Source organism: Tetrao urogallus, assembly GCF_951394365.1.
Source record: "Tetrao urogallus genome assembly, chromosome: 2".
Lineage (NCBI taxonomy): Eukaryota > Metazoa > Chordata > Aves > Galliformes > Phasianidae > Tetrao > Tetrao urogallus.
This window is the reverse complement of record NC_136814.1, coordinates 18579773-18647261: the sequence shown is the minus strand read 5'-3', so window position 1 is coordinate 18647261 and position 67489 is coordinate 18579773. Positions and strand designations below refer to the sequence as shown.

The 67489-nt window shown below is 37.4% G+C and overlaps 1 protein-coding gene across 1 annotated transcript; it reads left to right on the top strand.

Annotated features, from left to right (window-relative positions):
- Positions 1–11043: 11043 nt before the first annotated feature.
- Positions 11044–37399, top strand: LYPLAL1 (lysophospholipase like 1; the record flags this gene model as incomplete). The annotated part of the gene is made up of 5 exons (XM_079550034.1): positions 11044–11119; positions 15139–15238; positions 25085–25254; positions 36420–36535; positions 37160–37399. The coding sequence occupies 5 exons, from the start codon at positions 11044–11046 to the stop codon at positions 37397–37399; spliced, it is 702 nt and encodes a 233-aa protein (XP_079406160.1).
- Positions 37400–67489: the final 30090 nt, after the last annotated feature.

Genomic DNA, 67489 nt, shown 5'->3' with positions numbered 1-67489 from the left:
TTCTTGACAGATTGTGCCTCACGGCAAGAAGTAAGGTGCTTTCCTGCTATGTTGCTTGGACAACTGCTGGTTACTGCCAACTATAGACAGGCTTTTGTGATGTCACAGCCCCATGTCCCACATCCAGACCAGCACTGTGAATGCTGTCACTCCTCATTGCCCTTTCACTATCTTAGGAACCTGTCACCAAGAAGCTGCATCTCATTACTGGATAGTGCTGAGCCATGGTCACAGGCAATGATTAGTTCAATTAATTTGGCATGCAGAAATATATTGAAATTGCATTATTCCAGTGAAAATACCCAGATGCCCTTAGGAAATAAATATAATGACATTAGTACTGAGAAAAAGGAGAAAAGAAGATTCAGTAAGAATTTCAAAAGGAGGAAACAGTTTGAAACCACAGCTTTTATATATCAGAACCAGCTTGGTAAATCAGACCCTTTTGTAGTTTTATCAAATGCTGACACATGGGTGATGTGCGCAGTGCAGGTCTCCTGTCCTGCTAAAATATTACCACAGGACTTCATTTGTTGAAGCAAGAGAATCTGATTCAAAAATTAAAAGTTTTGATAGATGCTTTCTATGCCACCACAAAACAAAAATGTACCAAAAGAACTTATACTTGTATGCCCCCTAAATAAGATGAAAATTTAAGGCATATACAGTTTGGCTCACTCCCTCATTTCCTGGCTTTTTTGTAAGGCATTGAAACTTTTGGGCATAACTCAGTTTTCCTGCTTCTTCCTTAATAAAATATAGTAATACTGGAAGATGCAGTAGATTCACAAACCCTATCCTCATCTACCAAAAGAATGAAAGGTTTTTGTAGAACTCAGTGTCTAATCCCATGATTCTACACTATTGTCGAAAAGACTCTACTATTAAACCACCATTCAAAAGACTCAGTGTGGCCTTTTGGTGGAGTTTTGGATCCTACATAAAAGTGAAATTCAGAATTACAAATGATAATTTGTTGCAAAAAAAAATCAGCAATACAAGTTTTCTTGAGGAGCCCTGAATAGTAGGACATAGGCCTTATAGAATAGCAGTAACCAGAACAGACAGACATAAAAAAAGAATTTCACCCCTACATCCATTCTATAGGCTCTTATTTGATGTTTTAATTAAAACGAGTAAAATTCTGCGTTCGTAAGCATTGGCAGCAGGTACAGAACAATATCATGCATTTTGAGATTCCAGCTGTATATCTGTTAGAAATCCATTTGAGTACAACACAATCTTACCTCTGTACTCTGTACTTTACTGAGATAATAAAATCTGTGTGAGGGGAGTTAGTGCTTCCAGCATCTTTCTGCAGAAACCTCTCATGGTCCATTCTATTTGCAAGAATGTGAGATTCCTTTTAAAACTATGATTTCTATATTCAGTCAGTAGAACTAAGCTCATATATGATCTTAGGGAACAAAAGAAAAGGAATGTGATACTGTAACAGGGGTACTTATTTTCGATTTTTGCATTGCTATGAAGTCCTATCTTCTCAAGTTCACTGCTGGTAACATCAACTGAAGTCAGATAAAACAGGACAAGTCATTCTTTTACTGCAACTTTGGCCCGGCTTACAAGATCATTTCAACATATGCAATTCCTTCCTAACCCTTCTGAGATAATTGTTCAGTTCAATTGTGTGATTAAAAAAAAAACATCTTACAGTTCAAGGACCACTTTTAAAGTAATTGGACTAATTATCTTTGATAAAAATATAAGGGCTCAAAACCTGCAGCATCTCTTTAAGTAAAACATGAGAACAATTTTCACTGTAAGAAAATAAACAAAGGCATTATTTGTACATATAAAATACAACAGAAAATCAAGTTGCTCAAGTCTTGCCTACACAGTTGTACCTGCATGTATAGCTCACCCACACTTTCATCATGTTATGGACTTACTTCAGTACCTTTTCATTCTGTGTATCTGAAAGCCACAGTGTCACTCTTTTTAACCATTTTATCATCATTTTTGCAGTTGGACCAGATTATCTTTAAGGTCTTTTCCAATCTGAACAATTCTATGATTCTATGATTAGTAACAAGAGATTAACTCAGATGCTTATATATCTAAACTGCTGTTTGAGCATTTCAAAATTGATATTTGCTTGTTCAAGATCTTATTGCAACAATTTCAGATGAGGATCTTCAGTATAAAATACTGATTTCATTCATTATAATACCAGACCATGACAGAAATCTCCGACTTAAATCTATGCTGAACTTTGGTTTACCTTGAACAGAATTTAAATAGCAATGTCTTCTGTTTCCAGAGTATCGCCAATTAATAAATGCATTCATTTGAAAAAACTTCACCTCAAGTTCTTCTAGGTCCACCATTTAAATAAAGGCCTATTTTCTCTTCCTGACATAATTTGCAGCAAAGACAGATAGATTGTGTGCAGAGTTTATTACGAGATCGATCAAGATAATTGAGGTATAATTTTCTCAGTGATTTCTGTCATCATTTTTAAAGGCAGGGATGATTATGTTTCTCTTTCACCCATCTGGGAAAACACACAGTGTTCTCATGTAATTTGAACGTTTCAGCAAGGATGTGAGACCATCTTTTTGGATGTAACTAATAGCTCTGCCATTAGGCCATCCTCTCCCGAGACTTCATTTTTCTTATTAATAATCATCAACACTATCTCTTGTTCAGAAAAAAAAAAACAGCCACACCTAAGACTTTTCCTCACTGGCATAACAGCCAATTTCACATTTAAAGTGTGGCTTATGGTTATTACAATTCACATGCTTCCTATTAAAATCTCCACAGAGAACCCCATTTTTTTTCTCTCCAATTTTTTTAAGAATTAAGTTTAATTTAAGCTACTCTTTTAAGTTACTCTTTTGTGGTTTTTTTTTTTTTTTTTTTTTTTTTTAGGGCTATTTCAAAACTAAACTCCAAGTTCCTAATTTTGCTCCAGTAACCACATGAAATGTTTAATTACACCAATTTTTCCATGCCATAATTTAAGTGAGTTATTCTTAATTACATCTAACCTTTCAGTAGAACAAGATCTTGACTGTCTGCTTTGTTATTTTCCTCTTGTTTGTTGTTGTTGTTTGTTTTGTTTGGTTTGGTTTGGTTTTCTCTGTGTACTACTCTGTTTTGGTAACTGTGATATCCTTTATCACAAAAAGCATTTCTTTTCTGAAATAAAATTTCTTTGGTCCAATATTAGATAAACTTCTGGATCTGTGATGGTAATGCTCAGTTTTACTGTGATCACCTATTTTTCAATCCACTGTAACCATCAGTACTCTACTGAATTACTTTCACCTCTTAACACCTGAAAAGGGGTAAGGCTTCAAGTTAAAGTTTTTGCCTCTGCTTATTATTAAGATAAAACCAAGATATCAAATAGATTAACAACACATCCATGACTGTATATTATGTATAAGACATGTGATCTCCAAAGATGTTTGTGACATAAACATATTTAAGCTTCAAGGTCCATCTCTAAGCATCTATGTCCACATTAAACATTCTTTGCATTGTAAAAATATACAATTAATTTCTGATGTATCTTCTGCACCAAATCCAGTCATTTAAAAAGCATTATAAAATGCAGCTACTTGCTCTGCATTTAACTTAGAGTAATAATAATAATAAACTTATTCCATTACAGCTTAGTATTTGGCAAGATTTTTTCTGTGCTACTAACAACGCATTGGACCTAACATAATTCCTGAAAATTATTACAAAACTTAAAAACAAAATAAATTGTAAACTTTGTAAATTTATATCATAATGGTTAGTTAAGCAGGACTTTCTTCAGAACTGCCAAAATCTATTTTTAAATGAACTATATATTATTCATTATCTGTATGGAAAGTTCAAAGCTCTTTAGAATTTTACCCAAGAGTTTGCATGATCTGACTGGCAGCGAAATAAATATGATGGGTGGTCTGTTTAAGGTACCTATCCGAATCTAATCACATTACATTTCAATAGCATCAACATTTGAAAACTCTATAGCTGTTGTATCAACAAAAGTGCATGGGAATATCTCCAAAGCAGATGGCAACTAGCACATCACAAAAACATGCAGATTCCCAAGCCAATTTGTAGAGCAAAACAGCATTTACCACAGAGCAAAGGAAAGAATAATTAGCATATTCAAAAGTTCAGAACACCCAACATCACATGGTTTATGCTAGGAACCATGAAAAGTATTTACCATCACGTAATACTGTCTTTCATTTGGAAAGGACTCAATTCAAGCAGGGTTCAGTCAACTAAGTAATTCCTTTTGACTGCAAAGAAATACGAATTTGTTTGAAAATAGTGGCTAAATTTTGCATAATGGGAAGTATAGGAACTCAGGCAAGGATCTTCTTAATCCAAACAGCTAAGTAGTTTGGAGTCAACTCCTTCAAAGGGATACAGTTCTAATGACTGAATTAGAGTCCTGAGAGACACCATTTCCATGATCTGCTAATAACGGTGTTACAGTTGGAAAGACTAGTGGGGTGGAATGGTGGGTGATACAAGAGTGCAATGGCAAAAGGGACAAACAGGGAAAAAATGCTCACCCGTCTGTGAAGATCTAGGCTTCCAGGGAAAAACTCCACAGCCTCTACGTTCTGTAGAGAAGAATCAGTGTTCCTCTTGACCACAGAAAAAGCCTAGTATCACTGACTCAGAAACAGATATCTACACTGTTAAATTCCAACTAAATAAACTAGTAAAGAACTACCACATTTTTATTATCCTTACCTGACAGAAAAAAACAGTACATCCAGAATTTATTAGCAGAGATTACACAACATAGTACTGAGATATAATTACTTGAAGAAAAATAAATAGGCTATAATTTAATAGATGTACGTATGATGCTCACTATCCACATTGCCTTCACATTCAGTCACAAATTTCCATGTATGAAAAATGTATTGATGAATCATAACACTTATACCATATCTGGTCTATGAAGAAAAAAATACACCTCCGTGCTTTATCTTCAGTCATTACAAATGTTAACTTAGAAGCTCAAAGGATGATATTACACCTCTCAACTTATCTCAGTGTTAATATTATGTGTTTGCACGTACATACACGTTGGGCAATCTTTTGAAAGAATGTGGTGAACTGACATTAAGATAATTTAAAATAAAAATACACTCCATCTAGAGAAATGGGGTATCCATCAATACCCTGCCTGAAATTGGAACTATGTATCTTTAGGATTCCTTCAGATTTCCAATGTTCCAGGTATCTTGGATCAGATAGCACCAAATTGTACTGGAAATTTGAACAAGATATTTGCTTTCCCAAACGAAACACCATCAATTTAGGCCAATATAAACCTGGCAGAATTATGCCTCTATAAGCTTCTCACCATGATGTAGTGCTGTAAGCTGAAAAACAGAGATAATAAGTGTTGAAAAATGCAAAATGCTGCTTTATGGCATCACATAAATTGGCACAAAAAAACCTGCTTGCACCTACATCCCTACAGTTTTGACAAATACATATCAAAATTTGGAAGCTGTAAGAACAAAGTCCCACTGACACAAAAGCAGGAGGAAAGAAACAAATAGGTCCATTAGCGAATTCTATATTATAAGTGTCCTGAGTTAATAAAGATTTGTATATTTTACTTGCTGAGGTTCAGAAAGAGTAAATTAACCAAAAAAAAACAATGAAAATGTGAACACAGGTAATTTCCACAGACACGGAAAGGTGGTTTCTACCATTTCCATATTCTAATGCCATGACAACATTGTGAGCCCAAAAGACTCTCTTGATTGGTCCAATTTAGCTGTGGGTCAACCAGAGGATTATTCCAGATTGACAGTAATATAACCAAAACCAGATTTTAGCATTAAGAAAGCTAATTTAGATTTTGTCATGACTGTATAAAGACTTGCCAATATATTTATATGAGCAGAGCCTTCTTTCAGACTTCCAGTTTATACTGGCAAATGTACTCCACATTGACATGAGATACTTTGGTTGGACAGATTGCATTTCTGTAGAGAAAATGAGAGGGGCTGCTAGTACAGCTATGTTATTTGAGAGTGCAATATGTTTAACACTCCCAGTTCCCATACCCTTGAACACAGAATGGGGCAGCATAGATCTGGGCACACTCATTTATGAAATCCCATGCAATAACCAGAATTCGCAATCCTAAGTCAGAACTCAAAAAAAAAAAAAAAAAAAAAAAAAAAAAAAAAAAAAAAAAAAAAAATACGGGAGTTCAAAAACAAGAGTCTTGGGGACTTTTTCATGTGTGTCTGGAGTTTAGATTCATGTATTCAAAGCTTTTTCCTCTACTCAAGATAGTTTTTGTTCTTTTAAAGAAATAAGAACCTGTGGTTCACACTTATTAACGTATACGTAAGAAATAGTTTTCAAAAGAAATACCAAAGCACACAATGAAATCACAAGGAGTAACAAAGGATCTTTCATTCTGAGATCAGAAATTTTTCTGAAGATTGGGATAATATTGTGCTCCCAGGACCTCCGTTATTCCACACTGAAACTCCAATGGATCCAAAGCATCTCAAATTACTCCAAAAAGCCCTCAACTCACATCTTGCTGCCAAGGTTAGTTCAGTACCCAGGGCAAGCATTTCTGGAGTACTGTATGGTGCATAACACAGCTCTGCCAGCAGCAGTCAAGTCAATATAAAACCAGCCATACCAGTTAGTAGCTCTAATCAGTAACATATTAAAGAAAAGGCAGATACCACCAGTCTCTGCATTAATAGAAAGCAGCTTTGCTGTTTGCTGAGAATACTGTTAATGTGTTTTTGGTAAGCTCCAAGCATGTCTGTGAGACTCCTGGGGGAATTCTGCTTGAGGAACATCCCTCCAGGCTCCAGCAGGCTATAAGCTGAACAAGATGGATGAAGGCACTTGCCTGAGAGATGGCTCAGATGCAGCAGTTGTGTGGACATCCAAGTGACTCAGAAGCAGCAAACCCACTGCAAAGAACGAGCAGAAGAAACACACTGGCCCCAGTAACATAGCCAAGACTGGATTTGTTTTGGCAGAGTGTTGGCGAGCTGCAGGCTCCAATCTCTAAAAAAGAGAACTGCCTCCTGTTGTCCCTGGGACTGTGCCCTCGTTTGTTTTTAACTAATTGGATGGCATGCAGTAAATATCTGGCTTCTGCTAGAAAAATTATCTCACAAGACCCCAAATGCTAATTATCCATTGGGCCAAAAAGAACAAGATTTGTTTATTTATCACTTGTTTACCTTGCTGTGGTAACTAGCAACATTGGATCAAGATCCCATTGTGCCAGAGAGTGTTCAGTTGCTGAACACAACTTGCTTTTTTCTTTGTGGATTGATTTCCTCCCCTATCTGCATGGTAAATAGCATCTTTATTCACAAGAAAAGAGATATAGTTTAGACAAAGAATTTTTTTCCTATTAAGGAATGGGAGAACAAGGTACCAAAATATATTTCTCATTGGACAGAAAATAAAAACAAAACCTCTTAAAATCCATATATTTTGAATGTTGAAAAATTTTCAAAGAATCAAACTTTTTATTAAAAAAATCAGTATAAATACATACTTCTTTTGTTGTTGTTGTTTGGCTTGATGAGGGCATGAAGGTTAGCAGAGAACTCTTAGAAGAAATTGTTAATATCACCTATGGAAAGGTGGAGACCTCAAGAGGAGACCTAAAAATAAAACATGCCACATAACTTTAGTGTAAAAATATTGCGCAGATCCAAATATTTGATGTATTTTATTTTCTGCTTCTTTGTAGCCATCTACTTCTACCTCAATCCAAAACAGCTATTAAAAAAACCTGCAGTAATTGGACAATACCTAAAAACTGTTTTTCCATGTGGGATTCAAGGGCATTAATTCTGCATTATAAGCAGTGTTTCTGGATATGTACACATGCTGTACATAAAAATAACTGCAACATACTGCTTTCAGCTAAAGTTAATCTTGAAGTGCAAAACCATTTTAAATGAGAAAAATATCAAAACAGTTGCAAGTAAATTAAACTCTTGTGGTTTCTTCTGAATACAGTCAGTATGAGAGAACAGTCTGAACAGAGAGCACTGTGAGCAACAGCCTTTCATAAGGAAGAAAACAGTTCACACTTAACAGCTACTTTCTTTAGAAAACTTAAAAGTGTCTCACTCATATTTCAATTTTTATGTAGTATTTAAATCAAAAATTTAATCCATTTATTTCTCTGAGGCCAGGAAAATTTTAAAGAGAGAAGCAATTGCAACAGAATATGCTTTTAAGGGTGTGAGAAGACAGCTTACTGAGATTGTGAAATATAATAAATTCCTTTTGGTGATGTTCTGTGTCAGCAGTGAAAGACTTGTAAAAAAAAATATGAGCATCAGAAGTTTAGCAGATGCCAGTTTAAAAAAATTGGCAAGCTATTTTCATATTGCCTGTAATTTTCTAAAGCTATTAACATATTGTTAATTCATTCACAATAGTACTTCCAGTTTTAGCAGCAGCTATGAGTGTCATGGGTTATGTCTGACTGCTTTGTATGCTTCACGTGATTAGCCCAGAGAAAGAGCTATAGCACTTTCCTAAACCATACTCCAAGCATATTCCCACCTTCTCCTCCTCTCCAGGGTGGAGGGAGGAACTGATGACAGAGATGACAGTCTGGCAACAGGATACTCTCAGAATTAAAAATAATCTCCTGACAATATCTGAGCATTTGATTCAACTCTATCATAGTTAGATAGTTAGAAAGTGCTGTGGTTTTCTTTTCTTTTCTTTTCTTTTCTTTTCTTTTCTTTTCTTTTCTTTTCTTTTCTTTTCTTTTCTTTTCTTTTCTTTTCTTTTCTTTTCTTTTCTTTTCTTTTCTTTTCTTTTCTTTTCTTTTCTTTTCTTTTCTTTTCTTTTCAAGTATCACTGAAGTATTTTCAAATATCCTTGAACTTTAATATCATTAATAAGATTTAAAAATCCCACAGAATTGATTTGTCTCTGGGATAATCCATAATTCAGCTCTTTCCCATTCATGCCTTTGCACAGCTCTCATTTTCTCTGTCTACACAGTTGGATACTTTGTCTTCAGTTTTTTAAAAACACTGACCTTGTCCCTCCATATAGAGAAAGACAAAGGACCCTCTGCTTGTTTTCTCATAGAAAAGAAAGAATAAACTTTACAACTTGATGTTGTCTCTTAAAAAGAAAAAACAACAAACATAATTCCTAAATTCTAGAAACCTATTTTCACACGGTCTGATACTTTATCCTTTGTGTTTTTCCTGGCATCAAGCCTTGTTTACTGGCATTAAGAAACATTGTACCACCAAGCTTCCAACTTATCAGTGCTGAGAATGACAAGCCATAGCTTTAAAATGACATGACGATGGCCTGCTGTCAAAAATGTGCAAAATAATTTGTCCAAAGCCACCCGTCACTGTTGTACATGTTCAGTCATCCTTCGTGTAACTATAATGCTCATGAAAAATGACACATATTAAATTATACAAATAAGTCTGATTAAGATATTAGATATGTCCTATAATCATGATAAAACATTTTTGCTAAACCCTTTTAGCCTTGATGTCTGAGATAGCACAATCACTTTGGTATACTGAAAGTCAAATCTCTTCGCTACCAGGCAGTGGCAATAGTGACTGACATGGAGAAATGGTTTTGCTGAGATTTTGTGTTCTGGAGTTGGACAAATGGGATCGTAGAAAATGTTGGATCTTTCATCCCTTCGCACCACGTAATGTTCTTATTTTCCACAAATATCAGATTTTATTTTTTTTCTCTATTTACTTCACAAACCAGCTGCAGAATTCTTCTAGGTACATTTAAAAGACAGCTGCACACATTTTGAAGGGGTATCATAACGTGTTTTTTGTCACTTCAGGTTTAATCAGCTTTCATAACATAGATATATAGGAAAATAGTAGTCAGGACAGTAACTTGAACAGAAATACAAGCACAGCACGCTCTTCATATTACACACACACCAATGCTTCATCTACTTAACCCACAGGCCATTCTTAAGGTAATAACATGCTACCTCAAGAGGCTAAGGTTTCATTACATTTTTAAGGACTAACAGGTGTGCCCTTAAAGCTTGCCAAAATACTTCATGATGAACTGCAAAGCTAATCTGTAAACTTGCTGCTCACCCCCTGGATCACACTGCACCTGGCTAGTGAAATAGCAATAATGGAACTTATGCTTGGTCACCCTTATTCCAGTACTGCAGACCTCAAAGCACTGAGGCAGATGGTTAATCTACACATTGCTAGAAATAAACCTTATGGCTTCAATGAAAGTGTGTGTTAAGATGTTTCTAAAAAGTTAATATAAAAGTGAAAAGTCCTACTCTTTAATGCTATATAGCAACTCAATACATTCTACCCAGGGTCACTATGCTCAGAAAGTAATTAAGGTCAGACAATTTCTTTTGGGTATGTTTCACACTGGCCCTTCCAGGCCCCTCACTTTCTGAAAGTGCAAAAGAGCCATCAAAGAGTCCCATGCCACCTGCTTGCCTTCTGCTCATTTGCCAGTGGGCCTTTACTCTTTAAAAAATGCACCTGGTGAGGCTGAAGCTTAATCACCTTTCCAAACTTCTATGGCTACATAAAAGGGACAGCCCCCAGTCCTCTTGCTTTTTGATCCCTCATTTGTCCACCATATGGCATTTCTAAATATAGGGTCTGGTCTGTGCAGATATACTATTTTCTATAAATAGACTGCAGCACTGGAGTATGGAATTAAAAGTGAGGACTTCAGAGTCAGCTCTAATCAGAACAGCGTGGTGAGAGTTTTACTTGCTCTACTGAAAAACAAACAAACAAAAAAAAAAAATGCAAGGAAGGTTTACACCACCTATGGAAACCTCATTTTAAAACTGACAGCGCTATTTGAGAAGATGAAGAAATACACGCAGGGGGACGCGAACAGCAAAAAACAACACCCTAGCAGTGCCGCAGTTCCTCTCTTTGCGCTGGATAGACGAGCGCAGCCCTGCTCGCCCGAGGCCGGCCCTGCGCCGGCGCGATGGGTGCGCTGTGGGCTGGGCGAGGGCGGGCAGTGACGGGCATGGCGGCGCTGCGGAGGAGCGTGGTGTCCCCCGCTGGCCGACACACCGCCTCCCTCATCTTCCTGCACGGCTCAGGTGCTCAGGCTGCTCAGGGCCGGGGCGCGGGGCAGGGTTTCGCTGCCCGTTGGGAAGGGCGGGGAGAGCCGCCCTCTGCAGCGGGGCTCTGCTGGGAGCGTGGCGGCCGTCTCCGGCGGGGCAGTTGCCAGGCACGGCGGGGCTAAGAGGGAGGAAATCCGGCTTCGGGTGCCTCATGCCTCGCGGCTTTAGCTTCTCCTTCCCGTTCCTGGAGCCAGCGTGGGGCTTACCCCGGGTGGGGGTGGGCTTCGTGTATGAGCTTTCCAAATTTCCCATTTGTCTGGGTCACTTGCGGTGTGCGGTTCTGTCCTATACCTGCTCGGCTCACTTTGCCCGTGAGCTGTGCTCCCGGTAGTTTGATACTCTGTTATTTCTGAGAGTAGCTACCTGTGAAGGATGATTTTTGTAATTAAAATGTTTCTTGGAGTTTCTAGAATCAGACTGGCAGAGTACCGGTACCTTTCTCTGGAGGAAAGGACCTGATGGTACTGGTGGATGGCAGGCTGGGCATGAGCCAGCAATGTTCCCTTTGCAGCCCAGAGAGCCAACCTGGTGGGACCTCACCTGGTGTACTCGGTCCAGGTGTGCAGTTCTCAGTATAGGAGAGACATGGACCTGTTGGAGCACGTCCAAGGAAAAGCCACAAAAATGATCCCAGGTGTGGGATACCTCCCCTACAAGGACAGGCTGAGAAGGCTGGGTCTGTTCAGCCTGGAGAAGAGAAGGCTCCAGGAGACCTGAGAGCAGCCTTTCACTATCTAAAGGGGCCCTGTAAGAAAGAAAGGGATAGACTCTTTAGTAGGGTCTGTTATAACAGGATGAGAGGAAATGGATTTTGGAAACTAAAAGAGATTGGATATAAGGAACAAGTTTTTAACAGTCAGGACGGTAAGAGAATAAAACAGTGCAGAGGTGGATGCCTTGTCCCTGAAGATGTCCAGTGTCAGACTGGATGGGGCTGATCGAGCTGTAAGTGTCCCTGTTAATTATGGGGGTTTGGACTAGATGGCCTTTAAGGGTCCCTTCCAACACAAATGATTCTATGATTCTTTTAGCAGTGTGTTAATAGGCTGTGTAAGGCACCTGCTGGGAAGATTCCAGCCTGTGCAAGTGGGCATTCTGGCCATTACAGAAGGCCTTCAGCAAGTGGTCCAAGGGCAAGAGGAGAGAGTTCATTCCGAAGGTTAATATAAGTAACAGCCACAAAGTCCATGTGAACTTTTTTTTTTTTTTTAAAAAAAAAAAAAAAAAAAAAAAAAAAAAGATCATAGGTCTTTATTACATCAAGGACTTGCACACTGTTCTGCTGAGTAATTTTCACATGATGACATGCTTAACTCCTTCAGTTTTACTGTAGGCTTTGTTTTTTTTAGGTGATATAGATGCTTGTTTGTGGTGTTGTTGTTTTTTTTTTTTTTTTTTTAATAGTTTAATTGCATTTTTCTAAAATCCTGGAAGTTTAAAAACACAAAAATGAAAGAGAGTTGGTAAGGTGTGTTCAGCCCTCTTGTTAATGCTAATGTTTTAATGCTCAAGAAAATAATTTCCTCTCATGTTGGAGGAGGAAGGGAAGATTATGGTTAGAAGTTGGTTCCACATGTGGTCAAAGCACTCCACAATTTTTCATTTTTAATATGATTTCAGTCATAATGTTTGCAAGGGGTAAGTATGAGGGTGCTTTTATTTGGTTTTGTTTAGCAATTCCGCAGGATAGAATTTAAAACAGAAGTAGCCACAGTGCCATTGCTGTGGGCTGATGTGTAAAACTGAATTGGTACCTTCTATGCAGTGCTTGTGATGGGAAGTGGCAGTCGAATGGCACGAATCCATTTTGTTAATAATACTTGCTGCAGCCAAAATATGGCTAGTGGAGAATGTAAATACAAAATGGTATGGGAGAAAAAAAAAAAAAGCTAGAAAATTTCAGGTATTATACATCCAATTTCAAATGGGGGATCTGTTTGGTAGCTCAGCAAAGAAAGCAAATGGTTGTAAATCAAACTTTAAATTATTGTACATTTGATCAACTTAAGTTTACAACTTTATATAACAAATGCTAAAAGAAAATCTGAAAATGAAAAATATATTTTAAAGGAAAACAATTTGTTTTACTTCAAGAGGGGAAGAAAGACAGTATTGCTGCCATCAGTTTATTTCACTTTTGGAAACAGAGTTGGCTGTCTCCTAGTTGACTGTTTGCCTCTTTGGTCAGAAGGATAAACAGTGCTGAAATCTAAGAATATCTTTAAAGAGAAACATTTTGGAATGCTGTTGTGTTTTATTTGGTGTCACTGTGGTTTTCTCTACCTCTCCTCCTTTCTGTTCTTAGCAAATCAAAATTTTTCACCCCTGCATAGAAGTACTTGCAAGTTGCATAGCATTTGGACCAGGGGAGCTCTTAGTGTACAGTAAGCCATTGTCAATATTAATGAGTTTTGCATCTACCTTACATTGGCAAACCAGCTTCAAGAACTGTAGATGCTTCTACTCATGTTGGCAAAAACCTTACAACTCATGTAAGCAAAGTGCTAAGGAACTGAAGTGTTCTGAAGCATCGAGTTGAAGATGTAACTTTGACTTTTAAAATAGCACAATAATGTGTTGGTTCTGGGACCCTGTTGTTTATTCGCCACTTGGGATATTTAGCTCAGGACTTCATGGTTTTGCTATGTGCTCAACAGAAAAACAAAAAGCTGGATTTGGATCATTCTTGTTTTCTATTGTTAATTTTAAAATGCACTGGCTTTAAATACAGTGAAGTCTCTAAATTTTCTGTGAATGGTAAAGCAAGATAAAAACCTTGTCTATTGGGGAATTATAAGTAGTGTACCAGTAAGTTGTTATATTCATGTGTCAGTGTTCTGAAGAACTCATGTAAAAGGACAGAAAGTGTGGATTGGGACAGTTTATCTTGTGGCTTGGTCACTATATGGAATAAAGCAAGTTTTAAAGTCAACCTAACCAGTCTGAAATACAGCAATAGAGAAGGCTCTTAATTCAGATTAGTGATCTGAGATGAGAATATGAAGGAATCTTTGACTTCAGCCAAGAATGAAATAGTATGGCATGAGTGGCAGAAGTGAGATTCCAGGTTGCTGAATCCTGGCTGAATTTTTAGGTTGGAAATTACTACAGATTGTTACCGTCTCCTAGAAACCATATTCTTTGAGCTGGGTTACTCAGTCTTTACTAGAGATCTCTGTGTGCATGCAATTTGAGGCAGGTGACAGGTTATATTTGAAGCTACTGGTACAGCAAAGATGAGGACTAGAAAGAGTATTTGCTTGAAAGGAACACGTGCTGCATTTGAATTCATTCTGTATATCTGTTCGTAGCCCTTCTATTTGTAGGGACTTTGGCTATAAGCTACGTTTGGATAGTTAATAGTAAACCATACAATAGAGCTCAGCCAGTGTTCAAATAGACCATTAATGGATTAATGGTTTTGAGGACCCTGACAGATATTTGAATTAAAACTCGAACACATTTACAGAAAGTTGGGGGTGTTTGACTGACAGTTTCCTTAAAGCCTATGTATAACATTAGCATAATAAAATGTGAAGATTCTCATTATTGCTTGACTATGTTTCGAAATGGGTTAGTGTAAAATGCTGTTCCCTTTAAAAGAGAAAGTCACACTTTACTACAGCAAGTTTTCTAACTCACTTTTGAAATATCCACTGGTATTCTTTTATTTTTTTTTTGCTATCAGCAAGTAAGTTTCAAATAAGATGTCAGGCCCTGTGCCTGATTAGGAGGTATTCAGCTGCTGGATGTAGTAAAGTATTTATTGAACTTATGCTGTGGAGCTTCCTGAGGAGAATGTGTCTAGGAGTATTTGAGTTCATCTTCAGTTTAAAGGTGATTGATATTATTAAAGGTTATTTTCTGTAGGAGTTTGGAGAATTGACTTTGTGGTTAAGAAATTAGCTCAATCTAATATAAATACATTTGACGTTGTGCATTTAGAAGGAAAACGATACATAGTAATTTGTACTGTACTCTTCTGTGTGTTACAGGTGATACTGGCCAAGGAGTAAGAACATGGATAAAACAAATTTTGAATCAAGACATGGTTTTCCAGCATATAAAAGTGATTTACCCAACAGCTCCTGCCAGGTATTGCTTAGTATATTTAACAGTACAAGTAAATTATTCTGATCCACTACTGCGAATTATGTGCAGATTGCTGTAATGTGTCCTTAATGTTTATGCCTTCTGGCAAAATCAGAGCTGAACAGTGCATTGCTGCACTGCATCTGCAGTGCTGAAGGATTAAGATCTCATGTACATCACAATTTCCAATTCACATTCAGGTATTGTCCTTTAGTCTTTCAACCTCCTTGACATCAGTAGAAGATACTCCACTGTGTGCTGTAATTGAATCATAGAGCTGTATTCTGTGTCTCTGTTCTACCTGTATTAATTTAAACACTAAAATACTTTGGTGTATCTAATGCTGGGCTTCAGTTCTTGGTAGATGGTCTTTGCGACCAATAGGATGTAAAAAATCTGCAACTCCTGGAGGAAGAACTGGGTATTTAAAGTTTATACTTTTCCTTAATTTTGCCTCTGACACAACTGTCAAAAAGAACTGTGTTCAATGTTCACTGTAGGTAAGATCTTGTTATTAAGTGATACTTGTGTATTCAGTGGTATGCAACAAAGAGATAAAAATGTTTACCCCTGTGATTTTGAAAGTTGAGATCAAAATGAAGGGCAGAAGTTGGTCACCTATGCCTGTATGAAACTATTTAAAGATATGGTCTTATTTCAAAGGTGCTTCATTTTTCATAACTTTTTAAAAACATTTTCTTAAAAGGTAATGTCTTCTCTAAAGGTAATGGGCCTAAAGGCTCTTTACCTTTACCTCTGTGCCAGTGTGTGGCTGAATGCTGAGGGAAAGAAATTGTGATATTGTGATATGAACTTTCAAGGTAGAAAGTTCTGAAAGTCAGGAAAAAAAAAAGTATTCTTGGAGCAGATTAACAAGTACAATAACAGATCTTATCTGGCATCACTAATACGTAAAAAACCTTTCCTTGACCTTGATCCACTTAAGCAGGAAAAGCAATTGAGAGATTGTGGTGTGAATATGCTCACCGTTACAGAAAAATCAAGCCCATGAAAGCCTTTAACGCAGTGTCTTTTGGGTTAGTAGGCACTGAAGATGAGTGCCTGTAAATAATGTGATCATTACTTCATTAATGACAGACTAAAGTGATGGAATTTTCAGTGTCAGATCAAACATAGTGATGCGCTCTGTTTCTTCCCTGTCAAGAGCAAGTACTAGAGAAATGTTGAAGCTTTTCTACCGTATGAAATGTCAAGTGTTGGATGTAGCCAGAGCACTTCAGACCATATCTGTGAGGCTGGTGCTTATCTTTTCCATCCCATTGCCCTTCTGGGATACATTTTTCATTTACTTTGGGGGCTTTTTGGATAACTACAGATATAAGCCATGTATAAATTAATAATCAAGATCAAGGCTCAATGAATGACAATAATGTGGGCTTTCATTGTTTTTATTCTAAGACTTTGGATTTCTTTACTTTTATGAAGAGACTGGGAGGAAGATGTCGAAGATTTTTAAAGCAAAGAGTGTTTTTAGTCATTTCTAGAGTAGCTACAGACCATGCATGATTCAGTTAAGTGTTTCTTATCAAAATTATGAGAAATTTTGTATTGAAAGAATTAAAAATACCCGCACTACTTCTCTTTGCCAATGTGAATTATGCTTCGGAATATTAATGTAAACCCTTCCATTGCTGATAAACACCATTAGATGATTCTGTGAAATAAAACAGAGATCATTAAGTACAATAATGTTTACCACTCTTTGCAACTATGAGAAGTGAAGGTAAGTGTTAATGGTTGAAACAGAAATAACAGAAGCCTTTGCGGACCCCTTCAGTGTTATTTTGGTATTCAAGCTCAAGCACATTATGCTTTTGAATATATTTACAATGATTCCTCTCCTTGGAATCATAGAATCATCAGGGTTGGAAAAGACCTCCCAGATCATCCAGTCCAACTCTCCACCTACCACCAATATTTGCCCACTAAACCATGTCCCTTAGTTTACAGCATCTAAACATTATCCTGCTATCCACAGAAAATGAAAACAAGGTCTAGATCATCCAAATTTAAGTAGCAAATGAGAAATCTGCATTAGGCACTTGAATGTGCTATGATTTTGTGTATGTACATACGTATGTATGCATGTGTATATACTTATGTTTATGTGTGTGCATCTTCTGGTAACTGCCAAATGTTTCAAGCACCAGCATGGGAATTCAGTGTCCTTGATAATGATACCTGCAGGTGGGCAGTTGCATATGTGCAAGTATGTAATGTGGTTCTGATCCAGCTTCTGAGTATCTGGAAACAGATGCTGATGAAAAGCTGCAGTGATGAGTGAAAGAATATCTCTAGATGGTACAATGTTGTCCACTGCATTGTCAGTTTTAGAAAGCAGAGCAGAAAGGTGTGTGAGCAGGTTTTTACATTAGTGATGAAATCAAAGAAAAGCTTCAAGGTAGGCAAGACCATACCAGGATTTCTTGGCTAACAGACTCTTCTGGCAAGATCGCTAATGTGAATGTAGTTCATAGTCTATAATAAACTCCTATCTTTGCCAGCATGGCTTACCACGTACACATTGAACATTCTTAAAGCAGTTATGCCAGTAAAAGGAAAGATAATAGAACTGCAATGCTAGAGGCTTTCACAGGGTAAACTGCATTTTACAGAATGCCTCTTCAAAATTTTGACTGGTATAATTCTGTTGATAGGTAACTCTTTAGATTTGGCTCTTCAACTCTCACATAGAGTTCTGAACAGCAGCAGAGCTCAAAATTCTCAGTAAGGCATTAAATCTTATGTTCTTTGGAGAGCTTAGATAGGTTTTGTTTTCTAAACGTTATTTAGAATTTATCCTGAGCACTGATGCACATATGGTTCCTTTATTACTATAGCATCAGACGTGTTTTGATTCAAGAGTCAGGACACTTAAAAATTATTTTGGAAAACCAGCCCAACATGTAACCTAGAAGAATTCTAAAATGTGTTTTTTGTTTGATTAGCTTCGAGTCCAGCAAGCACTAGTTAGAATTCTTTCTTTGTGTGGGTAAAAGCAACAGAACATTTCTGAACTATGTTTTATAAAAATTGTTTTGTACCTCTGAAGGTCTCTGTAAAATACTTTAGCCTTTTTAAAGGCTTACTTTTCTTTAATCATTTTGTAATGTTCAGGGTCTGCCTAGAGGATGATCCTCCATGTGTCCCCCAAACAGATAAAGTGTGTGCAGCATTTTTGCACTTTCCCTATTACTTTGGAGTGTTTTGAAGTTTCTCCAATTGACCTGTTTCCTGACTGGAAGTAACAGAAATTACTTAGAAGATACGTAGGTGTTCTAACAGCAAATTACAGTTACAAACAATCTCTATGGTTAAGAGTGTACTTAAATTAAAAAATGGCTAAATACAGGGATTTGAAATCTCAGTGAGAGCAGTGGTAGCTGGAAGTGCATAATGTTTGGAAGTGCCTGAATGTGGTACATGAAGATTTTGTTCAAGTGACTTGCTTTACGAACTTACACTTCCAGTTTTTTCTTCTTAAGGAGTTCTTGCTTTCTGTCACGTAGGCAACTGGGATATTAAAAAATCCATAGATGTGTTTAATTTGTTTTTCTTTCAGCTTTAGCTTTCTTTCAAGACAGTGCTAGCGTACATAGATATAATTTGCTGAAGACAAGAGAATTGTATTTCTTCTCCCATGTAATGCTGATGTATGACTTCTAATTAAAATGTGGGATCTCAAACTGTAGCCCTTGTAGCTGATGCAATCCCTAAAGCCACGTCTACAGTAATAGATTTAAGGGAAAGTCTTTCCTTTTTTCCTTTTTTTATTTGGGTCAGGATGACTACAGCTTTAAATACTGTTTCATCTGCTATGGCTGTGACTTAAAAATTAGGTTTCTATTGAGTTTCTAAATCAGAACTGAATGCTACCCAATTTAAACTTTTTTTTTTATAATAGAAAGTGATAGTTTAAATTGGCATTGCAGAAGCTAACGTGGTGAAGTTAAAACCATTTAGGCTCCGCTTGTTTTAATAAGTATACCTTACCTTCTATAATTCCCTTAAAAAATCTAGGTCAAAGATTCTTTGCATTGTCTAGCATTCCATTCTGACAGTCTTCTTTTGCAAGTTAGAAAGTAAACTATAAATACCGCTCAGACTATTTTGTGGATCTTTTTTGACATTCACTCAACATACCTTTCTGAGGCCAACAATTCTTTGCAGAGTTTGTCTATTTTTTCACTATTCTAATTTTTGTTGTCGCTAAGTTTGTGGCTGCTGTGAGCTGCTCAGCGTTATGCGCACTGGTCGCCATCCTTTCACCTAGGCTTGCATCTCTGCTCACGGGTGGAAATGAGTTTCATCTCCTCGTAGTCCCCATTTGGCTATATTGCAAAACCACCAGACAGTTTGGCACCGTTCAGCACCATTGGCAGTCTCTGCTAGCGAGAGGCCTAGGATTGGAAAAGCAGCAGGGGTACTGCAGGTCAGACTTGAGATGGATTGGCAGAGCTGTGTAAGGGAGCGTGCATGGTGCCTATCATACTATGCTTGGCTCAAGCAAGTGTTATTAATCCCTCGCTTTTGTGAGACCTAACCTCATTCATAAATGTAACACAACGTTTTTTTAGAATCAGAATTTTAAGGGACAAGTGAAAGGTTTTGGTTGGTATTGTGGGGTAGTTCATTCTAAGCAGAAATTGACCTATTCTGCGTGATAATGATGAAAGCACATTGTGAGAAGCTTTGTGTCTTCCTTTTATTTCTCACTTTCTGCTAAGTGAGGAAAACATGGATATGCATATATGTAATGTTTTCCCATGGGGTGGGAATGGTCATTTACAGTCTACTCATCCACAGTGTTATTGCTGTTTTTGTAATTATTATTATTATTTTTTTTTTCTTACAAATCCCCACAAATGGCATCCTTTCACCTCTCCCCCCAAAGCAAAAAGGCAAAACAATTAATAAATAAATAATCTGCCTGACCTGCTGAGTTTGAGTTTTATGTCGGTTGCATTTGAAGCTTCCTCTGTTTTGAACAGGAAACATTTGTTACGAGTAAGGAAAATCATCAAAACATTGTTTCTTCAGGTAACTGTTATGTATTTGCTCAGTTGTTACAATTTCAGGCAGCAGAGATTTAGAACAACTGTTTTGAAAGCATTTGCGTTTACACTGATGTGGTTGAGTGAGGAGGCACAGGATGTTCTGTTGAACAGATGGAATTACTCCTTGTGGAGATTACTCTTTTTGTGTACTTGTTGAAGCTGTTTGAATTTCTGGCACATTTTATGCTATTACCATACTGTAAAGCTTCATTGTTAAGCTGTGTTGAACCTCAGATTTAGCATAAGACGTAACTTGGATCAGATCTCTGAATAATGCTTCTGGTTTGAGTGTGTGGATTCTCTGCCCTCTACCTCCTGTTTTTTTTTTTTTTCTTTTTTTTTTTTTTTTTCTCCAAATTCACTTTCAGCTTCAGGTTGACAGTGAGAATAAAAAGCAGACTTAATAACCAGGTGTTCTGTTGTTTATTAATGTCACCAGTGAGATTATGCAAACAGAATTTGGGATTAGGGAGTAAGATTGAATGTTTTGTTTTGTTTTTCAATGAAAGCAGCTTTAGCAGAGTCGAGACTTGCTTCTACATCTTGGATAATCTGGCACTGTGCTCTGTAGATTTCCTTGAAAGGATGGACTTCCAAAAGGCAACTTTACAGTGTCTTATGTGACTGAGTGCTTCCTAGCTGGACAGGAGGTAAACTTGGGAAGGAAGCAAAAATATGGATTTCAAAATTTTCTGAGTATCTTTCTTTGAATCTTATAGCTTAACTTTGCTGTAGATTCTCAATTCTGTCTCATACCTCCAGAACTTCTGTCTGGAACTTAAGGCTTTTTTTTTTTTTTTTTTTTTTTTTTTCTCTCCAATACATCACCAGTGGCCTGTATTTCATGTGACTATTAGCAGAGGAATCTGAGTGCTGAATGTGAAGACAGTGATAAAACTGTGACTCAAAAGGAGGAGTTAATGAAATATGTTTATTGTTTATCAGTGTGCTTGTCTGCTACTCTGCACTTCTTATTGGAAGTAGCTAGTTGTCTTGTTTTATCCTTTTATGTCTTGTAACTTAACATTTGATGGACAGTGATTTACAGGTTAACAAACAAAACACGTGTTCTATTATTTGAATTGATATGCTAGTATCATTTTGGAGACAACTTTGCATGATTTTTAGATCTGAATTTGAACTTTGTGTGCCAGTGTTTGCTTCCTCTCTGCTCCTGTGTTGACTTAAGATCACTTCGAGCTATTAGCACAAATCTTTATGGGATTAAGGTATAGAATGTGTAATCCATGCTTCAGAAAGCTGGAAAAAGATGGAGGCATTGCTGTCTACTTTCATTCTACTTTCCTTGTTAGTATGTAACCCACATTAGCAGATGCACATCTATCTTCAGTTTGTGAAAACATGATTGATTGGAGTTATTTTGGAATTTTGCAACAGCAAAGATTGCCTCTATATTAGAGTACATGCTTAAAAGATTAAGAGGATGGCAGTTAGAGGTACTAAAGCACAAATTGTTCATTTGAGACATTCAGACGGTAGGTGTGTAGAATATTCCTGAACTGTGGTTTCATATACTATCTTCAAGAAGCATGTGCATGAGTTAAGCATCAGTACGTACCCTTAAAAAAGACAACCTGTCAAGTACTAAGAAAAAATATCTAGAATGATGTGAGGAAGCACTTTAAAGATTCTTTTCCTGAGAGTTCTTGCAGTTTCTTAAATGCTATTAGCCATGTCTCTCTACCATCCAATCTCTTTGCTACAGAGTTGGTTTGACTTGTAGGAAGCTGTTTCAAATGGATATATGTTTGAAAGTTGGATATATCTGGAAGGATGTTTCTTGGTTCCTGTTTTCTGATTTGGTTTTGAATCTGCTTTTTTTTTTTTTTATGCTCCAGAGGCTTAACAAGCAAAGCAAAAACACACCCTTTAAAAAAAAAAAACCAGAACAAACAAGCTTTGTATTGTGGGCTGGGCTGTGTATTTTTATTCAGAATCTCCAAAGCTTGTGTTTTAGGGACATGGAGTTGTTTTTACTACCATTCAAAAATAATAAGAGAAGTGAGGTACAGAAAAATGTGTTAGGAATAATACTGTACAAGTTTGGTTTGAGCTTAGGAAAGCAAAAAATGCGAACTTAGACCATTCAATTTGACATTGTCCTTAACTGACCATACTGAGCTTAATAGATGAAGATTTCACTCCAGTCTCTCTTTCTTTGCTTTTGTGTATTTTGGTCCAATCTCTTGTGTCCATGTAACATAGGAATTTTCTTTTGTGGTTTAATTGTATGAAAAAATTTTATGCTGTATTCTTGGAGCTGTTCAGATGGTTCCGTGCCAAGCATATTTGTTTACCGTGGTAATGTCTGAGTTGTAGTGTGCCAGCTAATAAAGAGATTTATATAAAGAACAAGGTGAATGACTAAAACAGATGTGCCAGTTGGGTGAACCATTAAAAGAACCTTACTTCCCAACTTTATGTAAAAGTTATTCTCAATGTATTTCTGAGAAATCAAGAGTGGTTGCATGGATGCTTTTGAGACAGCTGAAAGAATCTCATCTGTTTGCCTGGGGGTTCTTTACCTTGGGATTAAGGCTCATTAGTCTTTCATCCGAAAGTGTGAAGAACTTGCAAAGTCATGAGTTTTGACTTCTGATCAAGTATTATAATTGCATCATGGGTTTAGTACTGACTCTAAATTTAGTCTTTCAGTTAAGCAGAAATGTGTTTTAATTTTTTTGTAATACATTTTTTCTGTGAAATGCAACACATCTTCATTACATGGAAGTCCTTGATTGACCTCCTGTACTAATGCTATAACCTTACACATTTTTTCTCACGTATGCATGTTACTCTGGTTTTACTAGAAAATAAAATATTCTATCTCTGACTGCTAAGCATGTTTACCAGGACTGGTGTAAAAGTGAGAAGTTAAAGCATTGAATTAAATTCTGTTTAGGAGCTTAGTCTATACAGCACTTTGTCCAGTAGACTTCCGGAGAATCCATTGATTTCACTGATATTGGTGTTTCTGACTGGAGTGGATAATCTTATAAACTGATAAGCAAATTAACAATTTTGTAATCTTGTTTCTTGGCATCAAAGAATTCATGTGGGAAGGGTCCTGGATACAGCCCTAATGCTAGGGAATTAAAAGAACATTTTTTCATTAATCTTCAGCTTGTTGGGTATATGAAATATTTCTACTATATTTCCTTAAATTTAGTGGTTACACATTTTTAAAGGCCAAGTAAGGGCTAATTTAAACATATACATATATTAGTTCTGGTTGTTAAGTACATGGTTAGTTTTGAATTAAGCAAATGAAGGACAGCCTAAACACACTCAACTGAAGTTGACCATCTTGAGTATTGGTGGATTGTTTTGTTCTCCACAGACAGAAGCTGTGCTCAAGTAGGTGAAACAGAGCAGTCTGTGTGTGCCTGCCTGCTCTTTATTGTATTTCTTTATATTTGGCTTATCAGCTTTTAAGTCATGGATCTTACGTACTTCATGTTCATAGCACCTGGTGGAAGAAAATCTGTGCTCTCATATTTTATTTGTATAACTGAGTAATGCAGGTAATATTCAGCTTTTTGCATACTTCAGCTAGTGGCAGTATTTGTGGTTTAGAGGTAGACATTGTCATATGAAATGTATGAAACCTCTCTGGTATTAATAAAGGCAGAATTTGTTGTTTCATTGAGAGTAATTGAATTAGTGCCTTTCTCATTTTAGGGTAGTGGTGTTTTTGTTTAATCTTAGTACTGAAAACATGAAGAGCACAGAAGTCAGCATTAGCTTTTCAGTGGGTTCTCATCCAGACAGATTTATCAAAAGCTGACTGTTTGTAGGCAGTGATTGTAATCTGATCTGAGCTCACCTAAGTTTAAGTAAAAATGAAGTATGTGCCCCTGATTAGAGATTGCAATTAAGGATTTTAGGGGGCTTGGTTTTGAGCTGAAGCATAGATCTCAAAGCAAGATTTTTGGTATTAAATTGTGAAACCATTGCAAGGCAGTTAGATCACCTTTCTTGGGATTTCAGATTTCTATTTATCTTCTTTAGTTAAAAACAAAGAAAAGGCTGCTTTCAATTGGAGCTTTCATGATTGTGAGGTTTAGGCAGTACTTAAAAATATTAATCTGATAACACCGTATGAGGGTGGAGAAAAAAAAAAAAGATTGCTGTGCCTTTAATTTGTCTGTGCACCAACCAGTAAGCACATGGCACTTCTTTCAATTACTTCTGAGTAACCTACCTTAGCAAGGTGAAGATGGCTGTGTTTATTTATGAAGTAAGAAATAATGAAATAAATGTCTTAGAAGTACTTGAAGGCTCAAGTACTGTCTTATGACATATGCACGTCCTGTTAATTTCAACAAAAATAAGGCAACTGAATCATATAACACTAGTTCCTTCAAAGTTACCTTGTTGAGCAGTTACTTAAGTTCATTCTATTCCCTGTAGGATTTCAATCCTGGCTTTGGGATTAAGAACCTCTTGACAGGGTTAGGATTAATGTTTAGCTGAACTGATCAACCTTGACATTAAAAGTTTCAGTCAGTTCGTTTTACACAGCAGCCAAATGCCTTCTTCACTCTTGAAAAACAGTCTTTTAAATGTAAGAAAATGCAAAGTGATTGGGGGTGAAGTGAATTTGAGCTGAAAGACATTTCTTCTTTCCTTTGCTGGACAAATAACAAAATACTTTTATTTAACTATTACTTTTATTTACCGATTATATTGACAGCTTTTGATCTTATGCTTAATTAATCATTTATTTCCTTTCCTTCCACTGTTGTAGGCCTTACACACCTATGAAGGGAGCCACTTCCACTGTGTGGTTTGACAGATATAAAATTTCTAATGACTGTCCAGAACACATTGAGAGTATTGACACTATGTGCCAAGAACTTACAGATTTGATCAATGATGAGATGAAAAATGGCATCACAAAGGGCAGGATACTAATAGGTAAGACTTAATTTTTGATGTGTTTATTTTAATGCTTCTATTTTTGATGTGTTTATTTTAATGCTTCTAACTGTTGAGATCATAGAGATCATTTACTTGGAAATTAATTCACTCTAAAAGCCAATGAGCCTATCTTGCTATGGCCAAGTAACTCCTTCAGCAGCCAATCCTCAAGAACATTCAATCATTATTTAAACCTATATCACATGGTGAATGTGGCTAACTGCAAGCAGCATCCTCAGAAATGCAATATATAACTATTTTAATTTGAAATGATAATTTGTAATCGCAATTTAAAGCACAGTGAGCAGTGCTCTACTGGAAGCAATAAAATACAGCCTTTTCCTTCTAGCCATTTTAATGGGTGAAAAGATGTACTTTTGTCATGCTTTGCCAAAGAGGCTCGTATTTTGGAGAGTGCAGAGGTAGCATATAAAATGTCATGGACTTTTCCATGCTGCTTTAAAGATTCTGATTTAAGTTAATGCACAGGGAAACAAATAGAATGTTATACATTGCTAAAGGTTTATTCTTGACAACAAATTATGTGCTAGTTGTCATATTTCATTCATATGTCTATCTCCTTGTCACTCTTCATTTCCACAGATTTCCATTTGCTTTCACAGTAGTTCTGTGAAATAGGGAGTGGGATATCAAGGCACAGAAGTCGAGGCCAAAGGACTAGCCTACATGAGAGAGGGAGTGAGAATTCAAGAGTCCTTGGCTCCTTGTCCCATCCCTAGACCACAGACTATTTCAGGTTGGGGAAAAAACTCCTAATGTGGGAACTTTAAAATTTATGGCCAAGTGAATCATGCCATCAAGCTCCTGCGTGGTGAAGCCACTGCCCTTCAGCCTACATGTTTTCTTGGTCCAGCCCTATGTTACTCTTTGAAGGCCTCTGTTTACTTTCCCTTTCTGGCTTATTGCCCTGGCTGTGGAATGCATTGTTTTGGATGGCTTTCAGCACAGTCTTTGATCTCTCTTTCCTGTGTTATACCTGCTGGCTTGGAAACAGCTGAAGAAGTGCAGGTGCTTTTTCACAGAGTGAGCTGGGAGATGTTCTGTTTACAGATCCAGTTTGCTACTAGGTTTTTCTCCTTACTCTGTAGCCCTCAAAGTCAGTAGTACACTGCAGTATAAGTTTTTGGTTTTTTTTTTTTCTTTCAACAAGTTTTAAACAGTGTAAAGTAGATGTGCACCAATTCCTTCAGCATGTATTTGGAAGTCTCTCTCTGTGAACTTGCATTCCTCGTCTGCAAAATAAATAAAAAAAAAAGTTAATGTTTTCCTCACTCTGAAGAACTTTGGCTTCAGGCTTCTCAAGAAAGTTGCTGTTTGTTTGTAACAGGTGCTTCATCCTAGTGAATCTAATTTTCATGTAACAAACAAAATAAGGCAGCCCTGAATCAGTTCCAGTCAGAGTACAGAGGTGAGGAGCCTGTGTAAATATATAAGAAAAATTAACTAGTGGAAAAAGAGTTGTCACACATGGCTGTGCAAGACTTTGTGTTCTTCCACAAGAACTTTGTGCCTTCTCTCTGTGCAGGTTGTAATGGTTAATGAGAATGGGATGCAATGGAGACTGAAGCTCAAGAGATCTTGTGAGGATTCTATGAATAAAAGTTGATTTTAATATCAGTGAGAGTCTGTAATGGAACATACTTGGTAGTTTTAGATAGGCCTTCTTGAAGTAGTTTAACATATTCTGGCACTGTTTCTTACAGAAAAGCAGAACTCCTGCAAAGGCACTTGGTAGCTTTATAACTTTTCATCAAAAGAGTGTGACACCACTGGTTAATTATGAGGATATATTCAATTCATCTGTACAGATCTATAAAGCCTATAATAGGAAGATCTTAAATATATGAGAAAGGGACTGGAGGATTGACAACAGTCTGAAGAGCAGCAGGGGTTCTTTTCAGGTACATCACAGAAGCCAAGAACAGTTGCATGAGCAGGGAGGAGAGTTACAGAGAATGAGATATGTATTAAAGGTTTGTGGAAAACTGGGTTTTGGGACTTTATATTTTGCAATAAGTGGGTGTTTTAATGAGTGGAAAGAAAACGAAATAACTATGAGGAGGATAGCAAGATTGAAGGTTATGGCTTTATATAGAATGGTGGACTAGAAATTACAGGCTGAGGATGAGTGTCAGATATTGTTAGATGATTGCAAGCTAGGTGTTAGGCAAGCAGGAAGGGGGAAGATACTCAAATGGTGGAAATGAGCAGCCCATCATCAGGTGTTCTAGGGGATGATTCTCCTTCTGGAGCAATCAAACTTTCCACCAGGCTGAAGACTGTGGGTACAACAAGATCGTATGTTCTGAGAGAAATGACATCCTATGCTGTTACTTTGGGTAGCACGGTTAGCTCTGAAATCCAAAACCAGCTGCCAGTAGAGCTGAACCCTGAAACTAAGGATGAAGTCAGAGTACGCTATGTCAATAAAAACATTACAGCATTTTTTTTAAACAGCTACACTGTGTATTTACTTCTAAAGAAAACAACTAAATTGCTTAATTCACTGGAGGTGAATAAATTGTTATTAAAATCAACCAGCATGCAGTGGTACGTAGCTCATCTGCCCGTTCTTTTCCTGATAGTCTGCATTGTTTTTGTGTCAGTGCAGAAGTCTTTTAAAAGAGGTAAACTTATTAATTGAGGATTTTATTCCTCTGACTTCATAAGGAGAAAGAAGGAAGACTTTGAAATATTCCTTATTCTAAATTATTATATTTACAATATATTTAGATATAGTGATTGTTCCATGAATTTGATAATTGAAGACTCTAGTTGAACAGCCCTTATGAGTTACTTTTCTGGTTCTCCTGGCTGAAGCACTTCTTGCAAATGACCTCAAAAGTTATTTGACATTGGAGATAAGAGCATGATAAGAATTAGTCAAATTCTGACTCTTAATTGGTACCCCTTCTGAAAAGCTGGTTGTGATCATTCTGTATTATCTCTGAATTCATCATTAATTAAGTAAATAGCATTTTAAAATGTGGGACAATCGTTTCATTTTCTACTTAAAACAGAGTTAATTTTCAGGTGATGGTGGGTCTTCTTTTGTGTGTGTTTTTCAACTTCCAAAGCAACATACATCACTTCCAGAGTGATGGTGTACTATAAAATGACTTGTGTGGAAAATGCCAAGTATTTAAGCAGTCTTACTCATGAATATGCTTAAGCTTGATAGAAATAGACACTTTTCCTTATGCTGCACATGACTAGGGTTCACTTTAGTCAGCTGTTTCAGTGAAAGCCCATCTTTTTGTTCTCTATTGTTCTTGATTGAGTACTTCTTCCCTGCTTTACAGGTCACTTTTTGTGTAGTACAGAAATGCTGATCCAAGCACAGTGGGGCTCTGCCACCTGTAGTCACTTGTGTAAGCAGCCAGTGAAAATAAACTTCCAGTAACAGTCCTGTAGATTTGACTGTGTGCCAAAACACACACACGATTCCTGACCCCTTGTACTGTAACAATAACAAGACACACAACCACTTTTGTTTATTGCTAGACTTCTTACACAGCTACTGAACCATGGTGGAAGTAACATGAAAGTTCTGTGCCTCTTGTAAATATTAGCATTTCCATTTCTCAGTGTGTGTGAGAATAGGATGGGGAGGAAAAACCTTTGCTTTGACATCCCAGAGAGAAGATTCTGTAAATATGAGAAGATAAAATATCAACAATAATTCATTAAAACACAGCGTGAACTACTTTGAGACGTGCCACAGAGTGCACGTTGACATGCACTTACTTCACATCTGTGCCTATGGGGTCATAGAAGAGAAAGGCTTAACAAGGTCAAGTTCTCTAATCCATCTTCATATGTCAGTGCAGATTCAGTGCTACTTAGGCAAATCCTTACCACTGCTTTTCTGTCTTTTTTTTTTTTTTTACTAAAAGATCTCGAATTACAACTTTCCCACATCAACCTAGAATCACTCTCCTGGTTTTTCTGTTTTAAACCTTTCCCTAGTGTAAGCCTTTCCTAGTAGACAGCGTTAATGCCATCTCATTTATAATTCTTCTTAAGGTCCTCTGTTTTAGAGAAGATAAGTATTTTTACTGCAAGCAGCACAGTATATATTTGCCAGAGGTTTGGTATTTGAGTCATAGATAGTACTTTCTGCAGTGAAACAAAATAAATGTTCCATTTTTTTTTAAGGAGAGAGTTGAAAGGAGAGAAGGATTAGCATTCCAGATGAGTTCGCAAGTATATACCAGGTTGCATGGAAGAAGCAAAGGCATGAGGTAATAAAAATGTATAGATGGGAGTAGCAAGCAAAGCTGAGAGATAAATGGCAGGAGTTGGAAAGCAAGTTTTCTAAATTCATTTTTCTTGATGCATGTTTAATGATCTTTTTTCCCTAGTGCTCTTTCACCTAATTTTCTTCCCTTCTTTTGTTCTGATTTGGCCTCAAAGGTACTCCTCTTCTGCTCCTCTTGTAAAGCAAATTAAAGCTTTTCTTGGTTGGAGAAAAGATGATTTTGGAGTATCTTCTGTCATCATGCATCTTTCGCATTACTGCTGATTATAGCCAGGAGGAGGGAGAAGAGGTACATGTCTCTAAGCTAGGCACCGTAACACATGGGCTATGAGGTCTACAGATAAAGGTATTTCCGAAATCAACCTCAATATTACCAGACTGAGCTTAGTGTAAAAAATACAGCTAGGTGTGGTGGGAGTGCTATATTGTCATCATCAGAAACAATCATGAACACATTTGAGGTGTGGCCAGATCCTTAGCTCTGGTAGGGTAGCATCTGAATGAAAACTCCTTTGAGACTTCATGGCTTTTACTTTTCTTCAAGTTCTGAATGTTGACTGCTTATGTTCTACTCTACCACGTACTTCAGTTGAAAATACACAATGAGATTATTGTTTAACTAAGGTGATGCTTCAGAAACTGCTGTACACTTTTTACAAGAAGACTGTAAAACTTGTGTCACTTAAATACACATTCAAATATGCTGGTATTTTTATAGTGGGAAAGTTGAATAGCAAATTTATTCCAGAGTACAGGAAGTGGCTGAGCCAGTCAAGGGAATTTGTCTTTGTTCTTGTAAAGACAGTGAGTAACAAACAGAACAGAAATGCTGTTAGGGGTTAAGCCATTCATTTCAGTCCTGCTAGTTTGTAAGTTTAATGGTTAGTGAAGTTCCAAAAATAAAGGAGAAAAAGGATGATATGAGGAAATTCACTTGAGACGAAGGACATGTTAAAGCACTTACACAGGAGCAGTGTTCTGGGACTTTCGTGGAGAAGGGAATTTGCTGTTTCACTGGTGTATTTGTACTCTTCTCTGATATTCATATATGAGCACTGTTAAATGCATATAATACTTGCATTCATATATGGAAAAAGGAAGGTCAGAACAGAAAGTCAGCTTCTTTGCAGTTGATGTGTAGAACAAGGATTTGCTGTTACCATTAATAGAAGGTAAATCACAGAAAGTCCTTAAGGAGAGCAGAAAGTAAACTGAAATGTAGCTTTAGGAAAATTCATGATAATAAACTGATTAAAGCAACTGTAAGTTGAAATTTCAAAAAGGAGAAATGGAGAATGAAAAATGCTATGAAAACAAAAAGAAAACTAGGCAAGAGCATGTAATATATTGTGATGATAACAGAATGAGCAAAGGCAATTGCCAGCTGCTGGTGTAGCCCAACAGAACAGGAGGGTAATTGTCTCTGTTTCACAGTGCTGGTACAGATGCTGTGACATTCATCTCTTGCCACTTTGTTACCAAAGCTGCGCTGACAAATCTGAAGAAATGCAGGGTAGATGAGAAATAAACAACATTTCTTCTTTTGTTTCTCTAATGGTTAAAATAAGCACTTCAAAACCCACTCCTACATCCAAATCTGTATCCTTGTGTTAAAAGTCTGTGCTTAGCCACTTTTCCTCTGGATGCTGTGCTATAATGAACTAGTTTCTAATTCTGCAACAGTAACTCGTGAGAGAGGAGTTCATGCTTTGTCTCCACAAAGAGCAGATCTGCACTCCATGTGCATGTCAGAATTGATGTAAAAATGTGATTAATAATTAAAATTGTTTCCTGCCACTGTGATTTTTACTGGGGAAAAAAAAAAAACCAGCTTTAATCACTTTTTAATAATCATATGGGAAAGACTTAAAAATGACCTGGTTCACTGTTTTGTAAATCGCCATAATCAGTACATGTAACAAAATGATTAAGGCTTCCTTCTCCAAGTAATAGGGGTGCCAAAGAGGAGAGGTGCTGTGCTGGACCTTGTCTTGCTGAAGTGTGACTTGTGGGGAATGTGAAGCTCAAGGACAGCTTCAGTGGCCATGAATTAGTGAAGTTCACGATACTTTGGGCAATGAGGAGGCTCACAACAAGCTTGCAATCCTGGACTTGAGAGCATAATTTGGCTTTTTCAGGTCTAGTCCCTTGTGATAAAGCCCTGGAGAGAGGAGGGGTGCAAGAAATCTGGTTTGCTGTTCAAGGGTCATCTCCTCCAGACTCTGGAGTGTTGAATCCTAAGAAAGACAAAGTCAGAAAGTCCAGGAAGCCTGTATGGGTAAACAAGGGGCTCTTGGAAAATCGCAAACTCAAGAGGTTGTAACCAGATGGACTTCAAGGTGCTTTCCAACCCAAACTAGTCTGTAATTCCATATGATTCTATAGGTTTATAAGAAAGATGGGGAGAGGCTCTATCGGAGTCTCTTTAGGTAATACAAGGAATAATGACTTTAAAAGAGTAGATTTAGATTAGGTATTAGTAAAATATTCTTTATTGTAAAGGTGGTGGGGCACTGGACCAGGTTGCCCAGAGAAGCTGTGGATGTCCCAACCCTGAAAGTGTTCAAGGCCAGGTTGGATGGGGCCATGTGGAATTTGATGTTATGGGCAAAAAGTTGGAACTAGATGGTAAAGGTCTCTGTCAGTTCAAACCATTTTTATGATTTTACTGTCAGATTTATAAATCAAGAAGGAATCAACAGTATTGAAACGGTTTAAGTTTTCATTCCCCTAGGAAAATGTGAAGAGCTTCCTGAATTCAGGAATGAATCATTGCAGGTACTAAGTGCAGCACAGAGAAGACAGTTAACGTTCTCTCCTGTACAGAATGCTTGAGAGGGAGGGAGCAAAATAAACCTTTGTGCTAGATAATGTTTATTCACTTTCTTGGATACAAACTCAAATGTTGTTTTACTTAATACAAAGAAATGAATAAAAATGAAGTGTGACAGTAGATAAATATTTGGTTTCCTGAACATAATATTAAAGCACCGTCACAAACCGCATTATTATTTCAAACTGATAGAAATAATGAGAAAATTAATAGAAATCAATATCCATAGCACAAGTGAGCTCAAGGCTTTATACAAAGACCTTTACCTTTAGAATGTTCTTTAGGCTACTTATAAACTCTAAAATGGTTTTATCACTGAAAAGTGGCAGCAGTGATAAAAGTTTGTTTTTTTCAAGCATGAATAAATTACATACAAGCAATTCATTCTCTCTTCAGTGTTATATCACCATATGGTTGGGGTATTTTCTTAGTATTGCTACATGTTATTCCAGTCAAGACTGTTTGGTTATTAATAAAGTAGACCTTGGGAGTTTCCTTCTGATTCACACTCTTTAATTTGGAAGTGTGAAATCCCTTTGATTTCAACAGATCTTTTGTGATTAGCAAAAAATTTTTCTTAATTAACAAAGCAAATTACAAGCAGCTTTATTTTCATTGCAGGGGTAGGTCTTACCTAGAAACCAGACTACACAGAAGCAGATTTGAGGTCATAAATGCATGTTTGAGTGAAGTTTCTTTGTTAGAGGAACCTGCTCTACTGAATTGAGCCTGTTTTATATGTGCTTATGCTTACTTAGCCTGTGCCTAAACCTCTTTTGTATAGCAGGCAACATAATACTAAGAAACAATGCTCCTGGGTTGCTTAATTTTTTAGTTATTGATTGCACATCTCTTTAAAAAATAGATACGAAGTGAAAAAAATAGAAAATGAACACAGGTTTTCTGTAAAAACATGTTAGTAAAATCTGAACTTTGTTCACAGCCTTTCTGTTCTGGCATATACATTTATCTCAAGAGAAGGTCTTGCCTATCTAAGGTAAAATGCTGCAGTGTGATTTTTTGTCTTGATTAATTCATGACAATCTTCTTAACAATGCTGTAGAATCTAGGTATTGGTTATACTGAGATGATAAGTGTACATAAGCATCTTGTACTTCTCTGTGTTGCGTGTGTTCTGTCACTTCATACATTATTCCTTGTAATATCTTGTAATATTTTTCCTTAATCTGAAACCTGAATTCCTGTAGTAGTTTCATACCTTTTTTTTTTGGCATTATGTCAAATTTACATTTACAGTATCATGCTTCTTGTAGTTGAGGTTTGCTTCCAACGGCAAATGCTTATTCAAATTGTTTCAAAGTATTTACTATGTGGTGTGTCTTTACTGATTATTGTGGTGTTAAGTGATAAAATTCAGGTTTTCTTCTGGAAAACCAATTTCAAAGAGCTAGCTGTCCTTTGTATTACATTTTTCTTATAGTAGTATGAGCCACATGAAAGAACCATTACCTAATATTCTTTTAAACAGAAGGTGACTGCATTGTCAAAGACTGCTAGTGAGTAATTGCTGATAGGGTTGCCAGACTGTGACTAACTCAGTACAAAATTTTAGATTAAATCATTTACAAACTAGTAATGAGTTTTCAATGCAAACTTTTTTGTATTCAAAAACATTCAAAGCAGGCTTTATTTTCTGTGTGGGCAAAGCATATCTGCACTTTTTTGTAAACTATTATAATATAAAAGTTCGTCTTGCAGAGGACTGACATAATAATGTCATTCAGACTGATCAAAAGAAAAGGGAGGAAATGATGAGGTTTCACAGAAGAGAATACAGAAAAACTCAGCTCCATACACGATGTTGTTTATGTGATAGCTGTGTAACTTGCTGTATTTGTAGGTACTTCCACAGGCTTTATTTTTCTCTCTGCGAATGTGGGGTTAGTGGGGTTGAAATTTAGGGGGTTATTCAATGAGTCTTTTGCAACATGATCTTTTTCATTGTTGAATCCTCATACATATGAAAGAACTTGTCTGGTGGGGAGTGATGATGCAGGTGAAAGGCTTGCAGTGATGTTTTCAGTATTTTTGTGAGGAAAAGTTTCTTCAGAACTTCAGATGATGTGAACTGTGTGAAGTTTGTGTTTTGGATTTACTTACTCATGCATCCTTCAACTACCTGTGTTTCTGAACTGCCACAGAGTACTTAGGCATATTATTTTTAACATTACCCTTGAAATCAACCTTTAGTTTAAACAGCATATCCTGTCTTTATTTACCAGAGATAAGTATCAGGGTATTATCAGCTCCCCTGTATATTGGTACGGGATTCCAGCTGTATCTTCCAGTTTGAAGATACAACTCACCTGATTCAACTGACAGTCGTGTTTGTAAAGGAAGGCCAGACTCTAGTGTTCCAGACTGTGTGTTCTTCTTTCTCCCTGACATTCATGTTAAAGTGAATTACTTCGGTTACAGTTTTGGTCATATTCACCTCAGGACTACAAGATGACAGTAGCTAGAAAGAAGAAACAGGAATTCAATAGAAATTCTGATCTCAAATTGATGAGAAATTAAAAATGCTATTGTATGAGAGAAGCTGAACACATTGATTGGATTAGTCTAGTGCTTGTAGGAAAATTTCTACACAAGTCAAGCCAGATCTTCCAGTTACAATACAAGATGTTCTGTGAGCTAGAAGGGTCTTAGATCTTGTGGGACCTACAATTATATTTACTGGAGGACACTTCCCTATTCAAGGCTGTCTCTCTATGACCAAATAATAATTACAGAGTGCAGCATTTTCTGCTTCTGAGCTTGTGTGCCCCAAGGATATTGCATGTGGTTGCAGCAGCCAATGAAGTATCAAAGTTGAATATCACTGGACTCAGTTTCAGTACTGAAGAGGCATTGCACTTGTTGAGTTTTGTACAGCAACCGGTATGAATATGAAACTTAAGTGTACAACAGAACAAACTCAAAACAGAGGGCTCGCATAGTCCTTACAGAAGGGCTTTGTTCATTTTCACATCTCCATTTGATCACTTCAGAAGACTAAGCTAAAATGGGTGCATGTTTTGTCTACTTTTATTTTTCCTTCAAGCTGTATCTCCAGTTCTTTTGCATTAAAAGGTCTGGATACAGAATTTTGCTACTAATTAACATGGATACAGAATTTTGCTACTAATTAACACTAGTTAACAGCTTGGTATAAACTAATGGTTTCATTAGTGCACGTGTACTTGTGCTGCTCTGAGCATTGCTGCTGTCACAACCTTTCTGTCAGTTATCTGTGTGCTAGAGATGTTTTAGCCAGCCAATCATTCTTCATGCTAGTCGTTATCTGGATGCAGTCAGTGTAGTACCTTACCTACTACGCCTTTGTGAAGTAATGCAGTGGTCTGGACTTCTTTACTAATGAGTATTTGTCATGTAAAAATCATCCCTGAGGAATTCTTGCATAAGAAAGTAGTGCAGTTTAAGATAGGTACTTAACAGAAGGCTGTTAGATCAGAGATCTTGTTAGAACTCGGTTGCCCCTGTTGATTGGTAGGGGTGTTGAATCTTTGAGGTCCCTTACAACATAAATGATTCTATGAACTGAGGTGGGCTACCTCACTGTTTTTTTTCCTATTTGTTGTCTATTTTAAGAGTAACAACAACAAAAAGCCACGAACTCTGAGTAGCTTAATGTGTTTATTGGTTATATACAACAGCAAAACAGGTCTTTTATGCTTAAATTGTATTAACCTTAAAAACAGGAGAATTTTGTTCATAGGATTTTGCTTTATTCATATACAAATATATATACATAACGTTCAAGTATCTGAAATAGGGCATATGCAAACAGCTTCTAAAGTCAGAGTGTTTTGGTTTGTTTTTTCTTACCTAGTGATGAACCTGTAGTGGCTCTTTAGCTGTCCAACTTCTGAATTGAATCAACTTTCGATTTAAGATGTTTAAGTAACAAGATAACAATATAGTTTTCTGTTGCATTGTGCATAAAAGGTCTGGAGATAAAAACAATCGAAGTGGATTACAAATGTATAGTAAAATCCTGTATTTGTTTGTTTTGTTCCATCATAGGAGGTTTTTCTATGGGAGGTGGAATGGCAATGCATTTAGCATATAGGTTTCATCAAGATCTGGCAGGAGTCTTTGCACTGTCTAGTTTTCTCAATAAAGATTCTGCTGTATATGAGGTGAGTGTGAAAAGTTTTTACAGTAATGTTGCTTGGCTTAAAGAAAAGCGTGATAATTAAAATCAAATATAGCATGTTTCTGCATCTGAGATATTAGATTAACATTCTAAACTTACATTTCCTTTAAACAGGTAAGAAGAGCATTAGAGAAATAAGGCTTTAAAACTGTCCTTACATAATGTTTTGTTGCTTTTTGAACAGACAGTACAACTACTTTTTTCAGACTAAATCAATGCAGAAAGAGAATTAGAAACTAAATGCTTTGAAAGTTGTCAGTAGTTTTTAGAGTCCATGTAAGGTGTAACTGCTCTTTGAAAATTTATAGTGAATTACAATGCTCATTGGCTCCATCTGCTGCCATGAATTTATTTCCTTTCTCTTGTTTGGAAAGGGACATAGTCTTAAATTTAATCCTTATCATTAGTTAAGACCTACCACTGGAACTTGAAATGCAGGTTTTTTTTCCTGCAACATTTCTTAGTTTGCTTTTATAGAGACAGTACAATATCTGCACTAATAGGCAGATTAGTAAATTGAAGTGTTATGTAAATTGTCAGCATGTAATTGTAAATATTCTTTGAAAATGTATGGCGATGTGTTACACAGTGTTTCTTCTCCATCTAGGCTTTGAAAAGAAATGAAAGTGTTCTTCCAGAATTATTTCAGTGTCATGGAACTGCTGATGACCTAGTTCTGTATTCTTGGGGTGAAGAAACGAACAAGATGTTAAAGTCACTGGGAGTATCAACTTCTCTTCATACTTTTCCAAACCTCAATCATGAGTTAAACAGAAATGAAATAGAAGAACTTAAAACCTGGATTCTAAAGAAGTTGCCTATTGAAGCTGAAAAGTCAAATGAATAAAAGATGTAGTATTCATGTATTTCCTATTGTTTGTGGGTTTATATAGGCACACTTTCAGGTAGATGCTGTTATATTCCGTAGAGTTCAATAGTGACTTGATGGTGCTGGCTACTAACACCCACTTTATCATATGGATTTCTTTTTTTGTTTTCTTGTACAGTTTTTTAAATACATATCCTTGTCAGTCTATTGGCATAATGACTGTTAGTATTAAAAACTGTCTTAAATTATCCAAACAATATTCAGGAAGTAAAGTTGAGCATTTCTAAGATACTTATTTCTTTTTTTGCATACTTTTCAACCTCAGAACACAATGCTATGGTTGCGTCCACTGGCTTAAAAGTAGAGTAGAGAGCAGTGGTTAAATAATGGACATTTACCTTTCCATGTACAATTCAGATTAGTTAACTTAGAGCAACTGTATTGGCTTCACGAGAAATTTCGCTATGTGGGAATTAATGTGTCAAAGCAGAGTTGTATGGTACTTCAGAAAAATAACTGATCTTTGTGATACAGTTTTCAAATGACTCAAAAGTAGCAAATGTCTGTCTACACCACAGGCCCTTGGTATTGCTTTGTGTCATTGTGGTGTTTTTTAGAGTCCTACTTTTATGTGAGTTCCTTGAGCCCTGTGTCTCTCACTCTGTAGGTTTAAAAAAAAAAAAAAAAGTGCCATGATCCCTGGTAAGATATCCTGTTTTTGAAGAAATCATTCTTTGGGCACTATTCCTGTAGAAACTTAGTTTTGCCAACAGTTCTATTTTGGCTTGCAAGATCACATTTTAAATTAAAAGATGAGGATATTTGACTCCTCCATGAACATTTAGACGAGTTGTAAATAATAATTGTGATATAAAGAAACCTTGTGTCCATTTTAATGGTGGATGATTCATCTTTGTGTCAGCTTGATAAATTAACTCAGAGTATAAATATTCTTATGTAATTTTTATGCTTTTCCTTATTTCTCCCCCTCTGCCCCGATTTCTCCTCCCCCAAATTCAGTAATTTTATTAGCATGACAAGGTATTCAGCCTTTTGCCAAAGTCAATAGATCCAAGTCTCTTGCTTAATCTTCTCCTTCCCCCTTTTCTGAAGAGTGGATCTAGGACACTGTTGTTTGCTCTGTCACAGCAGATTGTTGCCAGTATTGGCTATGACTCCAAAAGTGTCGGCCAGCTCAAGGGGACTAAGAGTTTTGTTCAAATTCTCATGCACAGAGACCTAAGCCAGCTTTTACCTGTCTTCAGGAATAAGCAAAGGGGGAAAAATGTCACTGTTCAAGTACAAGGCATGTAATTGGCAGTAGCAAGTAACAACTTCCTGCTGCTAAAAATATTTTCCTTTATTTCATTCTGCTAGCGTTAGCAAGTCAGCAGTCTGTTCTGAAAAACAGGATTTTAAATGGCACATGAAATCTCTGCTGTTTGAAATAGTAACTGAAAAGCTTTTTTTTTTTTTTTTTTTTTTTTTTCTGGTGCCCTAGGCTTCTTAATTACAAATTAAATTGAAACAGGTGTGTTCAGAAGCAGCTGAGCTAACTTTGCCCTGGCCCAACTCTAATTGCAGTTGTTCACAAGTACAGTTTTAACATTTGAGTGATGGTACATCATTTAGCGATTTGCACCATTTTCTGTTCCTCCTGCAGTTTCTACCAGGAAGCTGTTTGAACCATTGGTAATGCAAGGTGGTAATTTGTTTTGGTGACAACTGTGGCTGGATGGGAGATAGGCAAGTTTTTTGCAGGGGGGATTTTAACAAGATCAGAGAATACTGATCAGAAACACTATTCAGAATACTGTTCAGAAACTAAGTTTGTGGCTGTTTCTTTCTTTCTTTCTTTCTTTCTTTTTTTTGGGGGGGGGGGGGGGAAGGGAGGGGTGAGCTGTAAATATAGTTTAGTTTTGTTCTCTTGATGTAATCTGAGAAGCAGTTAAGGTCAGTGTTTCATGACATTCTTAGAAAGCAGTGAGGTCCCCAGTTTGTCTGTTTTCTTCCATCTTCCTCAGCCTATCAGTGAAATGCCAAGTAAAAGATGCACCATGGCGTAAGATTGGAAATCTGTTAGGTCTGTGCTCTAAAGGAATCCAAATCTGAGAGTATGAGTGACTTCAACACTAAGAACATTTTGGAGAGTAGAGAACAACAGTGTTTTCATTTGGTTTGGAGGAAGCTACAGTGAGGGCAGTGTGATGTTTAGCCCATTGGTTGAGAATGGCATGGTGCTGCGCCTCAGATGGTGCCTTGCTAAGACTGGACAAATAGATTGAAACTTTGCCTAGAAAAAGTTGGACTGCTGTTGGAATTGAGAACCAGCCAGAGGCAATATTGGTCCTTGAAGACCACGGGCCTGCTATTAAATCTCTAGTCAAAAGAGAATTTTAATAGCTGAAGTTATCCCAGCTGCTTGACAGAATGTTACAGGAGAAATCCAGATAGATTTTTGGCTGCCTAAGGGCTTACCTTTTTGACCTGGCCAGTTTTTACAACAGTTTTAAAATTTCACTTTTAAATGGATACTAGGGCTCAGAGCAGTGGTTCATCATCCAAAAGGGCATCTCAGTAAAGAACAAGGTACTACAGCTGCAGGGTGTACTTTTTAATTGCTGGGTGGAGTTTTAAGTGCTTGGTAGAATGCTTAAAAGATTGGAAAGAGTTCTCTTTTAACTAATAGGTTGTGTACTACTTATTCAAAATTGTTGAGTGTTACTTCCGTTTTTATTAATGATCTGATTGGAGGAGTTAAATGAATCCCTAGCAATGCTTAGAGCTGCAGCTGAGATCCAAACTAGAGGGTGCTGTTGACTCTCTGGAGCCTTACAGAGGGATCTAGATTGAAGCATCCAGTGCAGGGCAACAAAGCTGTAACAGGCATGTTCTGTGAGGAAATTTGGACTGTCCAGTCTGTAATTTTTTATGAAAGTCAACTTAGTGAGCAAAAGAGAACCAGCTTAAATGAAACAACTCTTTGATGCTCAGTGAATGTATTCTTCACTGCTTCAGAAACAAAGCAATAGCATTTGGACTCTTTAATTTTCTCACATTACACATTTGTATTTCAGATGTCTGAAATGTGACTAGATCTTTGCTGTGAACTTGTATGCCTTCTGAGTAATCAGTGTTTTAGAACAAGCAGGCAGAGAACAAATGTAAATAAAGAAAGCAGAAATCAGCTGATCAAAGCCAGAAGCCAAAAATCATTGGTAATTTAATTTTGACATTAAAGTAGGAAATTTTCTACTTAATCTCTTCTCCTGTTAAATCTTTAGCTTTCATTTTTTTAGTAAAATTTTAAAGCCATTTAACAAGTCTCTACAGATTCAGTGAGCCAAGTAAGTGGGTGAATGTAACTTGCATTCATAAAGATGCGATCCAGATGGCAGTACATGGAAACGGAAACATAGTGGACTATGATATAGTGAAATTTGTTAAGGCATAGATGGTGGAATGCAATAGCATTTTATTGTCCTAGAACATGTGTCAACAGGAAAGCTAAGTACACTGTTTGGGAGAGCTCAGGAATAAAAATTTAAAAAAGCATCTATTCCATGACTTTTCTTACTGGAGTCAACCTGTATTTGTGATGCATCTAGTTAAAGGTACTCTAGAAAAAGGAAGTAATGCAATTACCAATTTATGTGTTTTCCTAACTTTTTTTTTTTTTAATCCCCTTATACTGGAGGAATGTGATATGACTTCTCAGAAGAAACAGCTGGCAGTTCTATTTTCAATATCAAATTACGTACTCAGATGTTTTTCTGTACGCTGCCATGGGACTTTACTGCATCCTGCTCATGTCTTAGTTACTGAGTGATCAGTAGCATTGGCTCAGAATGTGAGAGACAAGTGTTTTTCCTATACAGAGCTGTGTGTGAGAATATTTGTCTTTATAAATGGGCACCAGAAGGAAAAGGCAGTGATTCCTCCATCGCCATTCTGTACTACAATAGTTAATGTTAGCTAAAGACATGCGACACCTGGTTTTAATTCCTCTGCCCATCTGTGCATGTTCACCTGTGTGCCTATATAGGCAATTTATCAGTTGCCTGTTTAGTATTGAGTATATCATCATTCACTGTAAGAAAATCTCAGCTGATTTCTTTCTTTTGCTTAGGTGGGTAGTAGGAGTGAGTTATGCTCATTCTCCTTATCTCTCATAAGAGACTAGTTAACTATTACAGATGAAGTAGTGAAGACAGAGCATCCTGCACTAGTCTACTGACCAGTAGTTTGAGTAATGTCGTGCAGGTGTGGAATGCTGACTGGAACTTTTTTGGGGAGAGGTAGAAGTGAGTTTGTACCCTGTGTCTTTGGTGATCACTGTGTTCCTGAATAGCTGGATTGAAAAAAAAAAAAGTCACATTGTAAGTGATGTGGACCTAGTAAGGCCTCTTACTCCCCAGGGCACAACAAGTTGGGCTGGCAACCTTCATTTTCCTAGCATATTGAGGTAGTTGCTGTGTGTGGGATTTGAAGTACAGAAATCCTATTCTTCTGTTATGCATGTAAGGCCTGTAGATGCTGCCTTGGTGAGGAGGCACCCAAAATATTTTGTGGTTTCATTGTGTAAAATCATAGGCTCCTCTGAAAAAGCAAGCAAATTTTTGATTGTTCCTTATTAATTCAAGTTCTCAAAAAGACTTGTGTAATGAGTGTTGAACATTACTCTAGGGCTGTAAATTACTAGTGACGAGGAAGTTAGATTCTTTAGAACAAAGCCAGTGAGACTCCATAGCCTAGGTCTTAAAACAGATTGAAGACAGTCAGAATAGACCAGAGTACGCTTACAATTTTTCCAGTACTTCATGGGGCTGGTATTTTGTGGTTGGAGGATACAGTGCACAGGGTTTTGCAAAGTGCTTATTGTTCTCAATTAACTGCAACATAAAGTAGTTATAATCTAGTGATCTGATATTCAGAATCAAACCACAGAAGAGTTATTAATTGGTTCTCTGTGCTCTCTTGGTATAGTTGAAGATGTCTGTCAGAACGTGTACTGGTAAACATCTAACATAAAATTGTAGTTTGAATTAAAAAAGCCATCAAGCGATGTTACTATTATGTATACAATAGGGAATTTATACATATGACTTCTGCTGGTTCTTAGCCTTTGAATCGTGCAGAACTAAATCAGACTGCAAGGCTTGCATGTCGTCATTGTTGATCTTAGATTAAAAAATCCTCTCTGGAGCACATTTCAGCCAAATACTAATTGATACTCAAGCATATGAACAACCTCTACTGCCTTAAAGCCTATGGTTTCCACTGGTGAATATATCTGACTTCAAAGATGGAGTTTATTTTCTTTTAGATTGGAGGGTTTGGGGTGAAGTACTTAATGTAGCCAAGGTCTTGTGGAAAGGAGCCAAAACAGCAATGAACCTCGGTCACTGTAGTATGCCAGAAATTCTAAAGGAGTGATTTAGAACTTCCAGAGTAGGAAGAATGGTTAAAAGCTTGACCATCCTTCCCTTTCATAGCTGTGATTTTTAATTACTGATCTTCAGCCCAGTTAATGTGACCCTGAGGAAGATCTCTGGTTTAGGCTTACTTTCTCCTGAAGTTTAAGATAGAATAATTTGCGTGTTAAAATGATGCATCATTCTGGCAGCAAACTTAATTTATAATTAAAATGGAATTTCCCATCATTGTATTTGCTGTGCAGAAGTAGTAATGACTGGTGACTTTCTGGGTGAGAATAATTGCATTGTCCTCAGTAGAATTTTTTCAAGTATGCAGAATCTTAAATCAGGTTTTATCCATAGATCTGTCTTTATTTAGGTGTTGGTCCTGCACCTTTGAGAGAAATTAGTGCTCTCCAGGACTTCCATCAAATAGTTCCCAGTCTAAATTAAATAAATTAAACACCCAGTGAGTAACTCAGAGTTTGGAAATCGTAGAATTCCTTTATTTGTTATGTATCAGACTTTTTTTTCAGTTAGAATCTGCAAGTGACTGTCATGTTGCCTTCTCCGCTGGTTTGGGGAAGGAGAAGTTTGTTCAGTATTAGATTCCTTCTCCTGTTGGACAGTCAGCCTGCAGAGGAGTAACTGGTTCCATGACACAATACATGAGCTTTACATTTAGGAGACTGTAGTTTCTTCTTTATAAGTAAAGATTTTCATGCTGAGATGTCACTTGTAGCATGTGCTAAGGTGATGTGGAGTGTCATGTGCTGATTTAAAATAATTTTATAAATAATGAACCAGAACAAAAATGAAGGATGGGGCTATTTTTAATAATATATCGGCATATTATTTGAAAGCAATGTGGCCCATGCTTCTGTTTGTATTTATAATTTAGCATGAGTCATAATCAGAAGTCAGAACTGTCCTGGTGAAAAGAAAAGAATGTGATATTAAGATTACAAGTGCCAAGGCAGATTTTGTATATTGAAAGCTGACAAAAAAAAAAAAAAAAAAAAAAAAAAAAAAGAAAGAAAAAAGACAATTTGCAGAGGTTTCAGTAAGTGCATCATTAAATCATCCTTGGCTCCTTCTCAATTGTTGTTTTAAAATGATGCTTTTCTAAGCAAAAATATAAACATGTGAAACACTGAAGGTGACTTTCTTGGAAGAACTGTATTTTCCCCACTAAGAAAACATATTTTTTCTGAAGATGTCCAATTGATTAATGCCAGACCACATGGAATTATTAAGTGAAATCCTCAAGATGTTCTATTGTTTTTATAGCACAACTCAGTCACCAATGTTTTTCTGTATACGAAAATATTTGGCAACTTTGTTGACCAAATAGGAAACAGTTTGTGAATTCTGTGTTTTTATAGAAAGGCCCTTGTTTCACATCTAAAATTTGAGCTGTTGGTGCTCAGTTGAAGCAGCAGTGTCCTCATAATTTCTGTAGATCACCATGAGTAGGGAGAGCCTTGTATTGTGTTCTACCAGTCCACTCTACCAGGGCTGGATACAGTTCTTTGTTTTTTCTGAAAGTGTTTTCAGACACAGAAAGCTTTTGAGCTTGAAATCATCTGCTGACCTCAGCAGTTCTCCCCATTACCAGCTCTACTCTACTGGTGTTACAAGAACATTCCCTCTTTGTAGCAGAGCCCCTTACATGTGGCGTGAGCAGCACTGAGAAACATACGTATTGTATAAAATCCCTTTTTGAAGCACTACCAGTACTTTGGTAAAGTCACTGTAAAACTACTGGTATGCATTTGTTCATAGTTTGGAAAATACTGTTTTCATTACAGTAAACCAATATAAACATCAGCAATATTCCTATCAAACAAATTAGTTCTCATGTGAAATGTATGGTAAGTAAATTTGTTGTGTAGCTGAATACTGTGTTATTTAATGGAACTTGATTTGATGCCAGCCAAACATATGGATCTTTAAATGCATTCCCCTTGTGGCTATGTTGAAATCATCCACCAATAACATATGCTTTATTCCCTTCCAGACTTGGAGGCTGGCTGCCCTTATTGTATGAGGTTTTGAAATTCAACAAATTGTATTGATGGGAGGAAAAAAAAAAAAAATCAGTTTGAATTTCTGTTTTGTTAAAATTGTTGCAAAAATTTTACTTGAGTGAAGTTTTTATTCCCTAATTTCTGCAGACTTTCCATGGAGAAAAGAGTTTTGTTTTATCTTCAAAAGCCACAAAGGCTTTCCATTTCTTTGAGGATTTTGTCTCCATTTCTACTTTCCTTTTTACCACTGGAAACTGATAGAAGAGAAAATGGCGGAGAAAAGGAAAAAAAAAAAAAAAAAAAGAAAAGAAAAAAAAAGCCTTTTCTTGGCTTTTTCCATAATTTAAATTATTGCTGTAGGAGTAAGCATTTCTGGAAAACTATTTACTCAGAAAATGCTGCATTTTTTTTCTTAGTTGTAGCAATCTGTGTTCTTTGACAGGAAGCAGTATTGGGAAAGTTGCTTCAGCCATCACGTTTTTAACCACAGAACTTTAATGGGATAACGCTGTAGATCACATTACACATGCAACTGAAGTAATGGCCTTTGGTTAGCAACAGATGACAACAGATTCTTGCCTACCAAACACTTCCGTGCATACTACATTTTATGGCTGTGTGTAGTAGCATTGGAAACCAGCATAATTTCTTTTTGTAATGAAGCGGGTATGCAGGTGTCAAAGTTTTTAACACATTGTTCCTCAATAGCACTTTAAAAAACACTGTTCTGTAATTACCTTTAGTCACTTAAATTTAACGTACCTCACTGACATTGCTTTAAAACCTTTGTACTTAATCAAATGCTGCAGTGCAGCTAAGTGTGATGGGCCTGATTTTACTATGCCGTATTCCCTTTGGTGCTATAACCAGAAGTGAATATGTTATCATGATTTACACATATAACATCTGCATACACTGATGTCCTTTGTAGACAAAATTGTGTTTTGACTTACTGAGCCTATTAAATAGCACAAGTCATGTTCCTGCATTTGTGCCCAGTGCCCAGCGTCCTTCAGATGTGTTTAATTTATGGCCTGCTGGTCAAACCTGGTAAGATTACCGGATTGTGGCACCCCAAACCTACCAGCATTGAGAACAGGCTCAACACCTAGCTCCAGACATTTGACTGCAACCACCTTGGAGGAACTTTAGAAAGGAAAGTAAAATGTTCTTTCAGTAAACAATTAGGACCTGTTAATGCTACATGGAGTAGAGAGGCATTTATCTTTCTCTCCCAAAAATGAAATTAGAGACTAATTATAGAGCCATTCATGTAACAGGAACATTCTGACCCATCACTATAGTCATAAGCACAGTTGTAAGTCCAGTAAATTAAAAGGTTTGTTGTCCTTGCTTTCTGCATACAAGTTCTGTTTCATAGCATTTTGGGCTATTTTAGGGTTGTAACTGCTCTCTGTAGCTGATGAAACTTAGTCATCAACAGCTTGACCCGTTACCCACCCTAGCACTGCTTAGAATATTGCTGCTTCATTTTGTTATTTCTCCTGAAAACATTGTTAAAAGTGAAGTGTGGTTTTAGGAACCTCAAGTGCCTGACTGAAAAATTGGAGTTCTGTGCAGATAAAGCAACCTACTCTTTCATTAAAATCTTGAGGTGGAGAGGGAAATGAAGAGGTAAAGCCATCTGTGGGGATTGAGTCATGTGTTGTACTTCTATTGTTGCAGCACAGAGCAGTGTTTTGGTAGCATGCACAGTTTATTTTTCCTAGTAGGGCACCACCACAGCAGTCCCTAGAACAAGAGATTTCATTGCCAGTGAAAGGTGACGTGTTGGGAAAAGGCTCTGTTGTGGAGGCATTTGTGGCCACCTTGGAGGCTGCATGTTCCTGATAGTGTTGTGTGGCAGTGCAGTTACTTCTGACCTCCAAGAACCAACAGTTCATATTGATAATATATATTTGTGCCATTCTGCAATATAACTGTATAAATCCAAACTACGTCCTCACATGTTTGATGACACATGCATAAATTTAGTGTATGCTTTTGGCAGATGAATGCACCAAGGTGTTTGGCATGGAAAGAGATACCTGGTCCCCTCCCAGAGTTGTTTTCAGATCAGAGCCCAGCTGCTCTCCAGATCCACTTGGTGAGAGCAGCGAATTCACTTTGGTGTGGAAATGGCAGGAGCCTACTGCTCAAGAATTTTCTTCTACAGAGATATGTTAGGCTATGAATGGCTTCAGCATGACAAGTCTAGCCAGCATCAGAGCAGTGTGAGCCTGACACATACTGCAAGCTTGGGTTATTTTGAGTAGTTTCTGACTTTGCTTGCTCCATCAATGACAAGCAGGGCTTAAACTACGCAAGCCAGACAGAGAGATAAAACATTGCAGTCCTGAGGGTGTTTGGATCTGATATTGCAACCTGAAGTGTACTGGGTAATGTGCTGTTATAGCAGAATGCATTGGAAGGAAGAAAAATGATGTTATCCTTCTTTAATTGTCATTAATGAATATGTAGTATCTAGCGGTTTTTTTGTTTTTGTTTGTTTGTTTGGGTTTTTTGCTTGTATTTGTCATTGCTTTTGTTTTTTGTAATATTTTGAGTCAGGATAGTGTTTTGTGTTTGCAGTCAGAACTTGGGAAGCAAATATTAGAGGTACAAGTATGACTCAGTTTGGTGGAACACAATTGGAGAGGGTGAGGTAGGACAGCAGGGATGGTGAGTAACGTGCAGAGGAAAGACCCTGGGGCCTATAAACTCATTTCAGAGAAGGCTTAATGCTTACAAGGACCAAAGAGGAAGTACAAAATATCAGAAGCTTTTGAGAAGGGTACAATGTAATGATATGTTTCCCAAGCATCACTTGGAAATATTCTTCTTAGGAAAGAATCAGTAATATTTAAAATTCATGTGTATAAAATAACATGCAATATAAAACCTAGTCAGAAACTTTTCAGACCTTCATAATCATTTAAATTATTGATCAGTGTTTTTACACTGCATCCAGATTACCGTTAAGTCCCCAGCCTTTTTGATAAGCTACCACTGAAAGGACTAAAAGCCAGCAGATATTTCTTGCTAATAATCTCAGAACAAATTCCTAATTCTTTCCCGAAAGTCTGAAAAAATATGTGCAAAATCTGTTCAAACTAGTACAGGGTGCTCGGGAAGGAGTCTGGAGTTTTGGTTATGTAGCAAATAATTCTTCATATAAAGATTTGCTTGTCATTAGCTGAAAGACACTTGTAATTATACTAATTTATCATAACAAAGAAAAATTATAGTCAAACTCTAAGAAAAGAGAAACTGCTCCGTTCAATTTCTCATTCTGTACTAAATACAGATTGAAGAAACACCTTCTGCAGGAGAGGATCAGATTTGAGACCATCTAGGGAATATGAAGGTGAATAAATCCATGGGACTTGATGAGATCCAACTGTGGACCTGAGGGAACTGGTGGATGAAGTTGCTATCATAGAATCATGGAATTACGGAATTGTTCAGGTTGGAAAAGACCTCAGAGATCATCAAGTCCAACCACAACCTAACCATATTACTGTTACTCTAACAACCCTCCACTAAATCATGTCCCTGAACACCACGTCCAAATGGTTTTTAAACACATACAGGGATGGTGACTCAACCACCTCCCTGGGGAGTCTATTCCAGTGCTTAACCACCCTTTCTGTAAATAAGTTTTTCCTGATATCCAACCTAAACTTACCCTGGCGCAACTTAAAGCCATTTCCCCTCACCAGTCACCTGTCCTGTCACAAGTGAGAAGAGACCAGTCCTGCTCTCGCTGTAATCATCTTTTAGGTACTGGAAGAGAGCAATGAGGTCTCCCCTCAGCCTCCTTTTCCCCAGAATAAACAGCATCAGTTCAGACTCAAAGAGTTGAAGTCAGTGGCTCAGTATCCAAATGGAAACCAGCAATGAGTGTTGTTCTTCAGGGGTCTTTATTGAAACTCACACTACTCAACATTTTGTCAGTGACATAGGCAGTGAGATTAAATGCACTCTCAAATGAAAATACCAAGCTGAGTGGTGTGGTCTACATGCTGGACAGAAGGGATGCCATTCAGAGGAATCTGGTCAGGCTGGAGAGGTGGAACCAAGTTGGGACAATCTCAAGCATAGATACAGGCTTGGGAGATGAGTGGACTGAGAGCAGGCCCATGGAGAAGACTTCCCACCTCTGGAACTGTTCAACGCCAGGCTGGATAAGGCTTTGGACAATCTGATCTAGTGGGAGGTGTCCCTACACATACATACATGGGAGTTTTGAATTAGGTGGTCTTCATGGTTTCTTCCAATTCAAACCATTCTATGATACTATAAATAAACTGTAAGAAGTAAGCCAATTCTGTAACTGGATAAATGCAGAGCTAGAAACTCTTGCTTTTTCTGTGGCAAGTTTCATGGTTCTGTGGTGTATTTTTATAAAGCTGTAGCTGCTATAGACTTGCGATTATGTGAGATTTTTGCTTATTAATATGTCCAGTATTTATTCTATATCATTGGAGGGAAACTTTGAAAATATGCTCTAAAAACTCAAGAAATACAAAGGAAAGGGAGAATGAAAGCCCTCCAAATGATCTTTAGTAAAAAGGATAATGTGTTTTTTTAAGTTGGTCTTACAACTTAGTAGTATATATTTGAGTGAACCATATTTGAGTGCTATGTTTCACCACCAGCTTCAAAATGATTATCCAGCCTCAAGAGAAATATTTGCTAAGTAATCTGACCAGGTCAAGATGAGGCTGATTCCACTGCATGACTTCACTACCATGTATTTATGAAAAAAATTTACAGACGTAACTTAAAACTTCTTTCTTGCAGATAAACTTATTTTTTATTACTGTATATAAAGTGAACCTGGAAAGCATCTGATTACTATCCTCCTCACCATTTTTTTTTTGTGTGTGTGTGTGTGTATTAGGAAACTGCTAGCACTTATCCCTTGCTATTCTATTTCTAGATGCAATCTAAGTTCTTTGGACTTTCCTCATAAGTCATGTTTCATAGGTTCATCCTTTTTATTCTTCTTCTTAACTTCTTTTTAACACATGATGCTCAAATTGCATAGAGTGTTCTGGATAAGGTCTCACTATTGCAGAACTGCACAGAGTAACTGTTGTCTGTCTCTGAGGAATGGTGCTCTTTGTGTTTTTTTTTTTAAACACAAACCAAAAAAGCCCTTTGCCTTCTTGCATTGTAGTGGTATTCACACATGTTTTTGGTTTGTCATTTACTACAACCCCAGATACTACTATATTGATCTATGCTTTGTATTAGTACAAAAACTAACAAAATTATTATTTTCTTAACAGAAGTGGCTTAAAAAAGAATAAATTGAATTTAACTCTCCTTATTAAAAAAAAAAAGGGGGGGGGGGGCTAGGGGGGCTAGGGGCGGGGAGAATTAGTTTTTGGGTGGAGAGCTTTTATTTCTAGTTTCATCCCAAAGCAAATTTTTATGGCTGAGTTATAAACCCCTGAAAATTGCAGTTCATAATGGAAACATTGGCAGACCCTGAACGGCGCCACTGTAAAGTAGTAAGAAGCTTTAAGTTTTTCCACTTTTAGACCTGGAATAAAACTAAATTACAACACTTTCCGTACAGGCATTTGATTTTCCCCCCAGTAATTTTTGCTGGATCTGTCCAGTGTTTCCTGACTTTCTTTGTTGCCATTGGACTTTTTCCTATTGACTAGGCAGTTTGCTTCATTCAGTCAATAGATCTACCAATGAAGATACTCCAAGTGTTGTTTATTAGGGCAGAGGGTGCTAGAAAATATTATCCTGGCTTGAAGAAAGATACAGTTTTGCCATATGGAAGAAATACACAGCCAGTGGGTCTGGAGTGCAGAATATGGGATTCACAAAAGATGAAATGATAAGGATTTCTGCAATGTTGGTCTGCAGAATGGAAATGTTCTTCCAGACTCCATACAAACTCACTGAAAAAGCATACGCAAAGGTACTCTAAGAAGAGAATATTAAGGTTCTTTTCCTTTCTCAAAGTAGGAGAAATAGAGCAGTAATGAGACTATTTTTGTATTTCAATACACTAGAATGTTCCAACAAGAAACAATTTTATCTGAAAGTAGATGTGAAAGCAAAAGGCAGAAGGGAAGTCAGCAAGTGGACAGGGCTTTTTTCTGGAATTATTCCTGGAGTCATTTCTCATGCTGGCGCTGGCTGCAGGAAGCCAAAGATCAACACGTGGGTTATTTATAGCCATTTTCTAAATTGCTTCAGTGCAAATGATCCATTTAGTTGTTTCAATCCTCAGGATAAGAGTTGCAGTGCCACTCATTTGTCTCCCATGGTGTTCTTCTTAAAGATTATGGAACCAGGGAATAACCAAATAATGTACCCTTACTCTTCTCCTTTGCATGCTTCCTTGAAAAAGAATTTTTAATTATTATTATTACTATTGTTATTACATCATCACACATCAGTGGTTGCTCCTGGTATGAACAGGTGAGGGCAAAGATATTTTCTGTGGAGGTTCGTATTTAACTGTCTTCTCCTGGCATTTTTATCTCAGCCCTGCAACAACTCCCCAGGCTGTTCAAGGTAGCAGGGACTTTGGAAGACCCTGATAGCCAGCAGGGACCTTTCCTTTTGGCTGTAATGAGGGTGATTCAAACATAAGATGTGCTTGCCTGAAAATTAGCCCAAAGGTTTACATCCCATAGGTTGAGAATCATTTTTGAGTTGTGAATTAGCTTCAGTCGGATTAACATTCCCACTGGAAATTTTATCTATGCCCATACTGTTTCTTACTTGTCTTTTGCTAGATTTATGGACAAAGCTTGAAGTCTGTTGGGAAAAACACAACTATTCTTTTGTAGTCACCTGGAAAATTTTGTGCCTTATGGAGGACGTGCAGGGCTGAAACTGAACAATTAGGAATCTGGGCAACTCTTCTTTCTCTTCTTTCTTTACTTTAAAATAAGTGGATGTAAGCATGAAGCATCTCCAGAACTGACCCTTCTAAAAGGAGTTTAGATCCAGACTGTAGACAAACTTCTTCATCCAGATGTTACTGTAGATTTTACCTGTTATTTGCCAGAATTTACAGTACCAGTAGCTTGCTTCTGGTGGAAGTGTAACGCGAACTCCATGAACTTCTGTAGAAAAAGTTAGTTTTTAACTTTCACAAACTGAGATATTCCACTTGACTTAGATTAATTCTAGTAGCTGTATCTGAAAAATTGTGTGTGGTCCTGAGCTACCGGTAATGACAGTGATAAACAGGAGAAAGTCAAGAAAGCCATGATGGTTAGAAAACTAGAGCATGGGAGGTTCTAGGAGCTGCTGAGGGAATGGGGTTTGATTGAGCTGGGGAAGGCTATGGGTGTGTTGCTTTCTTCCAGTTGCTGTTTTCCAACTTGGACTCACTTCAAAGCTGGCACTGCCCCAAGGAGTTTGAGCTTCCAATCTATTTTTTTTCTATGACTCTGAATTCATTTTAATAGAACTACAATCTGAGATGTATTAAAATAAATAATCCTGAGAATAGAGAAATGGGTGTATCTATATAAGCAAGGAAGAGAAATGAAGTTCCAGCAATTTTTAATATAGTTGAGTTTTCCTTTGGAAAATAAAATTGGGAATGGGTTTTTTAAAATAAAAAACAGTGCTCTCCAAACAGCATTTAATGTTATGAGAAGGAAGGTGATTTGTGCCTCAGCTGAAGGAAAAATATCAGCAACATCATAGAAGGCAGAAAATATGAAGAACTGGCCTTTTCCTATCACTGATACAGCAGTCAAAGTCTTATTGCTTTGCATTAGCTTTACTTGCCCTGTGGAACTTACAGTCTAAACAACCAGAGTCTGGATAATCCATGCAGCATAGCGCAGTATGGCATGCTTGTTGTGGAGGCTTTGTCCTGTAGAAGGGCAGGAGGCACGTTTGGAGTGAAAAACCAAATCTGTAGTGTGGGCAAATCCAGCTCACTTTTCCCTCTCCTGCTCATCGCATTTGTTGTCAGTACAAGAACTAATATCAACCGAGAGCAGGTAACCATGGGTTATAGGATCCTGATTGTATTTAAACACTGATAAGGGAACTCTGTAAGATCAGCTTTTGATTTGTAACTGTTTATTTTTGGAGGAGACTGAGAGATGCTAATGTCTCTTCTGGCATTTGCAGTTATTTTGCTTTCTGAAGATTTGTGGGTTTCACATGGCATAAGATCAAGCAATAAAAAAACAGTGACAGGCACGAGTGCTGCTGAGGTACAGAAGGAGTCTTTTGGCTCCAAACATGTTGCTTACTTTGCATGTCAGTGTCTGCTCACTCCACTGACTTCTTTTGTGGAAAGGTCATTGACTCAGATACAGGATTTAAAACAACAGAAATACCAACACAGTTACGTTGCATCTGTTAGTGGTTGAAAGAGGGATCTGAGCTGGGATTTCTGTTCTGCTCAGGTAGGGATTTTTTCTGCGCCATAGATGTCCTTGCAAGACAAGCAAACGTACTCTCTGTTATTAAGCCAAAAGGAGCAGATAAATCTGACAAATTCTGTTTTTTTGCTTTTTTTCTCTTCTTGGTTTATAGAAGGTCGCAGTGTGAACCACTTCAATGTCTTCCACTGTTTTCTTTTACGTTTTATAGTGCTTGCATGATCTCAGTGAGGGAGCGTATTTATTGTGCGTGCCATTCAATTTAGTTTCAACTACAGCACATGATTACAGCAACTTAGAGGAAAAAACTGGAAAATAAGTCCCTGATGTAAAACTGGTAACTGAGCCAAAACAGTAGTGCCAGTTATTTCAGTGCCTCACACAGTGATTTACGAATTCACTGCAAACACATTTAACAATTTATTGGGACAAGTGTGCATATTAACCAGTTCTCTTGAAACCTTGGACGCAAACTTCTTTTGATGATATTTTCCCTTTTAATATTTTACAGAGAGGCACTAGAAGGTGGCAGTGGGAAAGCTTGTCTTTGCATCATACTTTTTGGCGCCACCCATGAGTTTATCCCTTCAGCCTCCATGGTATTATTTTATTTGGGAAAATATTTGCAATGTCTCATGGAAAAATGAATGCCTATAGGAGTGATCTGAATCCTATAGACACGTAATCCATTTTTTTTCACGGACATGTATTGCTCATGCATGTTCCTACGTGGTTTTTTTAGGCTGCTGAAGAGTGGGAGAAGCAATTTGTAGTTAGCATCACTGGTGGTCTTCCAGCCTTTGCCTTCTTCTTTTTTTTTTTCTAATTGGCACAGATTCAGCCTGCCAGACTTACAAGGAAGGACATAGCTGAAATGAGGATTGAGGGTTGCAAGCAAGGACAAAATTTTAGGAAATGTCTGCCAATTTCTTGACCTTAGGATAGCTCATGCAGACGGGATCCTTTTATTTTAGACGAACATTTGCTTAACTTCAGAATAGCTTCTATCCATTGTCCAAGAATGGGTTTTCCAAATCTTTCTTATGTTGATAGTAAATGCAGAAGCTCTATCCAACCTTTCAAACAATGTATGAGATGCTAAAGTATCTTCTGAATAGGGAATATTACAGCTGTGTTTCTGCTAAACCTGCAGTGAGGAAAGACCAAATACGATCTACAGAATTTCTAAAGTTAAAGGGCTTAAGGAAAACTCTGGGTTATTTCTTTATGTTCAGTTTAGAGGCTAAGCCTAGATTTTATTTTTTTTTATCTGCTTTTATCTGCATCCCACAGCTCTCAGCAAAACTTTTATGGTGGTAAGGTAATACAGAGCAAAGGGCCAGCACAGTGTAGACAGAGATGTCTGATTGCAGCAGGAAATTGGAAGGATAGGTTGTATTTGACACAATGTGAAATCTTTATCTGTGTTATTCCATCCGCCTGATCACTTGCAAGTAAGGTAGATGCAGTTATAAATCCTTCAAGAAGATACACCTGTTTTTGTAAATGTTTTGTAAGGCTTGGGTGATATCATCCATGAGGATGATCACTTTCCTTCTCTGTGTACATACCTACATTCAGGCTCAACTGTTTCAATCCTGATGCATATTTATTTTTAAAAGCCATGTTTGTGTAACTTACAGAGCCTCCCATGCACATTTCCATGCTACAATGAGGTCATTTTTCTGGATAATTGGGAAAGTTAAGTAATTGCCTGAAAAAGTAAACATTTCTTTTAATGTCCATGAAGCAAGTCTAAGTGCTGTTCGATACCTGTACTCCTGAAATTAAACAGTGGCTTACGTCAACATGAAATCCATCTTGAACTATCCTATGATGTCATGTGGCACTGCCAGGGAATGTGCAGGCTACTTCAATGCCCCTCATTCATGATGGGGAGCCTCATTGTGATTTCACTTTTCCCTGTGACAGCAAAAGGCAATATATAAAATGTGGTGTCCATATGATTTGTGTGTGTTTGTAGTGTACCTGTTGACAGCTTAAGACACCAGTGGGACAAGCTGAGTTTCCCCGCAAACTGACACATTGGGTGTTCTCTCCATTTTTATTGCTGATACGCTCTCCAAAGCATAACCTTGTGGCTTTAAAACAATTTGCCTGTTGGTATACTTGTGTGGCAGAAAGATATATATATATATATATATATATATATATATATATATATAGTAATTGTTACGTTTATTCGGTGTCAATCTCAGTCTGTGTCTAGGTTTTCTTATTTTTTTCACTTTGGAGAGTGATTCTGAGGTAAAATCACAGTTTGATCCCTTCTTTGCTTCCTCTTCTTCTATATAACTTTTACTAACTTGCACCCTTTTCTGAACTCTTAGTCTCAAGCTCCTTCAGTCAAGACTTCTATTTTTTTTCTTCTCATACAGTCTGATGAGCCAAACTTAGATCAGGGTGTCAGTCACTGAGAAAGGAAAAAAATTGAGTAGCAAAAAATCAAGTGATATTTTGATGAGAGAAGAAAAAAGTTTATAATCTAAATGTGGAAAGAAAGAAACAGATCTGTTGTTGCAATAAAGGCTGACGAAATGGGTAGCAAAAAGGGAAGTAATTCATCTGGAAAGCTAAGATTCTGCATGATAAAGTAGGCAGTGGAGGTGTGTTGTGCTGGGTTGGTGGGTTTTTTTGACTGTGAAAAAATAAGAAACTCTGGATGAGTTCTCACAGTAGTTGATGAAGGGGTACTGTGCTAGCTGAGCTTGAGAAGTCAGTCATAATGACAGGGAGCAAAAAGCAAATGGAGAAACAGATGGCAAGCACCACAATTGAATTCTCAGCAGAAGCCACTAACTGATAGGCCCAGTCCTGTGATGGGTGGTGGTTAGTATCTTGTAGTACTTCAGAAGATGTTCACTTGTCCTTCAACCTGTTAATTTCTTTTATTAGTTCTGAGTACTTCTTAGGCTCCTGTTTGGAAGCTTTCACTTCTTTTCAATTCTGCTTGAAAAGCCTGGATGTAATAGATAGCTGTGGATTTGTTTGCTTAGTACAGATTCAATTACTTTCTTCATGGGAATCAGAACCTCTCAGGAAGGATTTCAGCATGTCCAGGTGCATCTGTCTGCTGATTATAAAAATAAGTCACCTTAATTCTATTTCTCTGAAACATCGGAAGTATTTGCTCTAGACTAAATAAAATTGTGTTGCCCTTGAAACTTGCTGATTGCACACACTACTTTCCAACCACTACGTGGGTTTATCTTTCAAATCCACATATTCCCTCAAAAACATTAATTTGATTTGCCACTGTACCTTACCATGCTTCCGTAACAATTTGGTATGATGGAGAAAAAAACTAGCATCTAGCCATTGCTTTAGAAATTTAGTGTGTAAAAAGCTCATAGCTGTTAAACTATGGCTGGATTCTTCTGACGGTGGCACTTTCAGCATAATTGTGAATTGGAATGGGGCAGTACAGAAAATAAAATTCTGTGGTTTCTAAGGGCTTATATTCTAAAGCAGATTTACAAACACAGAGTATGAGTTACCAAACAGCATCTTGACTCGAGGATTATTTGACCAAAAAGTACTTCTAATAAGAGTATTACAAATGGTGATCACAGACCCAACTCACTTGTAAAAGAGCAGAGGGTAAAATTGCCCCAGTTTTCAAAATCAGAGCAATACTGGCTTTGGGGCTCCTGAGGTGAGGTGCCAAAGAATGACACTTAAGATAAATTTTGCATTTAGTCATAGGTCAGGCCATGTAACAGCTACACATCCTGAATCCTTCCACTTCTAGGTGATAGCTAGATGGCTCAGTTTACAAGATCAGGAGGCAGAAATCAATATAATTTAGTGACCTATTATTAGATAAACAGTGAAACCTTTGAAATGCTGCCAGCCTCTGAGCATTACCAGCCCAGTGGTGTGAGTGCTGTCCTTGGTGAGCATCAGTAAATGAAGCAAAAACATTACACATAATTCCTTGGTGCTTCTGTGGTTTAATTCCTATTCCAAGACAGAGATAAATGAAACACTTTTTTCAGAATAAACAGTGTAATGAGGGAAATGGTTAAAATGAATACAGTATTTGAGGAGTCCATTGCTCTGATAGACTTCGAAAAGTCCTTTTATTCATTTATTCATAACATAGTCACTAGAAATGCATTATGAATTTATTTGTGCTCCCTCTCCAGCTGCATCTTCTTATTTCTGCTGTGAGATCCCTGCAAAAATAACATTATAATCTTTCTTATAAGCTTTGGGTCAGCATGAAGCAGTTTTTTGTTCTCTTTGACATCTGTTTTACAAACGCATAGCAGAAATGCTAAGTCACAGCTTGAAACAGCGATTGAGAACCTGTTGGGAAGGCCGAGCCAAGCCAGGGGAGCTCAGCTGTATGCAATGCACCTGAGTGACTGCACCTGGAGGAGCCAGGATCCACCCCTTCCCAGACCTCATTTAAGGGCTGGCAGTGGAGGTAAGGGCATCTTGGTGAAGTTTTTTTTGCCTATCTTTGGCTTTGTAAAGGTAAGAAGTGTTTTGTGTTTTTATATTTGAGCAAATCCTCACTTGCTGCAGCCTAGGATTTTGCTATTCTGCTATCGTTGCTGCATTTTCTATCGTGTTAAAGCATTACAAAATAGAAGCCAAATGAGAAGTTTAAGTGTAAGATTTTTTTTCTAGCTAAGAAGGAAATAAGAATTCATCATAATTACTTGCAATGTAAAAAGGGTTGTAATCTTTTGTCTGTACTTAGTATTAATGAGCTAACTCTAGGATTTTGGTGGTTTCTCCATTGCATGATCAAAGCTATTTATTGTTTTAACCTGTTCAGTAGTTTTACTGAGAAACAATACATTTTAAAACAAAGAATGTTTCCACATCTGCAATAAACCTTCAAAGCAGTAAGAACAATGGAACAAGATCTTTTTTTCCTAGGCTAACTGTTTATACTCCTGTCTGATGGAGGTAGCATTAGTAAGTTGTGGTGTAATGTAAGCGTTTAAAAGAAATCACTGTGACTATGGAGGCATTACCACAGATGATGATCTGCGCCATATTGAAAGCGTATCTTGTTACTTTCAGTCCTCCATTCCAGAGGTGTTAAGGACGGATGTTTTGAAGGTGGCCAGTGAGGGCTTAATTTAATTCTGTATGCGTCCTTTACCTCATCAAGGGATGAGTCTGAAACAGGCCTAGGTTTGATTTTGATTTCAGTTTCTGATTGGAAAATTTTTGCTTTCTTGGAGAACAAATGAAAGGCAAAAGGGAACCTTCAGCAAGTGTCTTTCTATCTTGACAGGAGATGTAACATTTTGAAATTTATAAAAAGCTTCCTGTATTGAAATATCCCTAATAACAGAGATCTAAACAGTGTTCTAGAAATCTATGACTCCTAAGGTTTTCATGCAGTATGTATGGGGAAAGAAGGAACTAAGTGCAAGAGGCTTGAAATAGAAAAATTTTACAAATGATTGAGAAATATGATTTATTTTCAAGCCATATCTGAAATGGATAACTCTAAGACAATAAAGATGAGGATATACCCAGGCCAATAATGCTGTTAAAAACCCCTTTTTATCAAAACTGAGTCTTTTGGCAGGCTCTCTGGGCATCCCCCACTGGGCAGAAACACTGCCTCAGGTGCTTCATAACCACTTTCACGAACACTTCTAGCTGCAGAGATATTGATATAGGGGAAAATAATTGTTAGAAGTTGGGTGCAGAATCCCATTACTTTTGGTTGCTTTTACTCTCTCTTCAGTAGAGATAATAAATCTATATGCTAATACACACTTCTATTCCCAAAGAGGGCAGGAGTGACTTTAAAAAACATCCAAGTATTTCACTACAAAAATTTTGGGATACAGGATTTCCCTCCGCAAGCACCTTTCTTTTTCTTTCACTTTTTGAAATACAGATTTATTTTTTGTCATTTCTGTTTTTAAGTTTCTGGACATGACTAATTCATTATCAAGATCCAATTGAAAATCTACCCTAACTCTTAAAAGAAGAGTGAGAGGAAAATAATAACTTAAATTTTAACCCAAGATTGAAGATTGATAATGCTTTTTGCATAAGCAAAGTGTGCTGGATTGCATGTAGATCACTTTAATGAAACTATTTAGTTAAATGTTTTGTTTGTTTGTTTAAAGAGCATTAATGATTGCTTGGAATCTATTTGTCTTAATTTCCATTTTTTTTTTCTTGTAAATTTTTAAGCTCAGCTTCTGAGCTTCCAAATTGTAAACTTGTTCTTTGCCTTGAGTTATTCTGTTATGTGACTACAGTAACTCATCTGTGCCCCAAACTTGTTCGAATCAATGCTGTTGTTGGAGAACTGCAGAACCAGTAAGCAAAACTTGTCTTTCAATTTCTGGCCCCGAGTAAATGATGGGTAAAACTGAAAACAAAGTAAGTATTAAATTGCTTAGGATGGAAATGGTTTATCTGTTAAACACTAGTCTGATTAGAAACATGCCTGTTATGTCTTATACAAAATAAAATCAATAAAGCTGGAGAACAAATTTCTACAGTTCATGAGAAATTGTCAGTATCCTTTAAAAAATACTGCGAAGTTTTCAACCTTTCTTTATCAGAAGTGAAAGTGCTGGTGAGGTAGCAACAAAGCTACACTGCACAGCTCTAATCTGTGTGTTGGAGAAATTAACCAAAACCGAGCATGCACCTCCTGTGAAGGAGGGATAAATACTCGGTTTGTCCTGCACAGAAAAAGAAGAAAGATGACTGATTTGTGTGAGCCAATCATGGGGATTAAGGGGAAAGGAAACAATTACTTAAACAAAAGGACACTTTTGGCCCATAAACAAGTGAGCTGGAACAATTCGTGAATGAGGGAAGCTTTCAGAAGAAGCTTAAGTACGGGCTCCGGAACAGTCTCGCAACCAGGAGAAATGGGTGAAATGGTGACCTACATTCAGCTGGAGCATGATTAGTTCCAAAAGGAGCTTCTGTAGTGCGATTATTGAGTGGCATAAGGAGTTTGCAGGGACAATACCAGCATCCAAGAAAGGATGTGAACAACTTTTACTTTCCCAACAATCTTGCATTTTTCACTAGGTACTTTATTCTTTGATTAATCAAAATCTAATTACTGATCTCCGTACTTCAAGAATTTTGATTGCAAATATTTGAGTGAAGATGCAAGAAACAAAACTTTTCATTGGAAAAAAATAAATAAAAAAATAGTGGTAGAGCTGTCTTTATCTTACAAGATTTTTCTCTTCCCTCTATGTCTGTTATCTCACCAAGAGTCTATGATGTTGAGCAAATGTTCTCAGTTCTAACTACGGCAAATGAAAAAATGACTTGGTGATTTTTTGCAAGACCTAGGTTCTTTAATATATATCTTTTGGAGGATTAATATCGTGATAAATCTTCACAGAACCACAGAACTGTAGGTATTGGATGGGACTTCAGGAGATCACGGAGTCCAACCCCCTGCTAAAGCAGGCTCCTAGGGTAGGTTGTGCAGGAAAATGTCCAGATAGGTCTTGAATGTTGCTGCTCTGATTATGATAATTAAAATTAAATTTGCATGGTGACTGATGACCATTTCCATCTATTACTGCAGGTGCATTCACTCTAATGATCTTAATCCACTTTCTCATTGGATAAATGGTGGGATCACCAGTCCAGTTCTTCGCATAATGCTAATTAATACCCTTCAAAGCAATTCTGGCTAATGCCAAGCATTATTTGGGCACAGGCAAGGATTAACAGGCCAGACTGTTGTCTGTAGCAATAAAGTCATTCAGGAGAGATCAGAAGTACAGTAGATTAGCGTCTCTATTATGTGTATGCCTCCCTGCTGAAAAAGCCTTCAGTCAAAGCAGTAAAGCAGGCTTCAATCCACATTGTCATTCAGCTAAAGCCATGTCAGGGCGTATATATCAGCATCCCCAAGCAGTAACAGCACATTAGCTCGTTAGTAGCTTCATACAAAACAGATCTGGGTCCCTCAGGGAGCAGTCTATAGCTTTCTTTGTTTAAGCAGGATTTTGACAAAGCACTACAAAGTGTTTCTTAAGCTCTAAGAATGAGTGAGAGGATGACAAAGAAGAGACATTAAAGCATGTGGTCTATCCAGCTAGGTTACTGCCAGAAACTTTCTTTCGTGATTAAATCTCCCAAAAAATTACATGACATCTTATGATAGGCATTCAGATGTAATATTTCCGTGAGGCTGAGGTGTTCAGGTGCCTTTTTAAAAAACAAGATTTTAAACAGACTCAATTTGAAATAAACTAAAGGTGAAAATCCTTCTCAGCTCAAAACTTGTTTAAAAGTTGCTTAACTTGACATACCATCTTAAGCAGTGACTTCCACCATACTTGTTTCGTAACTTGCTCAAATCAGATGATGATACTTCCAAAATAAATATAATGTGCTGCAGCCACCTGTTTGTTTCTTCCTATGTAGGACTAATTAAAGAGACACAAGCTGTTATTATTTGAAACAAGGTTTCATTCAGGAAACCTGTTTTTGCTTATTTCTTCTTTGTTTTTATGTCTAGACATTAGCCTCTCAGTGGAACAATAATCAGGCTGGAAGTTGGAAGCATGTATCTTCATAATGAGTTTGGAAACAGCAGGATCTTTTAGGATTTTGTTTATTTTTAAAATAGTGCAATATGAATTCTCTATTTAGGAAAACGAAAATGGTTAGATTCTAATTTATATATTTACATAGGAAGACATTAGTTCATCAAGATATTGTAGATTTTTGGAATTAGCAATGAGCTATCCTCAGAGCACTTTTAATAGGTCAAACTACAAGATTTTGTATTAATAAATTCTTAATAGTAATTCCCCTCTATAATCCTTTATCCTCAATAATCTGAAGTGTTTGTGGCACAAAGTTATCTGTCTGTCATTCCTTTAAAAACTGTTTTGCTTATAGTCAGGTTTTCCAGAAATGCCTTCTAGAAAAGTTCTCTATGATTAGACAACCTGTGTATGCAGCTGAGACTATATGGTAGTATGTATAACTGAGTTAAAAATTGTACATCGTTAATATGTTCGTAGTTTTCTTTGCCTAAAATATCCTGAAACGGAACCATCATCTTATTGTTGTTTCAATTCACTAACATTCAAGATATATCCATATTTTCTCACAGAAGATTTTTAGCAGAAGGGAATGGAAAAGAAAAAGGAAAGGAGGGCATTCTCTGTTCTTCTGTATGCCAGCAAGGAAATGTTTCCACTTCAGGGAAAATAAAATCAAAATCTCAAAGATCCTGCCTGAAAGCAGAAGTTAGACTAAGTGCTGTTAGAAGCTGCAATTTGCTTCTAATGGTGGAAGCTGTAATTTGCTCATCACATCCTGGTTCTCTTCCACAAATCAAGATCTGTGACTGGATAGTATCAGTAGTTTTTAAGTGTGTGTGTGTGTGTGTGTGTGTGTGTGTATACCTATATCTATATATCTCGAAATGAATATATTTTATATACATATCGTGTGCCCCCCCCATATAGATATGGGTGTATCGTGACTGTCACTCCCCCTCCGTCCCCCATATAGATATGGGTGTATCGTGTCCGTCCCCCGTCCCCCATATAGATATGGGTGTATCGTGTCCGTCCCCCATCCCCATACAGATATGGGTATACAGTGTGTGTGTGTCCCCTCCATATAGATATGGGTATATAGTGTGTGTGTGTGTGTGTGTCCCATGTAGATATGGGTATATAGTTTCCCCCACCCCCATATAGATATGGGTATATAGTGTCCTCCCCATATAGATATGGGTATATAATGTTCCCCCCCGCCCTCCCCCCCCCTCCCCCCCATAGATATGGGTATATAGTGTCGTCGTCCCCCCACATAGATATAGGTATATAGTGTGTCCCCCTGTCCCCCCCCCCCACATAGATATGGGTATATAATGTCCCGTTTCCCCCCCCCCCCATATAGATATGGGTATATAATGTCCCCCCCCACACACATAGATATGGGTATATAGTGTGTATCCCCCCCCCATATGTAAATAACATATTATAGGTTGTTCAACTGACTCTCCAGGTTTCTGTTGTAAGGCAGGCACAAATGTTGAAAGCTGCTCCACAGAGCGTGAGGGCAGTGCAAGAAGGGAGAGTTAAGAGTTCAGTGTATTCTTACAGAGGCTGAACAAAGGAGAATGTTAACAGAGGAAATATTGTCATCTCTGAAACTGTTGAAACAATACAAATGAGCTTTAGAATGCTGTATTGTTTGTTAACAATAGCAAACATCTTAAATCCCCTCTATGATCATTCAGTGCTTGTAACAGTGAGAGCCTGTTTCAAGCAAGTACAAATCTGCCTTTGTGTTTGCCTACCTATGGAACCAGGTGGCCTCTTTTCCATTCTCAGCTGAATATCTATCCATCAGGTAGATGGGTAGTAGGTAGCGTAAGCACTCAGGCTGAAGTCCACAGTCCTGACCTGCCATGGTGTAGCGCAAAAACCTTTGGAGATCATGAGCTACCAGTGAACTCTTCATTTAACCTCTTAAGGACTATTGGTGCTAAACCCAGTTGATTGCCATATATTGGGAAATTCAACATACGTTTCCTCAGTCTCATTACATCATTGTTTTTAACTTCAGTAATCATAGAATCAGGGAATCACCAAGGCTGGGTACGACTTCCAGATCATTTAGTCCAGCCATCCACCTATCACCAGTGTTTACCCACTAAACAATGTCCCTTCTTACTACATCTAAACGTTTCTTGAAAACCTCTAGGGATGGTGAGTCAACCACCTCCCTGAGCAGCTCATTTCAGCACCTTATTAATCTTCAATAGAAGTGATTCACAGGAGACTTGACAACTGTTTAAAGAGAAGGATCAAAAAAATGAAGGCTGACTGTAGTGGAGAAACCTATTGCAATTACTCCTGAAGAAGAAAAGGCAAAGGAAGATAGTGTGGAGAATAATTCCAGAAAATGTATGCTGCCATGACAAGAGTGATCCATTTCTCTTGCCTGGCACTGAATGAAAATAAAACCATTCTCTTTCTGACAGTTCAGGGAGTCTCTACCATGAAATGAACAAGCCAAGAAATCACTTACAAAACCTTCCTTTATGAGGAGATCATGGGAATGATCTCGTCAAATCCCCTCTCTCTGAAAACTTTGATGTTACTACTATGTCTGAGCTCTGATAATGGGATGCAGTAGAGACACTTCTGTTTAAACATGTTTTGTTCCATCAGCCTTGACATACTTATTGAATTTAATGTGTGTAAGTCATTAGGGTTTGTTTCTTCCCCATAACTACATTATTATTTTATTAATCTTAATAACTGAAATTGTAGTCTTATAAAAATGATCATGAGATGATAGTTACAATGGCTGAGACACAGATGTTGGGTACAGTCAGAGAGCTGGGGATTAAGAAATCTCTATGTGGGGAAGCCCCATCACTGCTTTCCCTACTTGCTGTTTTTGGGTTTGTGTTTTTTTGGGTTTTTTTTTTTTTTTTTTTTTTTGGTTAATCTGTTTATTTGGCACCACATTTTGAAAGATATTCAAGAGCAGATCACTGCATGAGTTGGATGGAGGCCACTTCTTGTCTCCAAGGCAGATGGATGGATGGGAGGAAGCGCATGTAAGACACGCTTCCTTTGCATTCATTTGGGAGGAAGTGGACACAGCTTTCAACCCCCATAAGCATTCTTGGTCCTAAGTAGGACGGAATCAGGGGGGTAATGTGACACTATGCTTTCTGAAACATACATGTATGAATGACTTTTCTTATTCCTTGACCTTTTCATTCTATCCATTGTTTCAAGCTCGCAAATTTTCACTTAAATAGAGGAGCATGATATTTCTAAGGAAAAACAACTTCAACTATAACCAGTTGTATAAGACAGTGTTCTGGTCTTCAGCCTGAATTAATCTACTTTTTCTATCGGATTCCTCCACTGATGATTTCAGATCCTGTCCACACATTTGTTTTGCCTCTTCATAAACCAAGTAACTTCATGCCATTTTTGACTGTTCCTGCTCACATTTTGACTAATGCAATTCTGGCTCAGGCCTGAGGTATGGTGGGAGTGGTACCATCAGGTCAAAGTGAGAGCAAAGCAAAGGTCATTATGCACAGGAAGGGCTACCAGCTTATAGAAGTGCCGTAGAACAAGCTTCTAAGCTTTAAGCTGTATGTACATCAGCTTACAATAAAAGCTTTTGAAGCAGATCTAAGGGTAGCTGGACAGCTGTCATGTTTCCTGGTGTGACAGGTGGGATGCTTGCACTGTGACAGTGGAAGGTGGAGTGCTATTCCATCAGCAAGACAATTATTTTCTCACAGGCACTTGTGTAATGAGTTACAAATTGTGAATTTGAGAACTTGCAGATCAGAAGCCTTAGGAGCTAAATGGTGAATTAGGGAATCCATACAATCTGTACAGAGAGAATTGAGCCTTTTTGTCATGCTTATTTGCTTTCTTTCCTAGTGAGGTAAAATGAAGTTTAACTGACAGAACAAGTTGTCCTGTAAATGTCAGAGAACCATTTGTTCCATGGCACAGTGACAGTCTTTATCTCCTCCCACTCCCATCTGTCAGCTACCTTGACATCAGAAGCATAACTCATCATTTGCTGACCTGGATTTCAGAAAGGCAGTATTGTCTTTGAGTGGAAGTTGAGTCACTGGAAAACAGATTATTTTTCTTGTCAGATTTCCTCTGCCAGAGAAATCCCTCATTCTGTTTAGCAGTCCCCCCAAGGAAGTTGTCATCTGGTACCACACAAGATGGAACTTCTCACATGTGTGGCCTTCACAAGTAAGTGTGCCTTTTTTCTTAGTAAGAGACAGAATGATCAAACAAGGGCAACTCTACAAATCTGTCAATTATGGTACACTAGAAGACACATATAAACTCCAAACAGGGAACAGCAATAAACTCAGCAGCATAAGCAATCATCCTGGTAGGTCTTGGTGGGTGTTTTCAGGGATGTGAAAAGATATTGGATGAAATAACTTTGGCACCAACAAAAGATGATTCTAGTGAATTAGAGGAGTGATAGACCACAAATGCAAAAAGACTGGGAGAAAAACTTCTGCTAACAGATCATTTGATTTACTTAAGGGTAACTAATTTGGAGTTTTCATTAATTGATTTCATGCAGCCTACCTGAAACTGCATCTCGTGTAATTGGAAAAAGATTCACAAAGCCCATGAATAGAAGTCTACACAGTGTTACGTGCCACGTGATAATTACTACAGAAATGGAGGTTAGGAAAAATGAAACTCTGGCACTTCTTTGGGTTTGCCTGGCTCCCTAAGTCAAGTTCTTTAATATTTCCAATGTTCAGAGCTGGTTTTGTTCCCCACCACTGCCCCCCAGAGCAGCTTCAACTACAAACCTATAACGGATCTGGTTACTTATTTCTTTCAAACCTTCCTACTCAAGAAGTGTCATGGAGTCAGTATGTGTTCACAGTACCCTAGAAAAATGAATAAGCCCTCAGAATAGTTAAGTAGAATTCGAAGGAATTCCTTTATGCATAGCTGGGCACCCTAAAAGAAAAATGCTTTTGAGTTCAAAATGTTGTTTATTTTGGAGCACATTTCTCTCTCTGCTTTCAATAGTGACCTAGGAATGAGCTCACAATTGGAAGCAAATCTGTCTTCTGTTTCTACGCCTAAAGGATTACCTACTCTCTGAAGCACATGGGGTTATTGATGGCCTTGCACCAAAAGTATGATTTGGAATTCTGTGAAAAAAATAAATACACATACACGTGTGTGTGACACTGGCAGATTTAAGTTAAAAAACTTGTTGAAACATTACAATAATAGAGATTGAATTTATAATAAATAGAAGGCTTCCTATATTCACAAATGTTCTGCTTTGTGCTTGAACAGGAAAAATTCTAATCTAGCATGACTCTGTGGGAGAACAGCAAAACCATATTGTTTTGTAATGTGCATAAGGGCTGTGTAGCATTTGGCAGTATCTCAGGCTAAGATCCAGTGAGTGAACCACCTCTGCTCTGCCTGCATGGGGTTGCTCAGCGTGGGTTTCTACACTTGGATCACGTGGTGCAGTGCTGCTGACTGCTGGCTTCTGCTTCAGCAACAAGTCTGACACAAGCCCAGCGTCCACTGTGCCCAAATCTCTGCACTGACCAGCACTGCAGATGACTGAGAACTCATAGCAGATCTTGCTGACATCCCTTTAAACCAAGCTGAGAGCAGCCCATGGCGCTTTGAGGGCAGAGTCTGCTTTGCTGTCCCAGTAGGGTTTAACACAAATACCAGCACATAGTAGTCACCTCAGGTG